The 72089-nt window shown below is 29.4% G+C and overlaps 1 long non-coding RNA gene across 1 annotated transcript; it reads right to left on the bottom strand.

The window, feature by feature from the left end:
* Positions 1-45675: 45675 nt before the first annotated feature.
* Positions 45676-71777, bottom strand: LOC142323326 (uncharacterized). The gene is made up of 2 exons (XR_012756084.1): positions 71210-71777; positions 45676-45951 (listed from the first exon to the last, which is right to left on the bottom strand). It is a non-coding gene; the product is annotated as an uncharacterized LOC142323326 (long non-coding RNA).
* Positions 71778-72089: the final 312 nt, after the last annotated feature.

Below are 72089 nucleotides of genomic sequence, written 5' to 3'. Positions count from 1 at the left end.
AAAATGTAGTTGAACTTTAACGTAATAATTAAAAACACCAACTGAAAATTACACAGTAAATACACACATGTCACTACGAAGACAAAGCTGAGTCCAAACTGAAGTACAAACAGAAAAATAACTACACTCGAATCTTTACCAGTGCAATGACAACAAATTACGATCAGATCAACCCCGACGCATGGCGTGTTCAAAGTGTGCAGCGCACAAAGGCGCCGTATCACAAAGACGCCGAAAAAGAAGCTTTCATTTAATTTTTTTTATTATTCTTTTATAAAAATAATATGCCGATTCACCTAGCCTAGCTTGATTATGCTTCCGTATTGTATGTGTAAGCTGTAAGGCGACGCGGCGTCTGGGTACTTATAATCACTAAGTTATCTTGCAAACACTGACGCCGGCGGCCAGACATCAATGTCGAACGTTCAGTTGAAAATCGAGGAGCGCGTTGTATTTATTATTTTAAATGCTACTTCCATATTTTCATTTATAGGCCCTACATAACAGTTTTGCATTGCCACTTTTTTAAAAAAATAGTTATAATAAAACTACAATAGTATTTTGTATGATTTTTATTTGTATTTATATTTGTACGTAGTGTGTATACTAATTTTAAAATTTTATTTATAATGATTGAAAAGTATCAGATCTTTGCGACCCCCTTTCAGTAGTCTCGCGACCCCCCTGGGGGTCGCGACCCACAGTTTAAGAAGCCCTGCTCTAAACATTACCTAAAAATTTTTCGGAAACAATTTTTGATATGACTAACCCTTACGGCAAGGGATAACCAAAATGTTGCTGGAATTGTAAAAAGATGGGGCTTGTGGTATGCTAAACACGTGACATTTTTTTTCACATGTAACCGTTGTCGTATTGAGACAATTTGAAGTTTTTCTTAACTTTAAGGTGGACATTTTTTTATCTCCTACTTAGCACCGGTGAAATCTACCTCTGACTTCCGGCGTGCCGAAAGGGATTTTTTTTGTTTCTCTTCAATACTTGGTACAAATATAATGAAGGTTTCAACATGTTAACGGTGTATCTATTATAAGATGCTTGATGTATAATATTCTATGAAATATCTCTGAAAAATAAGAAACTAGACAAAATTAATATTTATTATAAAAGAGAAGGAAGCAATTTTCTTCAAATTTTGGTAAAATATTTCTATTTATTGATCAAATTAATTTTTTTCTTCACAATTCATTGAAAGGATATCGCTAAAAAACGAATTCAATTTTCTTCAGAGGCATTTTAGAAAAAAGTTTATTTCCAACAATGCGTATATAGTAATACAAAAAAAAAATCAAACCCATCTCTTAAAATTGAGATGTATGTTTTTTGTTCTTTTGCTTTATCTCCCTTTGGTTTTAATATTTTTCAGAATTATTTGAAAGTTTATACTTCATATATAGACCATAAAGAAATGCCTAGAACATTTTTTAATTATAGACCCTGGACCTAAAATGCAGAAAGGTTGTTTGAAAATGTTCTTTTTCTTATTTTTGTCTTCAAAATGGTATTTGATTTAAGGAAACAAAATAGATTTACTTAAGAAAATTTGTTAAGTATAACGTATATGAATATTTTTAAAGAATTTTTTGTTAAAATCTATTCCCACCTCTCGTTTTGGCTCTAACTGTTAATTTTTATTACCAGCAACTGGGAAAGTCGTGCAATACTTTGCCAGCTTTTTTTGGTGTACATTTTAGCTAAGTGTTGTAAGGTGTTTTTAATCTAACCCATCGGGTTGGTCTAGTGGTGGACGCGTCTTCCCAAATAAATTTAAATGTAAAATAAATATTAAAATAAAATTTAAATTTAATATTTATTTAAATTTAAAATAAATATTTTTTAGATTTGGAAGTCGAGAGTTCCAGCGTACATATCTTAGTAAAGTCAGTTATTTTTACACGGATTTGAATACTAGATCGTGGATACTGGTGTTCTTTGGTGGTTGGGTTTCAATTAAGCACACGTCTCAGGCACGGTCGATCTGAGACTCTGCAAGACTACACTTCATTTACACTCATTCATCCACTGAAGTATTATATGAACGGTAATAACCGGAGGCTAAACTGGAAAAGAAAGAAAAAGTTATTTTTAATCTGGCATTGATTTCTGTGATGGCTATCACAATTTAGAGAAGAAATGAAATCAAAAAGCATTTTACATTTATATATTTAGCTTGTTTTTTTTAAAAATAAAGTTTTGTATTATATTACAATTATTCCATTAAAGATTAATTTGAAGGATATTTAGCTAAAATTATTAAATCGTCGTGGTATTTGTCAAATTATTCTGAAACATTCTATAAAAATGTTATTTTAATGTGATGCCAAATTATAAACATAATACTCGTAATTAGTAGAAGGTATAAAAAAATTAATGTTCATATAATTTCTTAAGACGTCACGAAAATAACTATACAGAATGTATCACGAAGTTATCCTGGGGTTTCCATAACCTATTCTACTCGTGAAAATAATGAAAAAAGTTCGCATAAACATAAGCCCTAAAATGCTTCGTTTGCTAGTTACATCAAGTAAAAGACTTCGTCGGATTTCATTTACCACGGTGAAATGAGGTCGTACTGAAATTTTTAGGACGTTAATTAATCAGCAGAATTAGTGATTTCTTATGGTTTTCACCTGAAAAATCGAATAAAATAGGTCCCAGAACGGTATATGGAGTAGTTTTTGAAAAATCTGGGATGAAAATCAATAAAATTGTGGTAAAAGCCACTTTTTATGTTTAACATACAATAACTCTGTTAAATGAGTAACAAACATTAAAAAAAAAAACTTGTAAAGACTTTATCCTGAACAAAAAGTGTAAGTTGAATAAAACGAGGAAAAAATAGAAAAATTCGAATTTTATTTAGAAAAACACATTAATGCATTTATCAGCAAAGTACTTATTTAATGCAAACATAAACCAAACTCTTTTTCGGTGATGTGAAAAATTTGTAAAAATAAAATTTACTGATAAAAATTTTTAAACAAAAACTAGAAATTACACGACAATAGTAAAATAAAAATTACTATGATAGTAATTTTTTTATTAATGGCAGGAATAGAATAAATTGTTTGAAAAATTATTATTTCAAAGATAGCACTGATCTCTATATAATTGGATAGGGGATTCCACATATTGAAATTAGTAAAATTTCAAGTATAAACTATTAGCGCCTCTAAATGAGTGGTAGACCAGTAGAACTAAACAAAATGAAACGGCACATGCGCAGAAGTAATTATAACGTTTTAAACCGATGCAATAGAAGTGTTCTTATTTTGTATCTTGAACACTGATCTCTATATTAATGTTTTACCACTGTCAGTAAATTTCTGCTTGTGTTGCGAAAATGTCCGTTTTTTGGTTAACCGACTTGAGTAAAATAAACATCCCTACCATTACGGTTATAGTCACGCAAGCGTACAATGGTTTTATTTAGTTCCCAGCATCTCATTCTGCGACTCTGGAGTATGCTTCAGTATTGAACACTTAATTGTATTTTACACCATAAGGATCCACTATCCAGTTATATAGAGATCATTGAAAGATGGGAATAAAATAACAACAGCTGATCTACAAACACAATACTGTATTAGTGTTTAAATCATTCTGTACGGAAAATTAAGTATATCGGATAGCGTATATCGTTAGCGAAGGTTTTCTGTGAATTTTAGTTTGAACGTGACAGGTTTGTCATTGAAGTAATGCTGTACTAATTTACAACAGAGGAATACGCTAGATATGGTATTCATTTTGGGTGTGTGTAATAGTCATGCTACAGCTACCGTAGTATTACGTTTTCCGAATCGTAGGATTCCACATCCAAACAATTAACGGGTCTTACCAATCTTCGGGAAACAGGTTCACTATCTAGTATTCGTACCAACTACGAACGATCTGTCCAACAAGCCGCTGTTATTGATGAAATTATTATGCAGTTCAGCGCAGTACAGGCCTCAGTACACGACCTCTTTCTAAGTGGATTGGAGATTCGCAGTCGATGGTATGGAGGACACTTAAATAAAACAAGTTTTATCCTTATCATAAACAGCTAGTTCAACATCTACACCTAGGAGACGGTCCGCTTAGCTTAGAGTACTGCAACTTGTGGAATTCAACTCGACAACTCTACAAGTATGTTTTGTTTACCGACGAGGCAAATTTCTCTCGAGTTGGCGTCAACAACTTACGCAATGATCGTACATGGACAGATATAAATCCTCAGGAAACGGTGGAAGCCAATTTCCTCACCAATTTAGCGTCAATGTATGTGCGCCTTCTTCAAAATCAGCTGTTTGGACCGTTCATATTACCTAGCCGCTTAAATGCTGATATACTCGGAGTTTCTTCAAGAATTGCCACAGCTGCTTGAAGATGTTTCTCTAGCGTCGAGACGCATAGTATACTTCCAGTACGATGGCGCACCTCCCCACTTCTCTTGAGCCGTTTCCACTCACTTAAATAATCATTTCCCTGAGAAATAGTAGATTCTCGTGAGGAAATGGTCCGCATTATGGATGCGGCTGAGCAACTTAAGGGCAGCTCTGAAGAACTGAAAAGAGCAACAAAAGCATTACAGAAGCGTGCCAAGCAATGTGTTGAAATGGCGGGTTCATTTTTTATCATTTATTATAAACTGGTACGAATAATGCACTTTGGTTTGGTGTACTGTTTCTAAATTAAATTCTAATTTTTCTAACTTTTCTTTGCTTTATTCAACTTATCTTATACAGTTTTGTTGAAAATTAAATTCTCTATAAGTCTTGTTTAAAAGTTTTATGTGTTTATTACCCGTTTAACGAAACTATTGTACATCAAACATAAAAAAATACAGTTTTTATTTTAATTTATTTGTTTTCACCTCAAACATTACTGCAGATATTGTTGAGGGACCTATTTTATTCAATTTTTTTTAGGTCAAAACCTATAAGAAATCACTAGTTCTGTCCCTTAATTAACGTCGTAAAAATTTCAGTACGATCTTATTTCACCGGGGTAACTGAAATCCGAGCGAAATCTTTTATTAGCTGTAACTCGCAAACGAAGGACATATGTTTAGGCATATATGAAGACTTTCCATTATTTTCACGAATAAGTTATGAAAGTTCGGAAGAACCACGTGATATACTTTGTATAAAAATTCATAATCAGCGAAATATATTTTTCCGTTAAAAAATGTTACAGTTTTAATTCAAATATTGTGGAATATTTTTTTTTTAAAGGTTAGGTTAATATATACTAGAATAGACCGAAATATGTTGTATAGCTTTGAACTGAGAGAAGGAATTTTTTTTTTGAAAAGTAAAATGATTTAATCTGTTTCATATCATTAAGTTTATGTTTTTATTATCGTTATTTACTCTTCGGAATAACTTTTCTCAGTAAGGTTAGTATTTTGAGACAATTATACATTAATGAGAGAAGTTATTTAACATTTCCTTCACTAGTATATTTTGAAGCTACTTTTATTATGAAATGTTATAGATATGTAGCATTTAGCAAGAAATCATAATTGTAGTGTGTCTGTTTGTCTAGCAGTGATAAATAATTATTGCAAAAGATAGATTGAAAAAATGAAAACATCATCTTGCCAAATGTTGCTTTTTATGTAGTTCTCTATTTCCATCATGTTAGTTATTTTTGGTAGTATCTGTTTCATTTACTATTAGCAATTCACATTTTGTTCATGGGCAATTGATTCTTTATTTACTGACAATAAAAATCTATTTTTAACCCAGTTCACTGTTTATTACATTGCTGGTTCTACTTCTTTGAACTAATTTTATTTAAATTTTTTGTTAAACATCTTAAAAGACTTTACATAACTATATAAATTGTTCTTTGTAAGTTATTTGTAAATCACAATTTTAAATATATATATATATTTTATGTGTGTGTGTTTGTAAACATATATGAATTTTTTGGGCAAAGAAGTTGATAAAAATGAAGTTTTGGTTTCCTCTCTTATTGCAAGTGCTTTTGTATAAACAACTACTGTTAATGAAATTCCACTATGAAAATAATAGAAATACCAAATTATGAAAGAAATGAATTATTTTCTAGATTTACAATATTTTAAAAATCCTTTAACCCCAATAACTTTTATACAGAAGCAAATAAAAATTAGAGCACTGTCTACTGTTGTAAAAATTACTGTCGGTTTTCTTCTGATCCATCCTCTTATGATGAATATTTTATTCTGAGAAATTATTATGCGTTCTAGAACCTTTTCTTTAACTTCTTATGTTGTTGTACTTGTACCGTTTTGCTTTGAACCACCTTAATAAAATGCTAAGCTTGTTATCATTGTTAAATATTTATTATGCTAATATATAATCCCATCTAAACTACATCAATTCTTGGGGCTTCCTCAAAAAGTCACAACTAGTTTTCAAGATACAAAAATAGTTTGTCAGATCATTGTTTGGTGGCCAAAGTTTGAGTCTGTAGATCAATATTTAGAAAGTTAAAAATGTTAACTTAAGTTTGTATTTATGAATGTGCAAACTTTACTATAAAAACAATAGCCAATCTTAAAAAATAACATGTCCAACTCTGTTGAATTAGACAACAGAACTGTTTTTATACATTTCAGCACAATACTTCAGCTTATGAAAAAGAGCCTTATTATGTTTTCATTGTCATTTTAATCAATTACCAAACCATTTTTAAAAAATGTTTCCAATTTATTTAAAATACAATTAAAAGATTTTCTTTAATAGAAATAATATTACTTTGTCGATGAATTATTAAACAATGCTAATTAAAACAATTTTAAAAACCTTCATTTTCTATTTGTACATAAACATATGTTGAAAATTATTTTCATTATTGTCTTCTGAATTGTAAATTATTTTGAACTTATTTTTTATATTCATATATTTATCTTAACATTATTTTATGTTTTAAATATAATTTATATAATAAGGACATTAATCTTTCTATTTTAAAATGATTCTATTCGGGGACACTGCTCTGATCAAAGGTTTGCTATGTTTTCTTTTAATTTATGCAGACAAATGGTGGAGCAGTTCCTCTTTTTATCTGTGGAATAACATCCATTCCTGATAGGGTCAATATAATGTACCGTTACGTACTGATCAGAATAAGAATTATTTATTTTATTTATGTGTATTTGTAACATACAGTAACAGTTCTCTTAATAGAAGGCCTTCTATATGACTGTATAAGCCCAGAGTAAATATTTTTAGTTTAAACTTGCCTTCAGCAATTGCATTACTAAAGAATATCAACAACATGTAAATTATCGATAATAAATGGCAAATAAATAAAAACTGTTCAGCAGTATTGCTGTACATACATACTTGAATATATACTTGACTCGGAAAACAAAGCAATGTGAAATCACTTCATTTCTCACTTTACTTATTAAGCCTATCACAGGTGATTGTTATTCTTGGAAATAGTTACACCAGATACAAATTTCTGAATGAAACTACTACTACTCAATTAAGAGACTAAATGGTGTAGTTTTCTTTTATGCTACATTGTTATAATAATATGTGGGATTATACCCAAGCATGTTATTATGTAACTTGCCAAGGATACTAATATAGCGCATGCAGATGACAATTATAGGGTTCAGAAGATGACTCATGTGTTTCATCAAATCTAGTTTGTTGTAACTATATTTTTATAAATAAATAAAAAAATTTAGAATCTGCAATTATTTCAGTACAAAACAGATAAACTGACTTTTATTTGTCATCCGTAGCATAATTATTACTGGCATGGAAATGGAAATGTCTCGGTTTTAAGTTTTTTTTAGATTAAAAATTTAAATCCCTAATAAAAAAACACGCTTGAAGATTAAAATTTGAAATTTTACGTTCCTGTTTATAAAAATATGCTTTATGATCTGGCAAAGATACAAATAGACTGAATGATTTTAAATCGTCCAGAATGGCTTTTATTCATTTGATGTACTGAATATTTCTCATGAAGTGGCATCATTTAAACCCTTAACAACATGACTTTAATTATGATATTTAAAAAATAAGTTTATGCTAGATTCTTATTAAGGGTAATTTGTTTACTACAAATGTACAGTTTTTACTGAAATGCATCAGTTTGACTGGTTTAGAGTTGTATGAACTCAAGTTGTAGCCTTGCAGTAAAAACACATTATCTCCTAATTTGTTAAATTATGTGAACATTTTTAGAGAAATTTGGAGAGGAAAGTTTTATTCAATTCTCATAGTAGCAGAAATTATAGAAGGAAAATAATAAAATTAGTACTAATTATAGATACACACTATATAAATGTTTTTAGTAATTCTACACACACACACACACCATCTATGTATATATATATATATATATATATATATATAGATATTTATTTATTTATAGTTGTGAAATACTAAGATAAAAAAAATTGCTTCAATTAAGTTGACATATTTAGGATAGCTTATTTTTTAAACTATCAGTGTCTTTACAGATTGAAAGCACTATAAACTTTGAATTTTAATGAACATACTGGTGGAATATTAATACAAACAAGTAAATAAAAGTGTTCAACCTTATAAATAATCACATCTTGTAAACTTGATTTCTTGAAATTTATTAAAAAACAAAATACTGTAAAGTGAACTTATTTACTTATCATGTATAATTTATTATAACACGTGATCTAAAGTTCACACATCAGGGATACTGTTATGCCACTAAATACTAATAAGTATTGTGTCACAAAAGTATTTAAAAAAATATGAGACGAATGGTTCATTCAAAAATGCTTTTGTAACTATGATGAATTTATACATTTAAAATTTTGTGTATGAATTAAATATTATTTTTAGTGTGCAAATTTTATAGCTTACAGGGATGCTCGTGAATTACAAATATTTAATTTACTTTTTTTATTATTTTTATTTTTTGTTATTTTTTCTGTTCTACTTTATAGGAATTTTCATGAAAACAGGAAGAGGATGAAGTTTCTGTATTGTTCCATTAAAATTTTAAGGTGTGTAAGTAAATCTCTTTCTTTTCTATTTTAATTTTTTGCTTGTAAACAGGCATATCTTAACTTAAAATTAACGTAATAAAAAGTGATGTGTTCGTTTAAAGAAATGCAGATGATGTTGAAAGGGTTTTTATTTTTCAACAAAGTAGGTATTTTAATGGCAACACTGTTTTTACAATTTTGTGATAACATTCTTTATTTTTATTATGACAACAACGTAAAATGATTAACTGCAACATAATGTATGACTTATTAAAAATGATTTTTGAAGGGTGCAGTATGAATAAAAATAAATCTTAAATTAATTTGCAGTAGTACTGAAAACCTTAAGGCTCAATCCACAAAATAATTCTCAGAATTTTTTATTATTATAGTAACAATAATCTTTTTTTATTAACCTAGATTCCAGTTATAAAAATGACCCAGATTTGGAAATTAGAAAGAAGACAAATCATAGAAGTAAAGTTTAAAAAAAAAAAATTGCTATTATTTTTTTAAAATTGGAAGCTACTGGTTACTTTTTGGAAGAAGGTGCTGCTAATTAGCTCTGAAAGATCCCTGGAAAGAATAATTTCCATTCATTTAAAAATGACTAAATTGATATTTAATCATTTTAAAGATATATTTTTAGTACTTTTCAGTATTTTTATTTAGTGACATAATTTCTGAATTCAGATCAAACCAGCTTTATGTTTTACTTGATATAAGTCATTAATCCCCACCCAAAAACAGCAAATTCCTTTTCAAGAATAGGTGCTTTACGTTTGTCACAGTCATAAAAAATGTTTGAATAGACAGTATAAACAATAAATTAACAAACCTTTTTTTGTAATGATACAATACATTAAACATACACGGTGTATCATGAAGTTCTTCCGGGATTATCATAACCTATTAAACTCGAGAAAATAATGAAAAAAAAAACATATAAACATACGTTCTAAAATATTTCGTTTGCAAGTTACCGCTAGTAAAAGATTTCGTCTCGTTTCGTTGGTTACCTCGGTGAAATGAGGTCGTATTGAAATTTATAGGACGATAATTAAGAGGCAGAATTACCTATCACGTACGGGTTTTGGCCAGAAAAATCAAATAAAATAGTTTTCAGAACTGTGTCAGCAATAGTCTTTGAGAAATCTGGGATGAAAACCAATAAATTGGAGAAAAAACACTTTTTTATGTCTGACGTACAATAACTTTGTTAAACGGGTAATAAAAACAGAAAATCTTTAAACAAAACAAGTTGAGAATTTAATTCTGAACGAAATGGTGTAAGATAATGTTTTGAATAAAATGAAGAAAAAATAGAAAAATTCGAATTTTATTTAGAAACAGTACGTTACTACATTTGTCAGAAAAGTACAGGGTTATCATAAAAGAATGGTGCGGTTTTGAACATGGTTTAAATTAAAACAGAATTACAGTTTATGTTTTTTATTTTTCAAATTTGTCGTCTCAAACATTTTTTTACATAATTAATAAATTTCAATATGTGCGCCCTCAGTTGCTCGACAAATGTCCAAACGATACTCAACTTCTCTCCAAACATTGGTTAACATTTCTTCGTTAATGGTTGTCATTGCTTCATTAATCCTGTTTTTTAAGTGGTTTAGGTCGCGAATTTTTTGTGTATAAACAACGCTTTTGATGTACCCCCACAAGAAAAAGTCGCAAGGTGTCAGGTCTGGACTCCTTGGAGACGAAAGTATGGGTCCTTGCCGGCCTATCCATCGATCTCCAAATTTTTCGTTCAAAGCGTCCCTGATCAATGCATTGAAGTGCGGGGAAGCACCATCTTGTTGGAAATGAAGTTGATGAATGTTTTCGAGTTCATCCAGCTGAGAAAAGCAATAATTGGTTAACATGTCAAGATACACAACTCCATTAATTGTTTTTTCAGCAAAGAAGAAATGCCCTATTACACGATTTTTCATCACACCACACCAAACATTAACTTTAGGCGAATCGCGTTGTTTCTCAATAATTGCGTGTGGGTTTTCAGAACCCCATATTCGTGGATTGTGTCTGTTAACACACCCATTCACATGGAATGTAGCTTCGTCTGTAAAAATTATATCATCTAAAAATGATTCGTTTTCACTTATTCTGTTCAACATTTCAACAGCGAAATTGTAACGTTTTACACCATCATCGGGTTTCAATTCCTGCAGTATCTGGATTTTATAAGCGTGTAATTTCAGTTTTTTATGTAAAACTTTGTGAACTGTTGATTTTGGAATACTTAATTCGACGCTTCGACGGGAGATGGACTTCCCAGGACTTCTAATTGCCGATTGTCTAATTAGTTCAACCGTTTCGTCTGGTACACTTGGTCTGCCGGTTGATTTCTATTTCTTAACCGATCCAGTTTCTTCGAATTGTTTGAACCAACGTGTTATGTTATTTTTGTGTGGTGGATCTCTTCCGAATTCACGTCGAAACGCACGTTGAACTAAAATTACGGATTTTAATTCAGGTAACAATAAAACACACTTTGCTTTGTCTTTATCCGAGAACATAGTAACTCACTAAACTCAACGCAACAACAATACAAGAACTGACGTTGTGGTTACAACTGCTGATAAACAACCTTTTGGGTTGGAGGCTTTCAGGGATACCAATAAAACACCTAGAAATTTCCCTACAATCTTCCTATGAATTATTGAAACCGCACCATTCTTTTATGATAATCCTGTACTTGTTTAATGTAAATAAATACCAAATTCTCTTTTGGTGATGTGAAAAATGTGAAAAAACGAAATTCATTGCTAAAAAATTTAAAAAAAGAAACTGGAAATTAACACAACATTTGTGAAATAAAAATTACTTAGATAATTTTTTTATTAATGACACACGTACAATAAATTATTTAAAAAATTATTAGTACGTAGTTTACAATAAAACAGCAACAGCTGATCAACAATGAGTAATACTGCATTAATATTTGAATCACTCTGTAAGGTACATTAAGTATATCGGGTACTGTGAACTGTGCTTTCGTTAGCGAGTTTTTCAGTGAATTTTAGTTTGAAAGTGATTGGTTTGCCATTGAAGTAATGCTGTACTTATTTACAACAGAGGAATACACTGATATGACATTCATTTTGGGTGTATTTAATAATGCTACAGCTGCTATAAGATTACCTGCATTGCTGTAGAATTTTCCGAATCGCATGATTCCAGATCCCAAGACAATTAGCGCGACTTCACAACCTTCGGGAAACAGGTTCACTACCCAGTATTTGTACCGACTACGAACGATCTGTCTAACATGACACTGTTATTAATAGAATTATTATCGATGTAGTTCAGCGCAATCCATGCATCAGTACACGACGTCTTTCTAAACGGATCGGAGTTTCGCTTTCGATGGCTTGAACAACACTTAAATAAAACACGTTTTATTTGTATCATAAACAGCCAGTTCAACATTTACACACAGGAGACGGTCGGCTCATTTGGAGTTTTGCAACTGGTGGAGTACAACTAGATAACTCTGTAAGTGTGTTTTGTTTACCGACGAGGCAAACCGACTCGAGATGGCGTCAACAATTTACGCAATGTACATACATGGGCAGAAGTAAATCATCAGGAAACGGGGGAAGGCAATTTAGCGTCAGTGTATGCGCGCCTTTTTCACAATCAGCTGTTTGGACCGTTCATATTACCTAGTCGCTTAAATGCTGAGGTCAACTTGTACTTTCTTCAAGAAGAATTGCCACAGCTGCTTGAAGATGTTTCTCTAGAGCTGAAACGCATAGTTTGCTTCCAGCACGATTGCGCGCTTCCCCGCTTCTCTTGTGCCGTTTCCACTCATATAAATCATCAGTTTCCTGAGAAATTGATCGATCTTGGAGGTTCACATTCGTGGCCACCAGTATAGCCTGATCTATATCTTTAGGGTTTTGCGTCTGGGGATGGATGAAAAATATTGTATACAAAACAAAAATACATTCTCGTGAGGAATTAATTGTCTTGATTATGGATGCGGCTGATCAACTTAAGGAAAGCCCTGAAGAATTAAAAAGAGCAACAAAAGCAGTACAGAAACGTGCCAAGAAACGTGTTGAAAATGGCGGGATAATTTTTGAACATTTATTATAAACTGGTACGTATAATTCACTTTGGCCTAGTGTACTGTTTCTAAATAGAATTCGAATTTGTCTAACTTTTCTTTGTTTTATTAACTTAGATCATTTTGTTTAGAATTAAATTCTCTGCAAGTTTTGTTTATAAGTTTTACGTGTTTGTTACCCATTTAACAAAATGATTGTATGTCAAACAATAAAACAGGGGTTTTTACCCTAATTTATTGGTTTTCACCCCAGATTTCTCAAAAAAATACTGCAGATACGGTTCTGGAATCTATTTTATTCGATTTTCCAGGTCAAAACAAACGAGTTATTGCTAATTCTGCCGCTTAATTAACTTCCTACAAATTTCTGTACGACCTCATTTCACCGAGGTAGCTGAAATCCGAGCGAAATCTATCACTAGTAGGAAATCTCAAACGAAGCATTTTAGGACATACGTTTATATGAACCGTTTCCATTTTCAGAAAAACATTTTTTCTGAAAGTAATTTAGGGTGTTTTTATACTACTACTCTACTGGAATAGACTGAGATATTATCACTGTTGGAATATTTTCTGGATATAAAATTAATATTCTATAGTTATATTACAGAACCAGTTTTATTGTCCTCTTTGTAAGAATGGAACTTAAGGAGAACATACTCGTACATCCACCCTTCAGTTGAATTCATCTATGTTAATGTAATTTGTGTTAAGTAGTAATAATTTATTATAAAAAAGTATCTGTTTAAGTTTATAAACTACATTTATGCAGTGCGAATCAAGGTTAATTACTAATAATCAAATCTATGTTCACTAAACTGATTCCAGTAACACCCGTAATTAAAAACGATGGATGCTGTTTTTTTATATGCTCTGGCGTTTATTAGTGGCTAATGACCCTAGAAGTAAATGCCACTTTAAATAAAAAGATAAATATATGTATATATATATATATATATATATATATATATATATATATATATATATATATATATACATATATTTATCTTTTTTTTATATTATATATTTTTTTTATATATATATATGATGTTAAACCGATTTTTTTTTTAATTTGTTGCTACGCATATTATTTTCTAGCCTGTTAAATGTTCTCAAAATTAATTAAAAATATTAACCTCTACTAGAATTTACAAAAAATACTTTTTATTACTGTAACATCTTAATAATGTTTATATTCAGACATGCGATCAAAAAAATGTGAAGAAAATACAAATATATAGAGTTGTATATCTAAGTAATATGAATGGTAGCATTTCCGTTTTCAAAATACATTCTGGCAACTATCCACGCTGTGGAAGTGAGATGTCATGCTGGGTGAGTGAAAGCATACCGAACAATATTTAACATATTAACGTTTGCTAAAATAAAATTGAAATTTCTTATTTTCATTTACATGCAATTAGTTCATGTTTTATTTTCTTTATTGCTTTGGTAATGGGTATCGAATTTTTAAATGAAGCATTCATTAGTTAACAGAATATATTGCCGTTATGTTTTTCAATTTAATATTTTTTAAATAAGTAAAACCGTAAAGAAATCTACTTACTACTACTCTTCGTTTAATCTTTTAATGCCTGTTTTTACGTAATCATAAACTATACAATTTTATTACCTCATAATACACGGATTGATGGATTCAGCGTTTCTCATAACCTAATACAATCTTAATTATAATATTTATACTTAGAAATTAAACTAGTAAATTTTAAAAATCAAACGGTATTCTTTGTTTGTTCAATGAACTGAACTATCACATAAAAATATTATTTACATAATTTGATCCATCACGTCTCCTGTTAAAATTTCTTCATGCTCGAATTCAAATATTTTAGACGTTATAACTTCTAGTTAACCATATTTCTTCAAGCGATTGAAATTAAGCGCAAATCAAAAGAGTCTTTTTAACCCAAAAACATCAGAGGTTTGATTTCCATATAACCGGCAAACGTTAAGATAACATTACTATATAATAAATTTAAATACAATAATTAGTACTTAAAAAAATTACTCTTATTAATTAATTAAATTATCACCACATATTACTGTGATTTAGTATTATTTATCAGTAAAAATCTGAATGAAGGAATATATAGAAAAATGTATAATGTTTAAAACTGGACTCTTGTTGTACCGGCTACGTAAACGGTAACTATAATATTGATAAAAGTAATTGAGCTTACGTTGAAGGGGAGGCTTTCTAACCGTTGATCTAAGTCAGCAGCAAGGAGTAAACTATAAATGAATGAATTTCCAAAAAGAGATACTAGCAAAGTGTATACAAATGACAATTCATTTGAAGATTTATTTATTTAACATTTATTTGAAGTTTTAGTATTTATTGATTAATTGCTGGTAAGACCAGTCACAAACATTAGCTACTCTGATACAAATGATAAATTTAGTATTTTCTATTTTATTTCGAATATTAATTTGTTTTTTATACGAGGCCATACGTATCAAAATTCGTATTATTACAACAAAATATTTATATGTCCAGTTTGATTATTTGATCCAAAATACTGCAGCCACTTTTTCCAGATGGCAAATTGTGTATTTTTATTTAAATAATTTTTATGAAACGTAATTAAATATCGGAATCATATTTTGTTAAAAAAAAAAATAAAATTACAAATAGAGTAAACTGTCAAAAACGTAACGCTTGCATATTGTACAGGTTAATATCATGATGTTCATCATGAATATGTCATTATCGATTTAATGAACTTACGTAGTTTATGTAATAAACTTAGAGAACTCAATTTCTCCTTCCTATAATAATATTATTTATATACGTAAGGGTCATCGATAAAGGTTGCAGCAATTTAAAAAAAAAAATGTCGTATCTCAGAAAATACTGCAGATAATCAAACGAGGGTTTTTTTAAAAATTCACCAACTCAAAAAGTTTTTTTACATACCTTAAAATGTTTCAATATGAGCTCCGTTGGTCGCTCTGCAAACATCCGTCGATAATCGACTTCTGCCCAGGTCCGTTGGATCATCGTAGGCGTAACTGTGGTAATAGCAGCAGTGATCCGTTGTCTTAAATGTTGTACATCCCTGATTTTTTCACTGTAGACAATATATTTAACGTATCCTCATAGAAAAAAGTCAAAGTGTAGGGGTCAAATCTGAGCTTCTCGGAGGCAAAAGCACAGGACCGGCCCTACCGAACCAACAATTAGGAAATCTTTCATTGAGAGCGCGTCGAACGCCTCGGCTAAAGTGTGGGGGCGTACCATCTTGTTGAAACATTACAGCAACGTTACTTTCTTGTTCAATTTCGTCAACTTGCGAGATAACGTACAGTTGTAGAATGTCTAAATAAACATTGCCTGGGATAGTAGGCTCATGAAAAAGAACGGGCCGATCACATTATCGGACATCAAACCGCACCACACGTTTATTTTGGAGAATCTCTGACATCGATAAAATTTCATTGGGTTGCTGAGATCCCCATATCCGGTTGACACAACCACTGACATGGAAATTCGCTTCATTCGTAAACATAACACGTTTTAAAAATATGTTTCGTCATCGTCAGTATTATTAAGCATTTTATTTGCGAATTCAACACTTTTAGAACGATCCGTAGGTTTAATTCGATGTTTAAGCTGAATTTTGTAAGCGCGAAGGCGTAAAAACTTGTGAAACACATTTTGAATAGTTGTCTTTGGAATTCCTAACTGTAAAATTCGCCTAGAAATTGTTCTTTTAGGGCTTCTTAAACAACTTTGGCGTATACGCTCAACTGCTTTGTCACTCGTTTTGGGTCATCCGAGGGACTTTTCACTTCCACGTTGCCAAATTCCTTAAATTGCTCGTACCACCAATGCTGTTTGCATGAGGGAACTAATTGTCATAAACAAGCCGGAAAGTCCGTTGAACAGTTGTAACTGATTTATACCCCGCTAACCACAAAACGTACTGTGATTTCTGCTGAACTGTCGTCATTGCACTGGCTGACAGTGGCGCAAAGGCTTTATGTACATCGGCTCAAGATCACGGCCGGTCACGTCTAAAATCCTTCATGATATCCCTATTGTTTTGCAGTTCCAATTAATATTTTATCTCAATTACATAGGGAGATATATTTTTTTTGCTGCAAGTTTTATTGAAGACCGTCATTGAAAAATATTAAAATAATTATAGTGACAGAACTATAATAACGCACGAACCCGCAACGTGTGGGGCCCGAAGTCGAAAGAGCCCCACAGTTTGTTACCATTATCTCTAATTTAAATTAAATTAAAAATACCCTGACGAAAAGTTTTTTGTTCACGTTTTGCACAGGGCAGACCCCCATTATTTACAAAGTGAAACGGTTAAAGTGCAACCAAATTTTGCTATTTATTTTCTTCTAGAAGAAGTACTAACAGCCGTATAGTAATGATACCTTACATTTTCTTTTGTTACTTTTGGATAAGATAATGTATAAGAAGTCTGCCTGGCGGTGCCAGTTGCTATAGTTGTTGCTTACTATTAGATTATAGGTAACAGTGAGATAGGCATATATCCAAACAGCTATTTCGTATGGAAGTGTCAAGTATGTTTATAAAATAATAAATTTATTATTACCTGTATTATAATGTTTATTATTGTAATAATTATACGTATTATAATTTTTGTGAACTGAAATATTACAACAAAATATTTACGTACGTATCTAGTATATGTTTTTATTCCATTGCATCAACAGTGCAGTGATTATGAATATATATTGTTACGATTACAAATTTTAAAAGGTAAAGATGGAAAAGAAATTAGGCAGTACTAGCAGTTCAGCTAGCTAAAAGAAGAAAATTAAGAAGACAGCGACATGATTTTCTAAAGTAGCAAAATTAACAAATTTTCTAAAAAACTGTTAAAATGAAGCCAGAAAACCAAAACATGTCTATAAATGAAGAAAGGTTGAACAATAACAGTAATGATAATAAAGACGAAAATGGAATTCCACGATGTTCAAATGTTGAGAAAGATACAGTCACATTTACTCAACAGGTTTTAGACACTGAAATTGAGAGTACTGCGTCATTTTCAACTGATATTGCGAATTTTCAGAATAAAATATTGACAAACTATATGAAAAAAATGATTATATTATACGACTGAAGGGCGATTTAAACGAGGTCCATCCCAAAATAATCGATGTTTTTCAGAGAATTTTTATAAAATTTCAACGAAATATGGACTGATTGAAAGAGTGTGGCTGTGTTATTCTCCTAAATTGGATGCAGTTTATTGCGATTTTTGTTGTTTTTAAAATAAACGATTGATAATTGGTGAACACAAAACATTAGAGATTGCTAGTCTATCAAAAAGATAACACTTCACGAAAGAAGTAAACAGCATGTGCATTGTTGTTATACATATCAAAAGCGGAAAAATAATGAAATAATAGAACAAACAATTCAGAAGAACAAATACGATATGAGTCCAATTTTTGGGTCCAAGTTTTAAAATGACTTGTTAACATAAAATTAATCCTTTCTAAAAACTCTTTGGAATTTCGTGGTCATCATGAAACGTTCGAAGAAGTATATAATATAATTTTTTGACCCGAGCATAAATTTTATCAAAATATGATAATATTATGAAGCAAGTTATAGAAAACCCGCATGGAACTATCAAATATTTAAGTCGTCAAATTCAAGATGAAATTATTCATTGCCTCGCAACACGTTTGAAAACAATTCTAATATCTGTTATCAATAATGCATCGTTTTTACTTCCTTGTACGAAGTAAAGGAAGTACTGTGATCGCGAAAAATTTCGAAAGATTTCAACGGAAATATCCATTTTGACCATCCTTGAACCCATTTTCACTAGTTTTGCCGTGACGCCTGTACGTTCCGTATGTCCGTATGTATCCTGCATAACTCAAAAACGATTAGCCGTAGGATATTGAAATTTTGGATTTAGGACAGTTATAACATCTAATTCCTTTTTGATTGCAATCGACTGGACCAAACGTTTCCAAAAAAGCCCAAAATCAAAAAAATTTGGATTTTGAACTTTTTCTTAACTGTAGTAATTAGCTCTCACTGAGAGCTTTTCAACAATATCATAAGTGGCACTTATTTTCATCGGTTCCAGAGTTATAGCCAAATAAAATTTTAATTAATGAAATATTTGGATCTTACAAGGGTTAATCCAAACTTACGGGTTCGAATCCCGACTTCACCCCTTTTTTTAATTTAAATATATTGATTTATTAATAAATATTAACCTCTGAATGTAAAAATAAATTTACATTAAATAATAATTCAATTAGTAACGATAAAAAAAAATGAATAAGTATCAGAAATTATTAATGAAATAAAATTTTTGTACTTTTCATTTTTAAAAAAATGTGTTTATGTAACTTATTAGGCGTGCAAGGAATTAAGACCGAATAGGTTGAAATATTTCTTTCCAACAACTCACTAGATTTTGTATATTTTTCAGAACATTGGCTAAACGAAACAGAAGCCATTCTGAGCTAGTTAATTTTAAGCTCACTGATTTTTTTATAGAACTGCAGACAAAATCAGGAAAGTGTCAATTTTTGTTTAAGACTGCCTTTTTAATAAAATTGAAAGTTATCGTTTATTTCTAAGAAGAAATTAATTTTGAATGCCGTATAATTAATTTCTCTTGTCTGAAATTGATGGTAATTTATAGATCTTCTGGTTGTTTTGAAACTTTCTACATAAACTATCAGAAACTATTTTTAAAATTCTAAACAAATTCATTGACAATGTGTGGCAATTTCAATGTTAACTGTCTAAACAATTCTATTCCTATTTCATAAAATTAACTCAATTTGAGTTAGTAGGACTAAATATTTCATTCTCTCAGCCAGTCATAATTGTAAGGACTTCGATCACTTGTTTAGACAGTATTTTTATTAAGTTTACCCGAAGATAATTTTTGAGCTTATTGTGCATATTACAGTCTTTCAGATAACAATTTTAAAATTCCAATATCATTATTTATTAGTGAAAATATGAGAGTGACATCTTTTATAGTATAGATTTTTTTTTCTCGAATATAGACTGGTTTTATTCTTTTAAAAGGATGATCGATAAAGATCAAATTTTAAACTTGAGAACCTTGTAGAAATAAATTGGGAAAATATAAATGATTTTAAAAATTAACACTTAAAAAAGGCCTTCTTTTAAGCTTGGACTTTAATAATAAGAAAAAATGCGTGCATTGTAAAAGGAATTGTAAAACCCACCTATACACTAAGAAATCTTGAAATGTCTAAATTTAATTTGTCGAGATAACTTCCAGAAAATTAGAAAAATTACAAACGAATTTAAACTAATTTTATTCACAATGCTAAAATATTATATTGTAATAATTAAATATAATGAAATAATTCAAACAGTAAATCTAACATCATGTGGGCAGTTATCAACAGTGAAAGCGCATTTGGTAATGAAACAAATCAAAACTTAAAAAAAATAAAAAAAAATTTAACTTACGAAAAAAGCTTTACTATGATTTAATTGAAATTTTTAATAAATTACCAAACTATTTAAAAAAATCTTCCCGCCAATTTATTTAAAATGCAATTGAAATATCTTCATTTACAAAATCAAAAGATCACTTTGTCGATGAATTTTTAAATAATACTAATTAATCGATTAAAAAGAAAAGCATGAATTTTCTCCATTCCGTTCAACGTGTATATAAATATGTATGTTCAAAGTGATTTTTAATAATGCCTTCCGAATTGTGAGGTATTTTGTAGTTATTTTTTTATATTTTATTTTTTTAACGTATTTAACGTATATACTTAGCATTATCTCATGTGTTTACATTTTTAATTATTAATATGGAATTTTATCACATTTAAGTTTTATATTTTAATTTTTAATTTGTAATTAACCTTATAATTATTCATCTATATAATTTATTATTATATAATAATTAGAATGAAAAATTTATTTATTTATTGAGGTAGAATACGGATACTTTTACGTCTGTTGTATGATTGCGACAAGCGTATTCAAAATTTATTTAAAAAATAATTTGTAAAAACGTAGGTTATATGTAAATAATTATTGACTATTTGTGTAACTGCGAGCGTGTGCATATATATATATATATATATTAACACACACACACACACACACACACACACACACACACACATCTCTCTCTCTCTCTCTCTCTCTCTCTCTCTCTCTCTCTCTCTCTCTCTCTCTCTCTCTCTCTGTGTGTGTGTGTGTGTGTGTGTGTGTGTGTGTGTGTGTGTGTGTGTGTGTGTGTGTGTGTGTGTGTGTGTGTGTGTGTGTGTGTGTGTGTGTGTGTGTGTGAGGGAGTGAGTGAGTAGCAGACATCATAATCATTAAATTTTACTTTATTTTCCAAATCTAATCTGTAATTAAATAAAATTTTATTGCTTCATTGAACTAAATATAACTTCTAACTAAAGAACATAAAAAGTTAATCAAAGCAAGCCAACAAACAATTTTTCTGACAGCAGAAGTCTGAAGAGTATTAAAGTTAAAAGAAGCAAACAGCCTTTGATGACCTCTGATGAAACGACATTTATTCCATGTTATCTATAAACAGACTGTTCTATTTCAAGATATAGAAAACGGCTTGAATTAATAATACCCATTGATAGGTCAACTGCAGACAGCTTTTGTTTACTTTAAAAGCTTTTACTAGAATGATTTTTATTTAAATAAATAAGAAATAAAATCAATACACAATTTTAATAAAATCTATATCTGCAACCCAAGAAAAACAAGATTTTAATGAATATAGCAACTTTAAATTAAAAATTATACTAAAAAAGATAATATTAACCTCTCTTTACGGGAAAATATGTATACGACAATTTATAGAACGTAACTGTTCATTTTGACGAAAAGCTTGTCGTATGAACACTCCAAAATGTTATTGAAACCGTCATAAATTTCTAAGAATTTTTAAATAAACATTAAAACTTATTATAACAAAACTTCTTGGATTTGTTTTATAAATATTTAACCGATTACATCTTTTAAAAGTCAGTACCGCCGATGAGTATAATTAACTCTTCCTAAATGGCGTGCTGTACATTAAAGCTTTCTCTTCCGATTATAAAGTATTTTTCCTGTAAGAATTTGTAATTTTTTTGTATAATGCGTTCGGAAAGTCGCTTTGCAGTATGCTTTATAATTATGCGGTGCATTCCATTCTTTCGGTGTTAGGTTGGTTGCCCTGCGGATTCGTTTGGCGTTGCTCAGCAATAAACCAAGACGTCAGTTGAGTTGTGATTGAACGCGCTTCGTTTTGTTTACCGGAACCAGTAGTTGCGAGAAACGTAATAGTTCTTTCGTTAGAGGAACGCATTTTTCTCGTTGAACACGTCTTTCGTGAAGGTGACAAGTGATCTGATTTAGTGAAATACAAGTTTTCTAAAATATTTCCCAATAATATTTTTTCATACCGCAATGTAATTCGAACTTATATCGAAAAATTTCGAGCGACTGGCTCTGTTGAAGTCGCTGATCGAAGTGGAAGACCACCTAAATCAAACAAACAGAAGTTGCTTGATATTTCGGATGCTATGTTCGAAAGTCCATCTAAGTTAATGCGTAAGATAACACAGCAGCAAGATATCGGACTTGCTACCGTACTGTAAGCTGTACGTACCGTACCGTAGCTGTAAGAAAAGAACTGAAACTTTTACTAGAAAGTAATGTGTGTTTAAGAACGGAAACCTACAGATCTTGCCAAAAGACTAAATTATTGTCGTTTTATCGACCAAAATTCCCTAGGTATCCTTGACATTACGTTTTTTTTTACAGATGAAGCGTGGTTTCACGAGGGAGGGTATATTAATTCACAAAATACACGGTTGTGGACGACAACTAACCTTCATGAATTACACAAAGTCTTAACACGAAGCGAAAATTGGAGTTTGGGTCCAATTTTTTTGAAAAAAACCGTTAATAGTGATCGTTATTGTGCTGTTTTAACAAACCTCAGTAGTCAGTTAAAAGAAGTGGAAATCAATCACGGTGGGTTCCAGCAAGAGCCCAACAGTGCACATAGCTAACAGGTCAATGACATTTTACGAAATGTTTTTGGTGAACAAATCATTTCGAGGGGTTTGTGATCTGCACGATCGCCCGATCTGACTACCCCAGATTACTTTCTGTAGGGGACAGCGAATTAAGCAATGTATCGCAACAGACCACGCACCATTGACGAACTAAAAACCGCAATTACGGCATACGTAGGAGACATTTCAATATATCAGCTGGTTAAAGTGTTTGTAAACAAATTGAAATGTGTACAGTCTTGTATTGATGTTGGAAGAGATCATTTTCAACACCTTATTATAAACTATTCCAGTTACTGTAATATCCGTTTCTATAAAAACAATGAAATGAAAGTACAGAGTAATAATTAAAGAAGTTTCGTCATTATACTTCCATAATTCTAGCGCATAGCAACTTTCCGAACGCTCCGTTCATGAGTCAGTCTTACGGTCATTCTAAATTCCTTTCTTTTTAAAATAAAGACCTAATAATTAGACCTTGTTTGTCATTTCATGTATAAATTTAAAAATTATTATACAACAGAATCATTTTGCACTATGATACTTAGACATTGTTGTGGGATAATATTATACTGAACTAAGCTCCGTGGACCTGGACGGTATGGTACAGGGATCATATTAACTCAATCATAAACAGTGCACAGTAGAGTCCGGCCGTTCGTTATTGGCAACTAGATTTTAGATAGACACCCGGCACGAGGCTACGGACAGTTTCCTTTAAGGCGTTCGTTAGAGACTAGCAGTAGTAGCGCGTGATTATTTCATTTTGTAATTGGTTCGTGCTGTCAATCTCAGTGCTTATACAGTCAGCAAAAGAATGAGACGCGAATTATACGAATTGTGTTTATATTGTGTATTTTATAACAAAAATGTATTTTTATTTTCTAATCAAAGGAATAGCGTAATTTCTTACGTTGCAGGCTATGTAAAACCCATAGTTCAGTGTTTCTCAACCTATGGGGCGCTCCCCCCCTAGGTGGACGTGAGCATATCGAAAAGAAAATATTATTAAAAAAATGTATTAATTTACTGAAAGGAAACCAATACAAAATACATTCTGACATAATAAATGTATACAATAAAATACACATTCACACCGATATAATACACTTATAAATAGAATTGTATCAGTACTGCACAATGTATTTAATAATTAACTTATCAATACTAAATTAAAAACAAGTTTAATAATTATTAATGACTCCCTTGGGCTTATCTTGTAGAACAAAGTTTTTCGAAGGAAGATTTAATATTAGAAATACACACTCTTTTTAAATATTATAGAGTTATTTTTTTATATTTAGAGATCTATATTTTGTTTTCAAAGAAGTCACCGCAGAAAATCCGGTTTCGCAAAGGTAGGATGTTGAAAATGGTAATAGTATACGAAACGCTCTTATTTTCAGTGCAGAAAACCACCATCCACCCCTGCCCAATATTCAAAGAGTGATTTATTACTAAATTGTCTTTTGATTTCGCCACTTGCCGTGAAGTCTACGAAGATCTCTTCTTCAGTAGTTGAGAGCCCTTCGTGAATATTTTGAAATGGATCCCTAACCCGCTCGTAACTTGCTACCAAGTTGTCATCAGCAAGAAAATACGTTTTAAAATTCTTTGCCAGCATGGCTAAATGATTTTCAACGGTTAAAAAAACAACTTTCACATGTTGTTCTTAGCCTTGTAAGTTTTAACAAATTCATCCACATTTAAAAACATTTCTAGGATTTTTTTTATTTAAATTTCTGCTCCACAATTTCAATTTTCTACAAAAACCATTAAATTTATCACTCGTATCCGACATATGTATTTTGCTCCTTAGAGTTGAAGGTTCATGGTATTTAATTTCTCGAATATGTCTACCAAGGAACTCAATTCCATCACAAATAAATCATCTCGAAACGTCTCGGCTTCCGGTCGATTTTCCTCTTCTACAGAAATGGCGATTTCATCTCTTAATTCATAAACACGTTGCAAAAATGTCCCATGTGATAACCATCTTGCTTCGCAATAAAATAATAACTCTGATTATACTGCACCCATGTCTTTACAAACCGCAGAAAAGATTCTTGATGTTAGGGATCTCAATTTTTATCATTTACTACAGTTACAACCGTCGTTAGCACAATATTCAGACCAGGACTCATTTCTTTGGAAGCCAGAGATTCTCTGTGGATCATGCAATGTGTTCAAACACACTGTGGAGAATTTTGTATCACAAGTGCTTGTATACTTTGGAATCTTCCAGACATTTCACGAGCACCATCGGTGCATATTCCGACGCTATTCTTTCATTCTGTGTTTGCCTCATTTATAAAATCATTTATGATAGCAAAAAATGCGAGTGCTGTTGCTTTGAGTTCTATTGGTTTGGAGAAAAGTTGTTCTTCTACTGCTGACATACCATCACAAAATCGAACGTAGGCAGTGAAATGAGCATCTTTATTGCCAGTCTGTTGACTCATCAAGCTGAATTGAAAACGATTCGTCACGCAATAGCAACAGCAAAAGCTGATGCTGTAAATCTTCAGCTATATCACGAATTCGATGGCAACAGTGTCATTTGATAGAGTTATGGACTGCAATTGTTTGGCAAAATTATCTCCAAACATAGTTTCTACAATCTCAGTTACAGTCGACAAAATAAACTCTTCAGCAATGGTGTGAGGCTTTTTACACCTCGCCATTTTATATGAAACTTTGTAAGAGGCAAGTAAAGCTTTTTCATTCACAATTTTTTTTTTAAATGTTTGCTTTTCATATGATTTTAATTTTTATTCGAAGAATTCTCGGGGTTTGTTAACGATCTCACTATGAAGCGTTTGTTGTTTAAGTTTAATTGAAATATTCTTGTGAATATTTTCTTGATTTTATTTTCGGAACCACGCTCGTCTGTACTCTTGTTGATGCTTCAGTATCGTCTATCCATGATTCTGTATAAATCTATTGCCGTGAATATTTAATACCGTGAATTGCAATTAACACGCAAATTTCAACATACACATTCACGATAGATTCGGTAGCGATAGAAGGATCAATTGGACTGACACTGACTGGAATCGAACCAGGTGCAGCATTTATACGCGTTTGCGCAGACGGTCGCGCAGACGTTTCAGCATGTAGGAAACAAATCGGAACATCTCGCGAAGTCGCGAGAATGTCCGATATATATTGTGGACGTAAGACAGAGAGCAATAGAGAGGCATCGAATCTGGTTTTGTCAATGCAGAGGATCGGTGATACCAGCCTAATATCAATAAATTTACTTATTCTTGGTAATTTTCAAGGATTGTAATTAAGCTCGTAGTGTAGCTTTAGCGTCAAAATACTGAAAACACATTGTTATTGTATAAGGGGGCGTGATGAAAATTATGATTGAAAATTGGGTTGCAAATACTGAAAGGTTGGTAAACGCCGCCTTAGTGAATGCGACTGGAGAAGCGCTTATCAATACTTGTGACTTTGACTGTACCGTCTCTGTAGCCGACTGATTTTTTGTCCTTGGTGAAAACGCACGTGTACTACTCGTTTTGGAGGGGGTCATTTTATGATTTACAAAGCTAGTTGCCAAAAATAAACGGCCGAACTCTATATCCGAGAAGTTCTCGTCTCCACAATAAACTTGGTACTGTTTTCAAAGCCGCGCGGTGTTCGGTTCCGCTTGGACAAGATGGCGGAGTCATCATGTCCACCGCCGTCTTATCTACGCTTCACCACCATCTTGTCACCGATTTCATATATATATATATATATATATTTAAAAAAATGTTAATTGTAATAATTGCGCCGATTTCGATGATTATTTTTTTTTAAGGAAGTTTCTTCAGTAGTCCCAAAATATATTTCTTCCATTCACTTCCAGTGCGACCAAGTTAACAATGGATGTGGAAAAAATATGACTTCTAAACTGCCAGTTTAAACTCAATAGTCATATGGATACAATTATAGACGGGTTGCAATCGCCTAAAATTTCGTACACTACTTCTTTTGTGATTTTATCATCTGTCTCATTATATTTTAAGTTTTTATTTTGGAAATTATTAAAACCTTAAGCAAGGAAATGTTCAAAAATATGAGAAAACCGTGTATTAATAACGTAGGTAGAAATATTATTGCCAATGTTATTAAATACTTTAATGAAGAGAGAGAGAAAAAAAAATATTTTAACTACTTCAATCGCAAATTTTTCATATTTTTTCCCGGATGTGAAATTGGTTGGTTGCCCTGCAAATTGTTGTTTATCACAGTGCTATGCCGATCAAGTTAAGATGCAATCTTAATTTGGTCAGTATTGGATTATAAATGCATAAAAATATACTTATTGTAATCTAATTAAATCAGTATGATTCTTGATATGCGAAAATTAAAAGAAAAATGGGTCGATAAACTTGAATTAAAAAAATTATTTATATTCTCCCGTTCCAGTTATACTTATATTTTTTAATAGTTCCTCTTTACGTGGTTTTTCTACATTTATTTTTATTGTTAAAGAATAAGTTTCTACCGTTTGCGCTTATTGTGAGTGGCATTTCTGATATTTGTAGGTTAAACAACATTTTAAGCTTACACATAAACTGATTTAAAGTAGCACTAAAAAGTAAAAGTGGTTCTTTTTTATTTATTTTTCATTAAGCTATCCTACAATTTAAAATCAGTGCCGACATAATTTTATTGTGATTTTTTATGATTATTTTTTTCTTATTTTGCTTTTATGGTTAATAAAATGAGGATTTATTAACAGAATGTGAGGGAGAGGATTTTTCACCAAAATAACACTACTTGTTTGTATCTTTTTTATGTGATAACTTATAAAATATAAGTCTTTTTTAAATAAAAATAAATATAAAGTTTTAAAGTTTAATTCTAAAAATAATAAATTTGAAAAAAAAAAATATGTTTCGATCGAATGAATTTTTTTTAATAAGATTTAAATCCTTTTTTAATTCACTAATATTAAAATTTGTATTAAAATATTATTTATAATAGATGAATAATGGACAATAGTTCACTATTATGTGTTAAGCAACTTTTATAACTTGGATTTGCCAACGATACCCGTGGTTTGTGATAATAGATTTCGAATCATAATTAATTTAAAATCTAGAAATACTAAAAAAAAACTCATATTAACAAAATTTTGAATTAAGTGATATTTTATTTTAACGTGTTTAAATTTTCAGAAAGTGTTTTTTAAAGTTTAAATAATATACCATATACACTGGTAATATAAAAACGTTTTTTTTTTCTTAAAATTTTTGATAGATAAAGTTGTGTATTAAGTTATTTGATATATTACTTGTACGTTACTGTTCGTAAAGTGAGATGTTATTCTTGAATCCTTTTAGCGATGACGTCATATTTTGTAAACATATCACTTTTAGACGTCTAATGCAGTTGAAAATAATTTCTCTATCAGTCTTAATCCTAAAGTTATGATTGTAAGCCATGTAGAATTCAACTGCTTTTGATGTCCGTCAAGGAAGTCCGTTTACCATCTTCTTCATCACCCTCTTTACTCTTTCATCGGTTTCAATCTCTTCCTCTTCCTTGGCACTGCACGTCATACCGACGCCTAATATTAAAAAAAACGAATGAAAAATAAAAGATTGTATGTTAATGAATTCATTCAGTTACTTGTTCATTTTCAGTTGTTAACATTATCTGCCAATTTTAAAACGCCTTCATCAGTCGATTGAATCTGTCTTTATAAAAAATATTAGCGGTAATTTTATTTCACTACCTACAGTAAAAATATCTTGTTATGCTAAATATTACATCGAAAATAATTGTTCTATTTAAAATTAATTTGCTAGCATTTAATGTAACTAAAATTGACGTCACTACAATCTTTTTACTAGCATTTCTTGTTGAATACAATTTAATTTCTATTTGTTTCTTTTTTTTTTGTTTTAATTCGAGTAAATTTGTAGAATTTGTAATGTTTCGTTCAATATTATTTTTTATTAAACTATTTCAATTAACAATTTTTTTTTTGTCTTCAGTCATTTGACTGGTTTGATGCAGCTCTCCAAGATTCCCTATCTAGTGCTAGTCGTTTCATTTCAGTATACCTTCTACATCCTACATCCCCAACAATTTGTTTTACATACTCCAAACGTGGCCTGCCTACACAATTTTTCCCTTCTACCTGTCCTTCCAATATTAAAGCGACTATTCCAGGATGCCTTAGTATGTGGCCTATAAGTCTGTCTCTTCTTTTAACTATATTTTTCCAAATGCTTCTTTCTTCATCTATTTGCCGCAATACCTCTTCATTTGTCACTTTATCCACCCATCTGATTTTTAACATTCTCCTATAGCACAACATTTCAAATGCTTCTAATCTTTTCTTCTCAGATACTCCGATCGTCCAAGTTTCACTTCCATATAAAGCGACACTCCAAACATACACTTTCAAAAATCTTTTCCTGACATTTAAATTAATTTTTGATGTAAACAAATTATATTTCTTACTGAAGGCTCGTTTAGCTTGTGCTATTCGGCATTTTATATCGCTCCTGCTTCGTCCATCTTTAGTAATTCTACTTCCCAAATAACAAAATTCTTCTACCTTCATAATCTTTTCTCCTCCTATTTTCATATTCAGTGGTCCATCGTTGTTATTTCTACTACATTTCATTACTTTTGTTTTGTTCTTGTTTATTTTCATGTGGTAGTTCTTGCGTAGGACTTCATCCATGCCCTTTACCTTCTTTTTTACTGTCAGCTAGAATTACTATATCATCAGCAAATCGTAGCATCTTTCACCTTGTACTGTTACTCCGAATCTAAATTGTTCTTTAACATCATTAACTGCTAGTTCCATGTAAAGATTAAAAAGTAACGGAGATAGGGAACATCCTTGTCGGACTCCCTTTCTTATTACGGCTTCTTTCTTATGTTCTTCAATTGTTATTGTTGCTGTTTGGTTCCTGTACATGTTAGCAATTGTTCTTCTATCTCTGTATTTGAACCCTAATTTTTTTAAAATGCTGAACATTTTATTCCAGTCTACGTTATCGAAAGCCTTTTCTAGGTCTATAAACGCCAAGTATGTTGGTTTGTTTTTCTTTAATCTTCCTTCTACTATTAATCTGAGGCCTAAAATTGCTTCCCTTGTCCCTATACTTTTCCTGAAACCAAATTGGTCTTCTCCTAACACTTCTTCCACTCTCCTCTCAATTCTTCTGTATAAAATTCTAGTTAAGATTTTTGATGCATGACTAGTTAAACTAATTGTTCTATATTCTTCACATTTATCTGCCCCTGCTTTCTTTGGTATCATAACTATAACACCTTTTTTGAAGTCTGACGGAAATTCCCCTTTTTCATAAATATTACACACCAGTTTGTATAATCTATCAATCGCTTCCTCACCTGCACTGCGCAGTAATTCTACAGGTATTCCGTCTATTCCAGGAGCCTTTCTGCCATTTAAATCTTTTACTGCTCTCTTAAATTCAGATCTCAGTATTGTTTCTCCCATTTCATCCTCCTCAACTTCCTCTTCTTCCTCTATAACACCATTTTCTAATTCATTTCCTCCGTATAACTCTTCAATATATTCCACCCATCTATCGACTTTACCTTTCGTATTATATATTGGTGTACCATCTTTGTTTAACACATTATTAGATTTTAATTTATGTACCCCAAAATTTTCCTTAACTTTCCTGTATGCTCCGTCTATTTTACCAATGTTCATTTCTCTTTCCACTACTGAACACGTTTCTTTAATCCACTCTTCTTTCGCCAGTTTGCACTTCCTGTTTATAGCATTTCTTAATTGCCGATAGTTCCTTTTACTTTCTTCATCATTAGCATTCTTATATTTTCTACGTTCATCCATCAGCTGCAATATATCGTCTGAAACCCAAGGTTTTCTACCAGTTCTCTTTATTCCACCTAAGTTTGCTTCTGCTGATTTAAGAATTTCCTTTTTAACATTCTCCCATTCTTCTTCTACATTTTCTACCTTATCTTTTTTACTCAGACCTCTTGCGATGTCCTCCTCAAAAATCTTCTTTACCTCCTCTTCCTCAAGCTTTTCTAAATTCCACCGATTCATTTGACAACTTTTCTTCAGGTTTTTAAACCCCAATCTACATTTCATTATCACCAAATTATGGTCGCTATCAATGTCTGCTCCAGGGTAAGTTTTGCAGTCAACGAGTTGATTTCTAAATCTTTGCTTAACCATGTTATAATCTATCTGATACCGGCTTTTTCCAAGTGTATATTCTTCTATTATGATTTTTAAATTGGGTGTTGGCAATTACTAAATTATACTTCGTGCAAAACTCTATAAGTCGGTCGCCTCTTTCATTCCTTTTGCCCAGCCCGTATTCACCCTTCTATATTTCCTTCCTTGCCTTTTCCAATGCTTGCATTCCAATCTCCAACTATTATTAAATTTTCATCTCCTTTTACGTGTTTAATTGCTTCATCAATCTCTTCATATACACATTCTACCTCATCATCATCATGGGTGCTTGTAGGCATATAGACGTTAACAATCGTTGTCGGTTTAGGTTTTGATTTTATCCTTATTACAATGATTCTATCGCTATGCGTTTTGAAATACTCCACTCTCCTCCCTATCTTCTTGTTCATCACGAAACCTACTCCTGCCTGCCCATTATTTGACGCTGAGTTAATTACTCTACAATAACCTGACCAAAAGTCGCCTTCCTCTTCCCACCGAACCTCACTAATTCCTACTATATCCACATTTGTCCTACCCATTTCCCTTTTTAAATTTTCTAGCCTACCAACCTTTTTTAAGCTTCTAACATTCCACGTTCCGACTCGTAGAATGTTATTTTTTAATTTTCTGGTGACCCCTTCCTTAGTAGTCCCCACCCGGAGATCCGAACGGGGGACTATTTTACCTCCGGAATATTTTACCAAGGAAGGCGCCTCCATTATTGCTATGTGAAAATGCAGAGAGCCACATTTTCTTGGAAAAAAAGCAGCTGTAGTTTTCCATTGCTTTCAGCTGCGCAGTACTCAGAGGACTGAGTGATGTTGATACGGCCGTTTAAGTCATAGTGACTCACGCCCCTAACAACTACTGAAAGAGCTGCTGCCCTCTTTCAGGAATCATTCCTTAGTCTGGCTCTCAACAGATACCTCTCCGATATGGTTGCACCTTCGGTCCAGCTACTCTGTATCCCTGAGCACTCAAGCCCCCTCACCAACGGCAAGGTCTCATGATTCATAGAGGAAGCAATTAACAATATTATTATTTTTATATAGGAAAATTACAGATATCATTATTTTTCGAATTAAAAGTATTATTATTATTGTTTACGCCAATGCGTAAAGCAGTTTGAATTCAGCTTAGTATTTAACTTATTTTCATCTAAAATTTAACAGTATTTCGGTGTAATGAATATTTCAATTATAAATAAGAAATTTTTCATACACTGGAATTCATGCATTCCATTCTCAACATATATATAAATATATGCTCAGCTGATTTTTATTTATGCGTTTTGTATTGATTATTTATTAAGATTTAACTCTGTATTGTTTCATGTTTATAATGTTTAAAAAAAAATAATAATAATAAATAAAAATACGTAAACATGTTGCGTGAACTCGGCTCCTGATGATTCACACAGCTCCTGGTGGTTCACTCGGCTCCTGTTGATTCACTCGGCTCCTGGTGGTTCACTCGGCTCCTGATGATTCACTCGGCTCCTGATGATTCACTCGGCTCCTGTTGATTCACTCGGCTCCTGATGATTCACTCGGCTCCTGATGATTCACACAGCTCCTGGTTGTTCACTCGGCTCCTGTTGATTCACTCGGCTCCTGATGATTCACTTGGTTCCTGGTGGTTCACTCGGCTCCTGCTGATTCACTCGGCTCCTGGTGGTTCACTCGGCTCCATCTACACTATATAAGTCGGCTCCTCATTAGATCCTGTCTGTCTGTCTCTGACCATCGTCTCTCTGTCTCTCTCTGATCACAGTCACTCTCGTCTCGTCTAGTCTATTCTCAATCTATCATTTGAAGACTTCTATTGTTCAGTCAAGATTTACACATCATTCAGTATACAAGTACATGCATTAAATTATATATATTTTTCAACAATTTGTTAAGCTGTCTTTGTGAACATCGTTTGTAAGGTACATTTCATTTTTTGTTTCGTACGTTTAAAGATTTTATAAGTTTTCTTGTTAAAAAGTGTATGTTTCAATTAACTCTGAAAGTATCTTTTGTTATGTTATAATACCTATGAATCTTTGTTGTGTGAACTCGGCGAACATTCTTTATGTTTAATACTTATGAATCTATGTTGTACGTCAAAAATCCTTTAAACATTATGTTTGTGATTCTTCGTCTCTATAATTGTATGACAAAATATTAAACTCAAAGGAATTTATGTAGACATATATAAAATCCACGATTGTAAGATTATATTTTGTGCAAGTGAATATCAAGATGTCAATGTTTTTCATTCTACAGTAATCGTCCGTTAAACTCTCTGTTATGATAATCCATATTACATCCTGCGTAAGTGAATATCAAGATTAATGTTTTTCATCCTACAGTAATCGTCTGTTAAACTTTCTATTATGATAGTCCAGATTACATTCTGTGCCAGTGAGTATCAAGATATTGTTTTTCATTAACAAAAAACAGTAATCGTCTACTAAATAATAAGGTAATACTCTGTTAAATAATAAGATATTATTATACTCTGTATTGTTATTATATTCTGTCTGTAAGTAAAAGAAATGTTTAAGGTAACAAGCTTACCTACTTAACGATTGTTGTATATAAATATCGCATAAGGAGATTTTGTGCAAAACATTTGTTTTTAACAAAACAATTATGTAATAATGTATTTATGCATTTTTGTTTGTTTTTATGAATATGGTTATATAATTCTGTTTTTCATTCTGTTAAAAATAAAGTCCAATTTTCTTTTGGCAAAAACGAGCTATGTGTAATTTTATTTTTGTAACTTTCCCCAACAATTATTATTACATATATTTGAATTTTTTATTTTAATATCTATAAAATTAAAAAAATAAATAAACATAAATTTCTTTTACGTTTGATGGCCGCATATGTATTGGATGGTAAAACCTGGAACTTGACACAAGTCACTCGCAAAAATGGAATTCCGAATAATAAGAAATATCCCGCGTCAGATTACTAGGAAATAAGAAGATTGAAGTGGTTTTCTTTTTACAGACATGTTGTATAAACATGATAAGCCCCTCCGAAATTCAGATGATATTTAGCACTACAAATGATATCTTACTCGTTCATCACAGGGATTGGCAGTATAATATTAAACATCGTTACACACTAAAAAGCAACTCTGATTAGTGTCGATTGTAGAGTAGGAATCAATAAGATTACTCTCATTGTAGGGTATGATAATCTAATGATATCCAAAAAAACACAACATTCGCCGAACGATTGAGTTTCAGTGATTTATGTTATTTCACATGGGTCGTGAAATAATATTATGTTATCATTTTGTTTGTTATATACTGAATCGTTTTGTTTTGTGTGTGCCGCCAGAACTGTGATGGAGGTTTGTCGACAGTTTTTAAAGATCACGATCGGTCAAACTATTTAATTTCAATCATGGTGTTATATATGTGACTAAGTTGTTAGAAATCTTGTTAGTGATAGCGTAAAGGAATAAATCAGTTTATATCTATCTGTGGGAAACAATGCATTCTACTTACAGAGCGTTCGGAAAGTCGCTGTGCAGTATGTTTTAGAATTATGCAGTACATTCTGTTCTTTCGGTGATAGGTTGGTTGCCCTGTGGGTTTGTTGGGCGTTGCTCAGTAATAAACCAAGACGTCAGTTGTGATTGAACGTGCTTCGTCTCGTTTAAACGTTTTATTGATTAACCTTCCGTAGGTATCCTCGACATTACATTTTTACAGATGAAGCGAGGTTTCACGTGGGAGGGTATATTAATTTTCAAAAATACGACTGTGGTCGATAACTAATCCCTATGAATTACACGAACAATCTTTACATGAAGGAAATTGGAGTCTGGCTCGATGCGAGTAGAATGCATTGTAGGTTCAATATTTTTTTGAAAATACAGTTAATATTTTCATTTCCAAATCAATCACGGATGGTTCCAACAAGATGGCGCCACAGCGCACATAGGTAACACAGGTCAATGATTTTTTTACGAAACGTCTCGTGAACGAATTGTTTCGAGGGTTTGTGGCCTGCACGATCACCCGATCTAACTCCTCCAGATGCATTACATTACATATGGAGGGGGGCAGTGAAATGAGAGTGTATCGCAATAGATCACGCACGATTGACGAACTAAAAACCGCAATAAGGGCGTACATACGAGATATTTCAGTACATCAGCTGGTTAAAATATTTGAAAACGAATTTAAACGTGAACACCTTTTATCAACTATTCCAATATTGTAATATCCATTTCTATAAAATAGTAAAATAAAAATACAAAGTAATAATTATGAAAGTTTCCTCGTTACACTTCCATAATTCTAGTGTACAGCCATTTTCCAAACTCCCCATACTATGTACACTTAGCAGAGGAAATAGAAGTGCTATATCACTATCGTTATCATAACATCTTAGTACTATTAAAATAAATTGTCCATATATAGTTTTTGCGTGCAGAAGTATTATTTTCTTTTTGATGAACTTGTTTTATTTTTTAACGGCTGACATAAATCTTTATTAAATAAATATGGACGAGTTTTATTATATGTATATATATACCTATATATATATATATATATCCGGGGAACATTTTGATTCCTCTTTTATATATATAAGAGGTATCAAAATGTTCCTCGGATAAGGTCTATTTAACGAAAAGTACTTTATTTACCTAAATTTGAACATTATCTCCTTCGAAGTAGACACCCTGCGCAATAATGCATTGGTCCCAGCTTTCTGGTAACTTCTGGAATGCGGTCTTGAACTCGTATTTTGTAAGCGAGTCGAAAATAACCTGCGATTCGCGCAGAATCTTGGCAACAGTGTTAAAGCGGCGACCTTTCAGCTGCATCTTCACCTTCTGGCGAAGGAAGAAACCCGCAGGAGCTAAGTCTAGCGATTAAAGCAGGTGAGGAAACGATAACGTGTTGCTCTTTCGAGAAAATTACGAACAAGGAGTGCTGGGTGACACGGTATATTGCAGTTTTCTTCTTTGTGCGTCACGGATCTGGTTGCTTTCACGAATGTTCTTCCCCAAACGTCAAAATCGTTCACCGGTAATGACAGTTGATCGTCCTCCGACGGCAGAAGTTGCAGAATTTTTTCTACATTTTCTGGGATGATTAATGAAAGGTCTTCCGAATCGTTCGTCGTCCTCTAGGGACGTTCTTCCGCTTTTGAAGCGTAAGTGCCAGTTAAAGTATTATGTGCGACCCGTTACCGAAAACTTGCACAAGTAAATTGAATGTCTGTGTAGCCTATTTTCCTAGCTTAAGACAAAGTTTCGCTTTGGCTCTTTGTTCCAAATTCTTATCCGTAGCGTTATCGCAGACATCACACGCACTAATCCTAAATATATCGATTTATAAATACAGCAATATCACTTGGCATACTGCATTATAAAGTTTAGAAATTAGGCTTGTTGCTTGCGTAACCCTGTTCTGTCATCTGTTGGCGCGCTACAGAAGAATTATTCCAGAAAACTTTTGATACCACTTCGTAAATATATATAATTCAACGTTAATAAATTAATCTTTTTTGGTTTGACTTTACCTTTTTTCTTGTTTTGAAACTTATTACTTATTTCGAATGTGTACGATGTTCATTCTTGTTTTTGCGTGTCACATTGTACTGAAGAACTCGTTAACCGCGGTTGGCAAGATTTTGTACTATCAAAGCCCAAAATACTCGTACGCCAAAAATGAAATTCCTGCATTTTCTTTATCATCATCCCTAAAAATATGAAACAGTAATGATTTTCCTTTTGCCACCAATAATAACATAACAAGGCTTTATAATTAGATAAGATAATTAGTTACAAAGTTTGATTTTCTTTATAACGATAAATAGATCAGATTTTGTTGTTTCAACTTTTAGAATTGGTTTAAATAAATGTTATTAAAAAATAATAATTTGATAATATAAATAATAATTATTTGATAATAATAATTTTATAGTACACAAAAAATAAATTAAGCAGTCGAATAACATATATTAGATTGAAATATATATTTAATTTTATACATTGCTTATTTACATTTATATTATGTATGTGTTTTTTTTTCCATTTTTATGTCCCAGCCTATCGAATGGACGTTAACATTTTTCCTTGTTATTAGTGTAATTTAGCTTGTTAGTTATTCGTCTTCAGAATATATTAATAAAAAATGTTACTCAAGCCGATCGTTGTGGCGGAGTGGTAACGTCTCTGCCTTTCATTTCATTTTCATTAATCGGCAGCTGTTATGAGTGCCAACCACTGAAATATAGAAATACTGGAATGGGAACTGCCCATTGTACAACGTGAGCGGAAAACGAACGTGAGACAGATAGATTTAGAGGTGTAGTTGTCATTGTCGCACAGTGCAGCGCATGCGCATTGTACCTAACGTACCGTCCCTTCAGAAAGTGATTCCATAAAACTTAATTGTATTGTTCACGATTTTAATAATTTTTATTTTTACAGTGAATGAAACATTTACTATCATAGCAACATGATTATGTGTATGTAAATATAGCACTTACTCATTGACTCTGTTTGTTTATGTTATAAAATAATCGTATTAAAAATATTCGTCAATAACTTTTATAAAATTTACTCTTAAATCACTATTTATTGGTGCTTATTTAGAAGTTAATATTAAGTGATAAAATCTCATAATTCTATTTAATTAATAGAAAAATTTCAATGCTTATGAATTTTAAATAAATGGTGAGTTAATCATTGTATCATATAAATGTTTTTATAAAAACTTTCTACAATAACTTGAATTATGAAAGATAACTTGTGATGAGAGAGATCGTCACAATCTTTTTGAACGGACTGTAGACAAAGAGAGGTATACCTCTAAAACAGCTATCTTTGTTGGCACGGATTTCTAACGCTAGTGCCCATTCCAGTATTTCTATATTTCAGTGGTGCCAACCAGAATAAAACAGGATATAAAGGAATTAATTTCTGCTGGGCTTTCTCTCTTCCGATTATAGTATAGATATTCAACTGTTACTCAACGAATTTCCATCGTGTGATCTTAACACTTAACAGCTGTTTTTCGATTTTTACTTGAAAAGTAACAAATAGTTTTGCTATCTCAGTCTTTCTTACAGCTGTGACCGTCTAACAAGCAAGTGACACTAATTGGAGTTGATCTCTCTGAAAATAATGATGTTCACTTTACAGTACAGCTAGTTCTGTTATAAACAGAGTGAAGGTGTCACTTATAGGGCAGAATATCACATTCATTTCGGTCGGTATCGCGTGCTAATGTACAATAGTATGAGTTAAGTTTAGTGAAGCAGCTCATGAGATGCATTTTATTTTGGGAATTTTTACAATACTTTTGGAAGTGACTGGTGTGTCATTTCAGGTCACCTATAATCATTTAGGTGGTTAAAGCAACTACATAAAATATATTTAAAAAGCAGCACTCACATTTACTGCATGTACAAAAAAGAAATCATGTAATTTTTAAAATCCCAGATACCTTTTCAATGTTTATTTATTTATTTTTTTTTGGCTTAACATTTTTCTTACTTAGTATATTTGGCAATTATTTACAATCTTGTAAAAAAGAATGCGTTTGATTTTAACGTAACGGTTTTATTTTAAGTAATAAAATATATTTTTTTTAAATCTCAATAATTAGTCACTAAATTCTTTATAAATATTCTACTATTATCGGCAGAATAAAACCTTTCTTAGCCGTATAACTAAATAAATTATTCCTCTGTCGTCATCCGTATAAAAAAACTCGCATAAATTCAGATAATCGTCAATAATGTATAAAAGATCATAATTGTGTCAGCATTCCAATCAACGGTAGTTATTAAAATAATTTTTTTTTTGTGTTACAAATAGACTAATATTAAATATTAGAATGTACGTTTACACAACTTTTCGAAATGTTAAACAAAAAATTAAATTAGGTTAAAGTAGAAAAATCTGATTTCTACAGAATAATTTAAAAGTTAATAAACAAAGAAGAAAAAAAGATTTTACCTTTTTTTTACCGTTAAAGTTACATTTTTATATAAAGTACGGAAATCATATTCAACTCTCATGTCGTAAATTTATTACAAATAATTCTGTATTTAGCTTATTTATTATTATTTAAGTCACTGTACGACTGGAAATTATTGATATTTGTATGCGCAAATATAAACAATTTTTTGTTTAACTTTTTATACTACGTTGATCGATATTACATTACAAAATTACTAGTTTTAAAGTAATTTAAGGAAAATCCAGCAGTAAACAGCAAGAAATATTTCGTATTTTTGATTATAAGGGTCGTAACTATTTTAAGTGAAATGTACGAAAGATTAGACTGAACTTTCTGAATAAGATGTTTTACACGGTACCCACCAGAAAGGCTGAAAATTCTCCAGAGGTGAATATAATTTTACATATGAGTGTAGTGTTACATATTTCCAATTTGCAGCGCAAATGTGGATATACATGTTAAAGTTAGTTAACTTGGTTATTGCATTCATACGAAGTTATAATAAGCTTCGCTGAATTTGAATATTGACGTCATACAGAAGCTCCTTGAGTTCTTCCAGTGATGAAGATTTTCTGGGTCAAGCTAAATCTGACATTGTAAAGACATGAATAAAGTACACAGTTAAATCACCTAAAATAAATTAGCATTTGGTTTTTAATTTATTTCTATTTTAAGAAGGTTGTACTTGAAAACTGAATTTTGGATAACGATTATTATCTGATATTTATAGCGGAAAATAAAACGTACTATAAAATATATGGATGATATATTTACGACTTTCTCGTTTAATTTTGTTTTATTTTTACTTATGTAAAATACTATAAATACTGACGTAAATAGCCCAAATTTTTAACTAGAGCGTTTATATGCATGCACAATTTAAAAGTACTGATGAAAATTTAACTTACGTGTTACTAGCAGACATTCCAATGACCTGGCTCTACTTAGGTCAACCTCCTTAAATACTCTTAAGTAAATAGTTTATTATAAAAATTGTAGGGGGGGTCGATTTTCAAAAAACTCTAATTGCGTATATGCCAGCTTTTTAAAATTTAAAAAAGGTAGAAAATATATTAGAATATTAGTGATGCATTATTTAAATTAAAAAAAAAAAAGTATATATTCACACTCACGTCCTTTCTGAGTCATCTAGCAGCATAAACTTTTAGTTGTTCCTAAAATCTCAAAATAACACAATGCTAAGTTAACTTAGGAACATTTACTCTGAGTACTAAAGAAATAAATATATTTAAATGTTATAAATATAAATATAATAAATATTATAATGTTATATAATAAATATTTTAAATGTTTAAGATGGAACTACCCTATCAAACCCTAATAAGATTACACTTCATTCACCGTCATATACTAAAACTTTCAGAACCAAAATTTAAGCCTTTGGTCACATTTGTTAAGTGTCTTTATCTATTTCTTTTCATCATATAGAACCCACCTTAGTAGAATAGAAGCTTTTTCTTTATAGACAGAATGACAGTTGAACAATGCAACCTTAGCGAGGAACTCCGCTAGAGTCCAACAGTGTGGCTGGCTCACTGTTAATGATAGGCTAGTTTTCTCCATTATTTTACAGTAAAAAGGTGATAATCTCTGGCATCTTCTATACAAAAAATGTCAACTTGACTAGATTATCTCTCCCTCGATGCAAGATTCATAAGCTACCTGGCTATTCATCTATTAAATTTTGGGGAAACTAAATTTTAAATATTGGTTGGGCAAAAATTTCCCTTATGTAAATAAGGGACCATAAAACACGATGGTCTAGTGAACTGATATTGTCCAATATTAATCCATCCATGAAACTTCCTTGGTGTGAAGTGTTCTACTAATTCTGTTATTCTTCCAAAGTTGGAGTTTGAACCATCTTTTGCAGGATATTACAAATGGAATTGTATTGAAATTTGGAAAGGTATAAAAATAATGATTCCCTTGGCCGGAATTTCTTCTACCATGAATTGTATGCAGAATATTCTTGCTCCTTTTCCAAACTCAATGTAGCATCTTTGTACATTTACTATCAAATTCATTGAAAGAATCTCTCCCATTAAGGTATAATTCCTCTTATAGGAACTTGTTTTAAGTGGATTGATTTACATATTGCATAAATGATATTTAATTAGACAAGGAATGTTGTCTATTACATATATAATGATTTAGAAAAATGAATTTTAAGCTTTTTTTGCCTACGTTCTGTTCACTTCAGTAAGTATAACTGATGACTCTCACTTGGTGTGTATGTGTTTCCTCAACTAATTATGTCACAAAACTGTACAACTTAGAATATTATACTTTCAAATTAGACACTAAGAGAAAGATTCATTAGCTTTATTTCCAAGCGAGGGATTAGCAAAATAACGTCGCATAACGATCCTTGCAAACACCTACAACATAGACTTACATCTTTATATAGAATTTTTTACGTAGAACACTTCCACAAGTTTTGGGAGAATAATGAAAAATACTCCCATACTGAGGATGCTGAAGAATAGCCCCATTATTCACAAGCAATTCTTCCCAGTTTGTGCAATATCATGATTGCATTTGCAATAGTCTGCTGGATGTGGTTACCAAAAACAATTCCTTATTTACCATAACACCAAGTTACTTCATTAGTGATTTTTCCTTATATTTGACCAGGACGGGTTTCATTCTGGAAGCTTATACTTCATTTTATGTACAGATATATTATCTGTATTTTCCTGTTCAATACAGTTCTCCATGGTGATTAATACCATCTGTATTCTCTCTAACTATCAACATAAGTTAATGCATCCTAAGAGTAACCAGTCCTCAAACACCAAGTTCCAGAACAAATGGCATGCAGTGGAACCTTGTAGACTTCCCTTGCTGAATAAATTTTGCACAGTTAGGTGCGATGCTCTTAAAACTGTTATGTATTGGGACAAATAATCCTGTACAATGGATGAACAGCTTAAGGTACTCTACATGAAAAAAATTTGAGAAAATCAAACTAACTTAATAAGGGAAACCAAACCTGATGTCAACAAAAATTAACAATGAAAATTGACAGTCAGTGCTTTCCTTGGAAGGTGCAATAATACAGCGTCAACTCTTTTAATGATGCCATATTGATTTCACTTTTGAAAAGCACCCATATTAGTATGTGCTTATACCCTTCCTTGATCAGTCACTCAAGCAAATTGTTGAAGTTTGACAAAAGATTGATCAGTGTGCAACTGCTCGGATCCCTTTTTTCTTTTAGGAGAATCTTTACTAGAGAAGCCTTTCATTAATAAGGAAAACATTTCAACCAAGGCACTTCTACAAAGATTTTCCTTTATTTAGAGCTGTTTGAAGATTGATAGTAAATCATAATTAATTTGGTTATAATTTATTAATTAAAATAATCAAAAACACCAATGTAATTTTGGTTAAAAACATGTATACTTCAATTTCAATTACTTATACATAGATGAAGATACCATTCCCATGTGAACTACTATGCATTGAGCCCTCCCACTATAGTAATCAGTGCTTTAGACAAACACCTCATATTTTAAGAAGAAATTCATATAAATTGTACGAGGGTATAAAGTAGGTATCCATACTAAAATTATTGTAAATTCACTTTCATAAAATTGGTATTTTTTATTCAAGATTCAGTATTAATGGTGATGTCACTAGCTTGCTGGCTATGAAATATAGAAACAGCTACCCAATGTATACCATTAAATTCATAAAAAGTTATATCAAAATTAGATCAATATGTGAAAGATTATTTCTGCTTCATATTTATAAATGTAAACAAGTAAGTTAATTCTATACAGACTTTCTAAAAATTTCTGTAACATTTTTATTTCATAGCAATATTATATGGAGAAAGTAAAATATTACATGTCACTTAAAATGTACTCAGAATACACTTAACTGCTCTCTTTTATCAAACACGTAATGCTATCTCACAATGTGTACCCAAAAGATAACTTCTTGAAAACTTAGATCATTTGATGGCCAAGAAATATTATAACTTATTAAACTATTCTTCAAAAAAGTGTTGCTGCAACATGAATCTGTTCTTTGCTTCATATAAAGTATTTTAATTGTTTCCCAAATTTGAGATTTTTTTCATATACAAGAATATACCTATTAAAATTAGTGTTTTATTGATCAGTTGTGTTTACTTGGATGTTTTATTTCCTGCTCGCTAGAGTACATGTCACAGAGAAAGTTCTATCAGTAAAAAAAGATTCCCTGAATTTTTTTTGTTACAATTTGAGGTCCTGATGTAAACAAATCAAGACAGAGGAGAGAGATATTAATAGGGTGGTATATCTAAAATGGGACTGTACTTTATTAAAAGTTTTCTTTTACTGTATGTTTTTTTGAATATCAGAATACATTAATCCGAAATACCATAAAAAATCATACTAAGAAAAACTTTTCTTTGAAAAAAAAATATCTTAAATCCCTCTAATAAAAATATTATTTTGATATTTTTATAAATTCTCATTATTCCCGCTTATTCGTTAGAAATTTTTAAATTATTTTCTTATACATAAATAATAAATAAAAATTAAATACTAATATATTTATATATATTATATATACTTAAAGTATATATTTATATACTTTGCTCATGCTAACCGTGGACCACAAACAACAATCCTTATTTAGGCTTTACTTTTCACTTTTTATTATTTATCTTTTTATAAATAATTTCTTTGTTAATTAGGGAGTTGAGATTTTATTAAGGTAAAAGAAAATGATTATCAACCATTCAAAAAAAGTATCAAGTTAATAAATTTAAACGGTAAGAGCTAAAATAAAAACTATAGAACCCTCATTAATCTGGGGTGGTAGGTTTATTATCTACTGATCCTCTGACAAGGTTTTGAAAATTGTTCCCACTGTATGCCAAAAGGTATTTTTTCGATTAGTTATCAAAAGTGTTATTTCCTTTCCACATTTTACACTTCCTAAAAACTCTGCTCTGTAATTTAGTAATGTAAATACTGTATGCTTCCCAAATAAAGACTGCTGCTATATATTTTTTGGTTAATTTCTAACACATTTTGCATTTCGGAATTATTTTGTCACTTTTAGTTCAATTTAAAGGTGACAATAGCCTCAAAAATTAATTAACAAAACCTTTAAATGGAATGTTTAAAGGTTTCCATGGAATGTCTAATGTTCCCATTGAGATCCTCAAACAGTTCTATTTGGCTCATACCATTCTATTTTCACTAAAGATTTACAAAATATCAATGGACCTACAATAAACAATGAAATTTTAAAAATATAGAATTTTCATGGAGCATGATATTATTATTTTTTTTTATGATAAAAGGTGTCTTTAGTCTCTATAATTTCATTTTTATAGCTCTATATCTTTTTTTACATAATTATGCCATCATTTTAGAGCATTTCTTTCTTTTTTCTTAAGTAAATATGTTTTGTTTTGCTCTACTTTTTAAGAAAGAATTGTTGAATTGGTCAATTAATTTTTCTAAAACATCAAATAAATATAAATTGTCAGACCAGGATTAAATATTAGTAAAAAATATTAACCATTTGAAAGAACATCATGAAATTTTAAGGATTTGGTTTTTTTTAATTAAATCATAGCAATTTAAGTATCTGGTCATAATGGTTTGACTTCCAGGGATATGTCACATATACAACTATGTTTATTTTGCTTTTCACCAAGTTCTAAATACTTAAGGTTAATTCAGTTGTAACATATTGAGCTGGGAGAGAATTAATACGAGTATAACAAGCCTCTTGGTCACAAACAATGATCTGATTGAAGTTGGGTTAAGTGATAATACTAAATACCTCCTTCATAACATTTTGAATGACCTGTGAGAAGTTTCATCTTGATATCTGCAGCAGTTAGGAAGTTTTCAATTACATTTGAAACAAGCATAAATGAAAAGATTAAACTGAGAACTTTCTTTTAAAGAGGATTAAAAAAAAAACAATTATAAAGATGTAATTTTTTTTTGTTTTGTACTGGGTTTGGGGGTTTATTGTTCATGTTGGTGATGTATTTTTGATTTTAGGTTTGATATTTTTTTAATTTGGTTCATTTCATTATTTTTTTAATATTTCTTTTTTTGATGATAGTTTTATTTTATTTGTTATAGAACCCATTTTTACTAGAAGAACCCATTTTTATTATTGTGTGTTCACATCCAGTTAAATTGTGGAGTTGTTGCATTTCTATCTATGGAGTAGAAGTCCTACTCATTGGTAACATGAGTTATATTAATGTATAATTATGTAATTATCTGAATCAAATATTTGTTTTATTTATTTAGTATCAGTTTAATAACATTTAAGAAAAGAAAAAATAAACTATAAGATGTTTTATTTAAATAAATGTATATTTTCTATTATACAAAAAAAACAAAATAAAAATAATGAACATAATGAACTAATGATATATGAACATTATAAGTTAACTTTACAATTATTTTTGTAATTTATGAACAGAGTTGGTACACTGCAATGTCTTTGATAAGTGTATGTCAAAAAGAATACAACACTTAGTGATGACCAGTTGTAATGCATCGTTGAATATAGTCCACAACTCCTCCATTCTTGTGACATCTTATCTCAGCTGATACCTAGAAAAAATTATTTTCATTGAAATTCCATAATACTGACTGCATCTATCACTATTGTTAATGTTATTAGATTTTTTAATTTTTTGATATGCTTTGTTAGTTTTGATTGTTTTTCTACTGCTTAAACTACTAGCCATAAAACGTCAACAAAGTGCAGTCAAGCAGTTAAAAGTAAAAGAGCTTCAACTGGCTCTCTAATTGAAGATAAGATTTACTAGTGCTTTATAAGGATGGAGCAGAGGAAATGCATGTTTTTCACTACTGAATAACTTTGGTTGTTTTAGTTATAGAAAATAAGGTTTTTCATTAAATAATAATATTTCTATTGCATTTTTGAAATCAACATACCTTAATTAGGTTTGGAAAATAATATCAGTAAGATGACGTCCTTCTTGTCGGACACAAATTTGGAGCCTCTCCTCAAAGCTCTGCACGGCTTTCTCCAATATTTCATTCAATGCAGCTTCAATTTCTTGATGAATGGAAATTTTCAGGTCTTCGATTATGGGTGGCTTGTTCATGTACACTCTTGATTTCAGTAGCTTCACAAAAAGAAGTCACAAATCGATAGATTGGGAGAGTGTGGAGGCCAAGAAACAATGATAAATCATGAAATGACATGTCCAGGAAATATTTTTCAAACCACTTCAATCGATGCTCTCACTGTGTGAGCTGTGGCACCATCCTGTTGGAACCACATTTCTCTCACATTCACCCGATGCCTTTCCAGTTCTGGATGCAGAAAGTTGTTTGACATGTCGATGTAGCACGCTGGTGTCACTAACTGTGGTTCTTCTCTCTTCAAAAATGTAAGAACCAACAATCCCTACCTTGGAGACACCGCACCACACTGCTACTTTTCAGCTGTGGAGAGGTTTTTGGTGTAGTTCATGTGGGTTCTCCGACGTCCAGTACCGACAGTTTTGTACACTAACATAGCCATCCAGATGGAAATGGGCTTTGCCACTCATCATTATTAGGGCTTTTGCATTTTCTGTAAGAATGGCGTTCATTATGCTATAAAATTCTTTGCGTTGCACAAAATCCTTTTCAGTTAGCTGTTGGACGATCATTATGGGTGAAATTTGAGATCACCGTCTAAGATGCGATGAAGCAAGCGATGTGGCATACCCAGCGCTAGAGCCTGTCGCTTAGCGGAGTGTTTCGTACTAGCAAGAACTGCCCTTCTCACTCTATCTACGTTTTCCAGAGTTTGGACTGAACGGGGAAAGCCAGGTGGTTTTTTCTTCATCACAGATCTAGTACTTCTAAATGCCTCAACCTGTCGGAGTATGATGTTTCAACCTGGAACTGCACCTCGACATTTGACATTAAAATTTCGATGGAAAAGACATTGAACCGTGACACAGAAACATTGTTTCTAAAAAACTGCTCAACAGCAAATACACGATGTTCTACGCTCCATAGTCACTGAAACTACATAGTCTGAGCTGTCCACCAGAGGTTGCCGAAGGTCAATACTCCCACTAGCCGCCGAAAACTAGTGGTTTAAAAAACATGCATTTTCTCTGCTCCACTCTGTATCACAGGTGATGTAAAACAAAATTGCTTCTTTTGCTGGAACTTATCCTTATTTCTGTAAAATATTTTTTATAATTGAGAATACTAGTTATAAAGTTCTTCTCACTGAAATAAAACTGGTTTTAAACAGATACAGTTCATTATTACAACAATATTTTATATATCATAGGGATATATATATATCAGAGTTAGGTATAATACTGATAACTTTGATAGAAATAAGTATATATGAAACCTGTAGGGAAGCTTTTTAAGATCTACAATTCAAAACTGTTAATTCATAATTTATTAATTACTAAACAAATTACAAGCAGGCCAAGTTTTAAATGAAATTTTACACTCATTATTAAAACACAGAAAATGAAGCAATTAAGTTTGTGGACAGCCATAAAACAAGATAATCTGAATGTAAGTCATCTTATGTCAGGCCAAAGATCAGGAAGAAATTACAGTATGACATAGGTAACTTCATTGAAAAAGAAATCATTATAAAAAGGCTAAACCAGTTCACTGTACAGTCATAAGTAAGTTAGGTATTTATAAGTTTAGGATTAGATTTAATTTAATCTTTTCACTCACTCTATTCTCGATATTGAGGCACCAGCAAATGATTTTATTAATAATAATAAAAATATATATGTAATTCTATTTGTTTTTTGAACATGTTGTCTTGTGTGCTGTAATTAATCATCAATAAAAACCAGCTATTAATACACTAAAATAAAACTTTCTAATTTTTATAAATAATAAACTTTTTGAATTTGTAAATTCATCATCTATTATAAAATATTCCAATATCAGGTAATGTTTTAACCACTGTTAGATGTAAAATCTGACAGTTTCATGATAACTTTCAGTTAGTTGGTTATGATCGCTATTAGCTTTTGTCTATAACATTAAGCTAATGTTATAGACAAAAGCTTAAGCTTCATATTAAGATTTATATTTTGCTGTGTTAATAGATAGTTTAAATTAATTAAATAAAAGTATGTTTATACATAAGAAATATTTTCCATTCAGTTACTAGTAAAATAACAGTTTTAAATTGTGAATAAAAAAATAATGTTACAGTTTTCTTTTAATTGGTCTCATTAAACAGATTAAGCTTAATTATTTTAATAATTGAATCTAAATGTAAAAGGAATAGATTATTTAATGCAACTTTACATGATGTATTTCACAATTTTTATTAATAAAAATAAAAAAACAAAATATTTTAACATTTTAAAAAATAATGTAAAATTAAAAAAATCATGGAATTGTGGTTTTAGAAAATCTTAAAATTAAATAAGCAGATCTTTCATCAGTGGAGTTACTAGTAATGGAGTGCCACTGGTAATTCTATGTATAAATGAGCCGCGTAATTAGGTCCAGGATTTCTGGAAGCAGAATTCATGTGGTATTTTATGAGCTGATAAAAGAATTCTAATATTTTAAAAGGAATTAAATACATAATAAAGTTGTAATATAAGCATTTATCGTAACTTTTTAAACAATAAGATCTCTTATTTTCTGTAAGGATTTATTTTTAGCCATTAGTAACCCATTTTACTTCTCTCAATACATTTGTTAAGGGCAGGTAAATTTAATTTTATATTAGAGAAATTGAATTAATTTATTTCTAAAATTTAAATGGCTGATTAGAAGTTTTAATAATTCGTAGTACAATGGGATTATGTGTTTATGGGTTACTCTCTTTATATACATACATTGATAAAAAGATGAAGAATTCAGAATCTAAAGTCATTGACTTTATTGGCTCATCAACTAGTCATTAAATCATTTGCTCTCTTTTAGTGCAAAAGTCAATACATACTAATAGTGTGTTTCACAAGCTGGCTTTACTCTGACAACTGCTGTCTGTTGGCAGCAATTCAAATGGTAATCAGTCACAAATTAGGTCAGCTAGAACCTCAACACATGTTTGATGGTTCAAAAACTCACCTGGACTAAATTAAGTTTAATCTGAAGATAACTTTGCATATGGTTTTAGTTTATTAACTACAAAATAAATAAATAGGATTTAAAATAATCTTTGTTAAGAAAATTTACTGACTTTTTTTAAGAAAATATGATTAAATATTCTTTCATTCTACAAATATAGAACTTTTAAAATATTTTCACCAATTAAAAAGGATTTATAATTACTTTCTCAGTTACAAACAGTCAATTACCTGAAAATTATGATGGTTAAAATTTTATGGGAATGAAACGTGAACAGCAGGAAAACAAGGAAGGAAAAGAATAGAGGGCTAGAAATGTAGTATCATGAGAGGATGGTGAAAATTAGATGGGTTAATTAATTTTAAAGTAAAGAAGTCTTATGGTAGAAAAAAAGGTTTTAGCATATTCCTATTAAAAAAAAATGTTAATCAGTTTAATGAACTATATATAAAAAATATTCAATTTGTTTCACTTAATTTGGTAATACAGGATGTGAAGAGAGAGGTAAAAACTGAAATATCTACAGCAGATAACTGATGCTGCAAGATGTATAGTAACAAATGTTGATGTTAAAATATTTCCACAGAACAGATGAAAGTAAAGAATAGCATCAAGCCAGTCAAATTATTAATAACCCTCCCTCTAAAAAATGTTTGAAAGATCATTAAAAAAAAACCAGTTTAATTTTTTTTTAAGACAAATTAAAATACAATAAGTAACATAATGAAATAAATAATCTACTGATAAAAAATCATAAGTACTTTAAATTAATTTACTTTTAAATATCATTTAGTAACTTGTATATATCTTTAAAGTAACAAGAACTAACTAGCTATTGATCAATAGTGAAAGTAGCATCATTTATTACACTTTTTTTGGCAAATTTTCTAATGGCATCAATCTCTGTGCTATTAGCTGTTCCATGCCAACACCATCCAGTCACCCTACCAAAGAGGGAAACTAAATGTAGTTTTATGTTACGTCAATGAAATATGAGAACTGTTTTAAAAAAAGTGGGTTATAAAAATACTATTTTTTCTTTACTGTAAGTCTTTTTTGTAGTTAATTATATTGCTTTAGAGAAATCAGCTACTCTATTTTATCCAAGTTTTGGGTTATTTTTTGGAATTAATTTTAGTAGGATCATTGAGTAGTATAAACATTATTTAATATAATACCAGTTGCTATCAAGATTTAAACTAGATTCACCATTGCTTCATATCAGTGATTTACAGCAACTGTTTTTTTAATTTTTATTATTATTATTATTATTATTATTAAATGTGGATATTATATTCCTATATATTCAGAAAACTACTTCTTAAGATGTTCAACATGTAAACTATTAGAAGTTTATCATTTTGTCTACATTATCTTCTTTTTTATTTATTTATTCTTTATTGATTTTGCCATAAATTGGTACAAGCATTAGCCATTATACAGTTTTTATTTATGATTAATCCACTATATAAACTTGTGAATGGGAATATGGTGTGGAAATTTTGCGTAACATGAAAAATGCCAAATTTGACTGACTGTTATTTCAACCCAGGACCTTCTGGTTGAAAAGCTGTGATGATATCTCTTTGCTATGGAGATTGGGTGAGTGGTTGCCCATTAAGAGTGAATATACCCATAATTTAAAAGTTTTTGTATTCTGTGGGAATCAGTTTATTAATATGGTTTAGCTATTAGCATTTTATTTGCACTAAATATTACTTTGTTTCAATTTTTTAATGTACTTTTTATTAATTAGATTCTATAGAAATATCAGGTTGTAATAAATATAGTATACTTATCTTGCCTTTAACCCATTTCTCACTATTGCTACTACCAGTACTTTTATACTATACCAACAGCATTATTATTATTTTAGACAATGCAACGCATAGTTGAAATTAGATTATACCACAAAAATTATTGTGAGTTTTTTTAAAGTATTAAATTACACTTTATATTTACTGATAGTATGGCTGCTAGCATTTTTGGAATTTTATTTAGATCAATGCTGTCTTTGCACCTATAAATGGGAAATGTTTTTTTTTTAAATTCTTGTAATCATAAAAATTACTACGGCCAAACTATTATCGATTATGGTAATCTAAGCCTCAAAAAAGTTAAGTATAGATTTCTTTAGGCGTCTTCTTCACTTATATTTTCAACATTTTTGTATTTATTATACAGCAATGTGCCTCTTATCTATCACATTTTGAAAAAAATAATAAATTTTATCTAAATTATCATTATTGATTTTAGTGTGGTGGATTACTGTTAAGTGTGTCAGCAACATTATTAATAGCTTATCTTGAATTAAACAATTATATGAATTACATTATATTAAGATGAAAATAAAAACTTAAATGTATCTAAGTAAGATATAACATAATTAAACAAAATAGGTGTGACTACAAAAAGGGTCTGAAGAATTAAATTAATTTTAAAAGTAAATTTTGATAAAGAAGGAAATTTTGTTTTTTATGAGGAAGAAATTCACTTTGAGATAAACAAAACTAAAATTTTCTTATATTAGAATATCTAATAGACAGGTAGGGGAGTTTAAAAGAAATCATCATGGGCTGTCAGTTGAGCACCATTGTCTTGATCAAGTTGAAGTTCTATCCCAATATCTTGAAAAATACGTACTCTTGCAGTGTTAAACTAACCTTTTTTGAAAAATATGTTTACAAAGATAACATTATTTATAATATTTTATTTTTTGCTCTAATATTTAATTCACATATGTATTTTTTTTTGGTTCTAATTGAACTATATTGACAAAATATATTCTATTACAGAGAAAAGAAATAATTTACAAAATTACTAGTTTTTATAACATAATCTGAATTTATTTATGAATTATCTGAACCAAATAAAAAATATGAACATATCTTAGATTTATCACATTTACAATGGCATAAATTTTCTCTCTCTCTTTTTTTCGCTCTCCTTGTTGAGAGAGTAGGTATGAGAAGTGACAATCTTGGGTCCCAGACTGTATTCAGGTAACAGCTGTACCTGTAGGTACAGCTGTTCTACATACTGTATAAAAACAGTAAATTCATGTCAGTTTACAAAACAAAGTAACTAGGGAATGCTTTTGATATGTCTTTAAATATTAAACATTTTTTGGTATAGCATTAATATTAAATGTTATAACTTTATGCCCATGATTATATAAAAAATACAGTCTCAAAGATTCTTAAGAATTTCCTACAGAACTATCTATACCAAGGTATTTGCAGATCTATCTAATGAACTATTCATTTTCAAGCTTCTTGATGGGATTCTATGGATAAAATAGTGTAATGATTTTAACTAAAACGGTAACTTCCAGATTAGAAAGTTTAACAGTAGGTGGTGAAGTGATATTTCAGTTAAACATTCTCACCAACCATTAATTATGGAAATTAACTCCAAGAATCCTACTGCATTTGATTCACTTTAAAGAAAAAAGAAAGGAGATTTTTAGTTAAATTAATCTATTTTTTAGAAGTGTATCCCTTCTGTATCGAAGGATTTTAATTAAAGAGAATAAGGTATTTTTCAGGTATTAAAAGAGTAGAAATTAAGGCAGATGAAGACAAGGTATTAAAAATCTATTACCTTAACTAAATAAAGCGGTTACAGAAGTTTTATAGAAAAAACTCAAGTAATAAAATAGAAATATCAATATTCTTTCATCCAGTCCAGCATTCTTCTATATGTTGCTTCTACTCAGCATTTTGCATTTAAGGATGAAAAATAGTAGTCAGAGCAAGTACAGAAGCAAGAAATCATCTGACAATATTTAAACATTGTATATCTGAGAAGTAAATAAATAGATGGGCAATAAATCTCCAAGAAAGTTCACTGGAAATTTATTGTTTGCAAGAAGAAGCAGTCCATAATTCATTTGGTATCTGGATCTGAGAGGGAAAAGATATGAAAGGGGCTGCAAACATGTTCATTCTGTGGCAGCATTCATTTTTCTGAGATTCTTTTTAACATTTTAAAAAGTCCACAAATGATAGGTAACAGGATTGTTACCTATCAAAGAGTTTATTATCATTTATTTTTTGATTAATCTTTTGAAAATATTAATTTATCTTAGTTTTTATTCTAGACTTTATTGTTGGTTTTATTCTCAAGCCAATCATTTTGTGAACAATAATGGTCTGTGACAATCAGTTTAGATGTTAGACAAAATTTCATCAGTTGGTAATTAACATAAAATTATCTAGTTCTTCAGTTCTACAATTGATAAACTACTGAAGAATTAAACTGATTATTATACCATATTCAGTGAGTTTAAAAATCTATTTTGTGCAAGTTTTAATCAAAGTTTGAATTAAAAAAAAAACATACAATTTGATTTGAATTAAAAACACTAAAAAACATGTCCTTCTTAATATGTGATTTTTTTAAAAATTACTTTAATGAAATTAGTAACTTTTTTTAGATGCATACAAAAACATACACATTAGAAATTAAGATTTTAAATTATCAGTTTTTATTTAAAATATACATAAAGAAAACATTCAGTGATAATTGATTTTTACAAATTGTGACAACTGGAGAATAGAACTAAAGGTTTTTTTTACATTCCCGTATGAATTATATGGACAAAAAAGTAGTATACTGTTAAATTAGTATACTGGTAATTTGATATTGATACCAAAATGAGAAAACAGATTTTAAATGAAAAATGTTAGAAAAAAGTAAAGAAGACACACATGTATATAAAATATACATAATATATTCTGTTTGCACTTGTAAATAATCAATCATTTACTTAGATGTAAGTAGGCTAAATATTTTATCTACATTACATCTATAAATGAAATTTAACCCATATACTATTTTTACTTTAAATATGTTTTTTTTTTCAAAAATAACTAGTGAGACACGTACTCAAATATACATCATATATATTTAAATAAATTAAAACCAAGATTTATGTTAATATTAGAGCACATTCTTAAATTTATTTTAAGCATTTATGAAAGGGTATGTATCTTTATTTAAATGTTTTTTATACACACATATATACTTTATACTTATATACTTCATTACTATATACTTTTATACCTCATTATATACACATACATTAATGAATATATATGTGTTTTACCTACTTTATTAGAAAAATATTTCAGTATTTGTGTAACAAATAATAAATCTTTACAATCAAATAAATTAAATCCATAAATATTTGTCATATTTGAAACTAATTTTAATTTTTTATGATATTTTAGTTTTTAAATTGTTTTGAAAATAAAAATGTCCTCCTATAATTTTATGATCTGTCTTCTGATCAGATAACTTTTTTTTTCCATGAAATGAAAAAATATTTAATACATAAATAATGTAATATTGGGAAAAAGTTGATAATTTGTAATGTATTACATGAGAAATAATGGTTACTTAATGTGTTGGTAGCTGTTTGTTTGCAAAAAACTTTCCCTTGCATCAAAATCCTTTATTCTTGAAAATTTAATATTAGGAAATTAGAAAGAACGACAGATTTTATAAAAATGTATTACTAAAATAGTAGTTAATGAAATTTATGAATGAGTATACAAATATTCCCTGAGATTTAATAAATCTTATTCTGCACTGATTCATGGGTCCTTCACAAGATTAATAAATCTATTTCAAGCAAATTAACTAATCAATAAGAATGAGGATAAGCACTTCTATGCTAATTGATTTTTAACTTGTATCTTTTGAGTAAAAAAGGGCTAAGTTTTAATGTTAATTTAGCAACTGCCTTCCTCAGCTTCATTATCAGACTTTGAAAAACAATTTGTATAATTTAAAAATTTTAATTAAAAAAAATAATTAAAATTTCATAAAGGTAATAAATAAAAGTCAAACCAAAAACGTTTGAAATAACTGAAGAGTCAAATTTAAAAAAAAAATAAAAGTGATACATTTGCATTCATGTTTTCACGATCAAAAGAAATGACATCTTTATCCTAAAAGACAGCTCACATTCATGCTATTGTAAAACAAAATAATGCGTTGTTATCATTTCTATTTATAAAAAAAAACATTTGTTATTTTATGGTGATCAGTGCACCCTTATAATGCTTCCGCTTATATTAGTTTCTTTGTTCATACTGAAGCATTTTAAATCTTTGTGTTCATTGTTAAAATTATATATCAAAATTGTAAACATAGAGTACAAATTAAAATTAAAATGGCGGCATATTTGCGTAGATATAGCTGTTTTATGTTACAAGTAGTTAAATTTATTTCACTGATGATGTTACAGTACTTAGCAATCCCCTCTTTAAAAATTCAACTTGATTATGTAAAAATTAGTTTTTTTATTTTATTTTGCTTTTATAATATGGAATTGATTCAAAACAAGGCAGAATAATGGGAAAGTGAAGTTAAGAGATGCACAAAGTAACAAGATCCAATCATTACTGAACCTTTACTCTCACAAAATTTAAAGAAACATCATTATCTATTTAACATAGTTAACACAATTTAACGTTAGTATTCCCAGTTCAATGTGTCAGCTCGATTTTATCAAATCTCAGAGTATAGTTTAATAAGAAACAGTACGAGAAAAAATCTGTGATACAGTATTTGCTTGCTGTAAAGAAATTTCACGCTCAGTTACCAAATGTATATCAGCAATAAGTTGTCCAAATAACAACAAGCAATAGGTGGATATAAATATCAAGATGGTCTTTACGTGAGGACTTAACGTTCATGTTCACATAAAAGTATTTACAGCTACTTAAAATAAAACCCTTTCATTTAAGAGCCCTGCTTAATTTTTGCGGGGTTCTAGAATCAAATAAAAAATAAAAATGAAAAAGAATAGATTTGATAGTGTAGTTATTTACTTTTTCACAAACAGCCATGTAATAAAATTCTTTTTTTTAAGATATCTATTTTACAAATTATTCAAAAAAGCTGTCTATCCATTAAAGTTGTTTTTATCCATTTTTTGCTTTGTGCTGATGGGCAAATGCTTATTACTAGTTAGGCATGGATTATACTTTGGTTAAATATACTTTATTCAATTTAATATGTGAGCACTCTTTCCAACCATGGTTTTACTTCAAGACCTTAAAGTTTCAAGGAAAATAATCTTAAAACTAGTGTAACATTAAATTTGTTAACTATTTGATTAACTTCCAATCAGAAATTTATTATTTGTTTATTTTTTTGCTATTTACCAGAGAAATAAATTTTCCAACTACACATCATACAATTAGATTTACTAACCTATATGTGCAATCATTTAATCAAATGAAAAAAAAAATAAATAAATAAATAACATTCATAAATGTTATTTATGATTTATTATTCATGTTATTCATGTATGTTCATTATTTATGTTATTCAATATTCATTTACTCATACATATGTGTATGTGTAACTGAATTCTTGCATTCATCTACACAAGCATGCATACACACACACACTTATGCTAAGCACATGAATGTGTTAGTTTGTTTACTTGTGCATATGATTGTTTTATTTTATACCATTCTTATTTTGGCAGACCTATATGATGTAAAACAGCTGGAGTGTTCTTATTTTAACCTATCTTTTTCAGAAGATGTGAGTGGTAAAAATTTATGAATTTATACAGTCATAAACACTTTAAATATATACATATAAAAAACTATGTTTAGTTATTTTTATTCTGTAGATTTATCATTTTTATTTTCATTAAAAATTGAAAAAATTAAGATCTTAAAGACAAAAATTTTCCGTATCATTAGAATCTCTCTTTAATAAAAAATTTTTAAAAATATATATGTATCTTTACGTGGATTTTAGTGTTAACTACAATTTTTTTTAACTCTCATAAAATTAAAATGATCAATAATTTTTTGGAATAAAAGAACATTATAAAATGTATCTGTAGATTAGTTAATGATATAAAATTATTAAATATTTCAATGGCTAACTTTCAAGATAATGGAACATGTTCTTACTAATTCCTTTCAAGAGTAATTACCAGTACCTTTTTTGGTGGAGATCTGGTAACACTGCTCCTAGAAGTGTATTTAAAATTAACACCTTTAAAAAGGTGTTTATGCCTTTTTTAAAAGGTGTTAACACCTTTTTTAAGGTGTTTTAAAATTAACACCTTTAAATATGTAATCAAGAAATATAATGAATCTATCTTGTGTTTGTTTTATATGATGTTTTTGTCAAATTTAGTATATTAGTAAATTTCGTATTGTTTCAGTATGTTAAGATCTTGATTTTTATGTAACAAACAGGCATAACATTGATAAAATATATTATTCAGTTACATATTAAATGTGTTTCCTAACTTATAACAGATACTTAAGGTACTGGCACTTTAGGGTTTTAAGACAGGCACTATTAACACTATCAGATATATAAATGAAGAAAGTGTCATTAATTAGCAGCACAAAGCTTTTAGAAGAAAGAGTTCCACTAATTTTTTAGTAACTTCCTTGATATTTAATAATTTAAGGTGTTATCATATTTAATTATTCTCTAAAAAAAATTAAATTATGTAACTTATCACAAATATAATTTAACATTCATTTAATACAATTCTCATTAAAGCCATGAGAATTGATAATTTACAAACACTAAATGCCAGCAAATAAATTAAGATTTTGGTATCAAATTCTAATTAGAAAATCATGTCCATTTCACCATCTACAGATAAATATCATAACATGCAGTAATTTAGCTACTTGTTGGTTTTTATGTACCCACTTTTCTATCTACTTTTCTAATTCAAGCAAACACAAACTTTATCTGATCTGATAGCATACTTTAACAAGGCATTGTTTTATAATATGTTAATTTTTCCACCGATCGTGAAAATTTATCTCAAAACACTGTACTTTATTTCTGCTTAACGTTTTTTTTTTTTTTTTTAGTACTATGACCTAGGACATCTTTTACACTTATATAAGCTCTATATAGCAAATATAGATATTTGCTACCAATCAAACTTGAGAAAGTATGATCTAGAACCTAGAATCTTTTGAATCCTTTCAAGATGTATAAAGTTTAACTGAAATTAATGATATTTCATATATTTTACAATAATCATGGTTAAAGATATTAGACAAAAACTGTAAAAGAATATACATATTTATATTGTGTAATAATCTGTTCCAAAACTGGAACCAAAAGATGACTTAAATTCTCTCAGGAATATATACTGTATTTGTCTGTAGTAGTGAGTTTGATGATCAGTATAATTAACATAGTAGTAATTCAAACAGATTATATCATGGATCTTATTTTAATAATTTCAAACAAAAAGAAGTTTAACTTATATGACAAGTTAACTTATAAATAAGATTTATGGTGTCATTAAAAAAACTTAGTATATTTTTATACACAATAAAATACGATATTCATTTTTGAAAAAATAAAAGTAATTGTTACAGCTCACTTTCTAAATTTGTGGAATACATTAAGAAAACCTTTTTTTAGTGGTTTTATAAGTCTAAGTGCATTCAAAAACTAAAAAAGTAATTATTTATTGATATTTCTTTTTCAAGATTAAAGATCTGTTAGTAACATGGAATATCAAATCTGAATTAACATTTAACAAGTATTATAAATGGATAATTCTATTTTATGAACGTGAAAATGATTTATAGAAGAAAATAGTAATAAATATATAAAGGAATATCTAGAAAGTAAACCTTTTTTAAAATAAAATTATTAAATAGTATCGACTACTTTCTTCAATAACTGCTAAAAATGTCAACAGAATGCGATGAAACTACGGTTGATGTGATCTAATTTCTAAGGGACTCTGATAAACTTCTTCAATGCTATTGGTATTTTAAATTAATTTACACCCATCGGTTTTCTCGGTGCTACTCCCTGAAACACTCTAAGTGTAACTGAACCATCAGTTCATAAGGAATACAGTTTACTATCTTACAAAGGATAGGTATGTTTAAAATGACTGTGATGAGGTGTGTGGAGAGAATTAATTTGATATTTTATTAAAAAAAAAATTAATTGCAGAAGTGGGTTAGAAGAGAAAATTTCTTAATACATTTCAAGGAAAGAGAAAAACTAACTGAATGGTTCATATAAATGAATAAGTAAATATAATATTGGAAGGTTTGGTGAAACATAGGAAATAATATTAATAAAGGAATTAAAACTATGTCGATTTATGGGAAAGGTAGTAAATACATATCTTTCAAACTGATGGTCAGCAGCAATGATTTTCAACCATTTTTCACCCTCAATTTTTCTAAACTGTTTTGGCTAGAGGACAACAATCCAGTAAATAAAATATTTTAATCAGATATACTACAATTTACATTGCTTTTGTAGATCTAAACTGATATCTTAAGCCAAAAGATCATACCTCAATATACTCTATTTTTGAGTTATGGAAAATTCTCTAAATTTTGTTAACGCGTTTTTATGTGATTGTATTTAAGTCCTTTTTTGTACAATAATTTATTAATTAACAGTTAACTGTTAACTTAAAAACTTAGACGGTTAATTTGTTAGATTGGTTAGATTTGATTTGTTTAGTTTGATTGTCATTTGGCTTCGGAAATCCCTGAACTCTTATGTATTCACTAAATTCAGTTTTATTGCGTTTACTATTACAGTTTATTTATTACAAATTCGGCAAATAATTAATGAAATTAAATAAGGCAAAATATTGATTTTCTGTGTTTTATATTTTAATTCTTTCACATTTATTTTATAAATACACATACATTTAAAAAACATTAGAAATTTTATATAACTAATTTTTTTAAGTCTTTAAGGCAGTTTTAAAAATCTTTAAGACAGATCGCATATGGCCTGTGGGCTGTGGGTTGAAGAGTCATAATCTATAGGTTCTATAAATAGCTGAAACATCTTAAGGAGTAGCACCCTAAAAAATGAAAGGATTAAACAGTGAAAGAAAGAGATATGTTCTCCAGAAATCATCTGATTTCTAGAGAACACAGGTATTAAATAATGCAAAGTTCAGTTTTCTCTGACAAAAATTTTCTGTTGATATTTAGTACTCAAAAGAAAAAAAAATATAAGTAATCTGAAAGGGAATGGAAACTGTCAACCTATGAATAAATGGTAAAAAACAGAATAATATAAACTTTACTACAAAGGCATTACTGAGATAGATCAGAATATAGATGTTACTGGTGGTAGGGAACTGTTTTCTAATGGATGATTTAAAATATAAACTGTTTTTTTATTCATTTATTACGAGATAAACTGCATCAAGTGAAAAAACGTACATGATTGAGCCATAAATCCAGCTCAGAACTTGCAGTTTATCTGTTACTTTCTCTAGTTATTTAAGCTACATAGGCAACAATTGTTTTCAATGACTATTTCAGAATTTTTCCCTTTTAAACAATATTGCACATGACAGACAAAAAAACTCTCTCCTAAAAGATCGAAATAGAATTTGTAAAAAATACAAAAAATATATTCAAATCTACAAACTTTTTAAATAACAAACTGGACCAAATTTATGAAACGGTTTTTGAAACTTACGTAATAACATTTTTAGTTACTTTTGTGGCCATATTCAGTGACCGATGTTCTCACCCTAGCAGCAGCTGATATTATTGCTGGATTTAATTATGTTTATCTTCTTTTTTTTCTTTTTTTTTTTTTTTTTTAATTAGGCAGATACATATTTTAAATCTAACATGTGCAGGATTTGAATATTTATTTTGATTTTGTCTGTTATTTAGATATCTGTATTTTTTTTTTTAATAATGTTTGTGTGGGTTAAGGTGTGGTTATTACGTGTATTTGTGCTTATATAGAATGTCAAAGTTGTAAATGTTAGTGGAATTTTAATTTTCATTTATGTGGTGGTTAGCAATTATGATCACAAGAGTACTGGAAATGTTACAAAGTAAGTTTTAAATATTTTTTAACAAATTTTGTCATTTTATAAACCGATAGTTTTAAAATGATTATCACTGACTTTAATTCTAAAAACATATTAAATATAATAAAAAATTGTATATTCTATTTAAAATATGTAAAAATAATTAAAACATTTCTTTTAGATAAAATACATAAAAAATATATTTATTAAATAAAAGATAAAGAAATTAAGAACTCTAGGATAAAAATCACAAATTGCATGCTGTTTGCCACCAAATTTGTAAAAATAATAATTCAGAAAGTAGCAATAGCCTAATTGATATGTTAGAACAGAAACAAAACAGTAAAATAGGTTGTGATTGCGGCAGCAACTGCATCTCTCCGTATCACAATTGTCTTGGAACACCTGCATTGTCTTACTGAATAACATGCTGGAAATTTAGAATCACAAGTAATTATAAAATTATAACAGCTAAATCCATATTTAATAAACTGGCTCTCATCATCAAAGTTAAATAATGGTGGATTCGATTTCTCTTGATCCTGTAGACATTTATTAGGGTCTAAAAATCATATCAGTTTACGCTATTTAAAATTTATTAAAAAAAAATAATAACAGTAAAAAGTACCAAACTTTTCAATTATAGGACTGTAATTTGGTTACACAAGCAAATCCTCTATTAGTTTATTGACTACTTGTCAACCATTTTACAAGAGTTTCCTAGTAATGATGGCATGACTAAAAGGTAATATGTCAAATCTGGTAAAAAAAAAATGTAACCTTTTATTGTTATTATTGGTTACAAAACAAGAAAACAATCCCTTCATCAAAACTAAATTGATTTTGGGCTGTGTAAAATAGAACTCTGGTTTAGTAGAAAATGTAATTTTACTTTAGATTTATTACTTGTCAAAGTTAGAAAGCACGTAGATAGTCACTGTTTCTACCAAGGGGTGTTGGAATAGTATTATTACTGTTAATAGTACAGTAGAGAAAATAGTATACAGACAGGGAATCGTAGGTAGTAAGAAGCCAGTCGATGGTTCAGCAATCCATCTCCACATTTTATATCAGCTGAGCTTTCTAAACGTGGATAAGTAATATATAATATTATCGTAGATGTTAATTCTAAAAGTTATAGGCTGTATTAATAGAAATTTATTTGAAGAATATAAAGTGAAAATAAGTGAAAATAAATACTGTCTACATCAGTAAGCCGCATATATTCATTTTCACGAGTAGTTAACGGTAATTTATCGGAGTAAAAAATAAATTTCTCTAACGTATAAAATAGTTTGAGTACGTTATACACACCGCCAAGAATCCTTTCATGACTAACTCTTGTTTTAATTTTATTGACAGACCTACTTAAATATTTTAACCGAAGTAAATTCATGATGTTTTTATTTTTATTCTAGAATATCTGGCAATCGAACAGAAAGACTGGGAAATGATTTTGTTTATATTTTTAAAGCAAAATTTTTTTTTTTTTAATAGAGTTATACACAAATAAATATTTCGTTGAAACAAAATGTTGTAAAACTTGAAATTTAGAAAATCTGTTCTAAATAAATAAATTAGTAAATTAAATAAATCACAATCTAGCGATGACCCCCCCCCCCAAAAAAAAAAACAGGATCAAAATCGAAAGATTAATAATTATTGTAATTTAAAAAGAGGCATACAAATATAAATAGTTTATTTTATACATATATATACTCGTATACTTAATATGTATAAATTAGTTTCATTTATACAAAGTTAGTTAATGCTGACATCAAAAGCAGTTTGGCGGAAGTAGGAAGAGCTTTTATAAAAAAAAAAATCTTCTAGCATCAAATATAGCTTTAAGAATTAGAAAGAAATTCTTGAAAACATTCCGAGTGAAGTGAAGCGTTCTGTGTTAGTGCCACATGGATATTAGGAAAAACAGAAAGGAAAGTAATATAGGCCTTTGAGATATGATATTACGGATATTGAAAATTAGGTAGGTAAATACAATTCGAAATGAAGAGGTCTTAAGACGGGTAGGAGAGGAGAAAAATTTTAGCAAACTCTTGTAAAGAGATACATGCGATTGGTTGACCAAGTATTAGGACATCCTAATATTTTGTATTATTGTTATACGGACAATGAACGGAGTATAAAAAACAAAAATCAATGATGTATGAAATAGTAAATATATTGAAATTAAAAGGCTAGTATAGAAGAAACAGGAATGAAAATAGCTTCAAACCTGTCATATAACTGATGATTCCAAAAATAAGTTTTATTCTTTAAAGCAGAACATTTTACTTAGCGGGTAAATCGTTTCAGCTTTTAATTTCATTTACAGAAAAAATAAAAAAATTAATACAATTCGTTTAGAATAGTGAACATTACGCAATTTATAATATGGTCTTATTTGTGAATTTCACAAATCATAATTTTGTAATGCAACAGACTGTATTATATTGTGCATTACGAAAAAAAGCTTGGGTTTAATAAATTATATTTTACAAACTATTTAATTGAAAAAAATGAATTTTATACCACATTAATAGTTTTTTTTTTGTTTTATTATTTTAAGTTAATATTATTTAAAGGTAATCGGTAGGAATTATACAAAACTTTCGTATAGAAATTATCCCGTTCTTCTCCTTCTTTGTGTTAGTGCAATTTCAGCGTTCCGTGATTTCATAAATGATTACTTAAAATATATATACTAATCTCATCTATTTAAGAACATATTTTAATTAATCGGCATAGATTGCTGTAATTTACTTTTCCTTTTCTTATTTCTTCATACCAATTTTAGTATGGCGGTAAATTAAACATTGAATAAACAAATTTAATAAAGATTAATTTAATAGTTTTTATAAAAATGTAAAAAATGTAATTATTTAGTTAAATTTTTTTATTGTAGATGGAGAGAGAGAGAAAGTGAGTGAGAGAGATGAAAGAATAGTCAGCTGGAGACTAATATTCTCCAGAATATATTAAATATATATTAAAACGATTAAATATTTTGATCGTGTCATCTACTGAAATCGGTAAAATCCCGTCACTACCTACAACAGGTAAGGTTTTTTATCTACTATTTAATACAAAAATAAAATGCTAGTTATAGAATAACAATTTCAAATCATTAAGCGTAGTTATAAATAAAAATTATACGTATTAATAATAATTAAGGGAATAAAAATAATTAATAAATAAAAAGTACGTTCATTTTATCGGCTTAATTATATTACTTTACATTTGCTTAACGTAAAATTATTATTTTAAGCCGTTAATATGAAATTATTATGATTTCCTATGTTCCCATCTTCAAGTATAATGACCTTTAAGAACCTTTGATCGTTCTTAAAAAGTCAAAATGAGTTTTTAAGATATAAAAATTGCTGGCTATCAGATCGTTGTTTAGTGCCCATACGTATGGAAAATGTCAACAAATATTTAGTACATTTAAACTTTTAACTAATTTAAATTTAACCGGTTTATACTTTTAATTTATCCCATTTTGCACCTACAGCCGTCGATTTACAAGGTTAAAATATAAAACAAAAATAACCGTGAGGTATAATTATTAGATAAATTAATTGATTCTTAACCAGGATTTGAAACCGGGACTTTCAGTGAAGTAATAAGCCGTAAAAACACTGAATAAAAAACAGTAAAATCACAGAAATTATGTAAGATTATAACAATGCAATTACTATTAAGATTTTTATTATGTGCTTTTAATATGACCGTAATTAATTACGTTTGAGGTAAGTGGTAAGCAAACGAAAATTTAACTTTTAATGTATTTTATCAGTAATCTTTAAAATATTATATTTTAGATTATGCCGATAGGAAAAGAATAGTTATATTGTGTACCAATCAAAACAGATTATTTATTTACATTATGATTATTCTAATAAAAAATTGATTACAAAAATATATAAAAACCCTAAATCAATATTTCAAAATGGCGTTTAAAGAATAAAAAAGTAGAAAATAAACTCAACTACCTTCGACTACTTTTACTATTTTATTATTTGTTAAATCGCATTATAACTTACTCCAAATAAATTAAAAATTTGTTGGTTATTAAAAAATTTTGTTTTTGTTTGTTAATTATTTATCACTAATAAAATTTAAAGAAAATCATTTTAAATGATATTTACCGACGATTCTGTACTTCGTGTCTAACCAGTTTATTGAAATAAAAGTAATATTAACAATGAAATGTTGATACGAGTCGTTAGGAAAATCTAAATATAATAAATTTCACGTAGGTTAAAAATAAAATAACTTGAAGAAAAACGTTTAAAATGTTTAATGTTACATTGCTGTTTACAGAATGATTTGTAAAGATAAGGAAAACCAATGACCAATGTTTAGCAAAAAACATCTACCAAAGTATCGCATGACTTTCTCGGCTATTAATAAAAATTAAAACAGTTAGATCCACAAAAAAAAAACAAAAAAAAAACAGAATACTGTATATATTTTTTAGATGTGGGGAATAAATTTTAAGAAAAGTTTTTCTAGAAATGTCCATTTAAGCTTAATAGATTTGCTTAAGTAAAGTCTTCTCTAAATCTAACACCCTTTCAATAAAGGTTAAATAAGGAAAAGAAAATTTCCAAAATTAGGCCCAGGATTCATATTAAAAAAAAATTGTACAAATTTCTTGATACCTCTATATATGAAGTATAAACTCTCAAAAAAATGTTTAAAAATATTTAAATCGAAGGAAGATAGAACAAAAAAGATATATATATTTCAATTTTAGGACGTGGAGGTTGATTTTTTGAAAAACTTTTTTTCTGGATTATTTATATATGCATTGTAATTGGTAAAAAATTTTCTTTAATAAAGTTTTCTCTAAAATGTTTCTGAAGAAAATGGAAGTTGGTTTTTTACGAATCCCCCTACCACCATTACGAATTTTGAAAAAAAAATTATGATCAATAACCCATATATATATATTTTAGCCAAATTTTAAGAAAATCGGTTCGGTCAATTCAGAGATATGAAACCAAAAACAGTGCAACACTGGTACATATGTTTTTTTGGTCTAGATGAACTAGTTAAACCCTAAAGCATAAAGATCTGAAAAACCCCAATACTTAATTTTTGACAGATCGCCATACTTTCGGCTTTAATGTACCTATTCTAACTACATTTGCCAGGAAAGTAAAATCATACCTCTTTTTCTGTTTAAGATAAATCTATAATGTTTTTTAATTATCAGCAACTAATACAGACGGTTGATTAAGCAGATATAATATTTGGAATTTAAAACTCAGAGAAGTCTTTTTTGTATAAAGAATATCAATTAATAATAGAAGATATATATTAATTTTAATAAAAAAACATTAGGTCTAGACGTTACTAAAGTAAAAATATGATTTTTAAAAAGGCTTTTTTAATTTTTTAACCCTATTTTCTTTATTAGTGGTAGCAGTTGAGAATTTTATATTATTCTTCTTCTGATATTTACATATAAGTATAAATTAGCTGATAAAATTTTGATTTTTAGCATTTCAGAAATCTTTTATTTTTAATTACAACAAATTTATAATTTACCAAAAGCAAAATTTTTTATAAAATACACTAGTATAAAATAAAACTGTATCATATTTTTCATATCATAAGCCGCTAATAACCCTCGTGCCTATTCAATCGTCATCCGAAGAATTAATGTAACTAAACCAATCGAAATATATTCGATGAACTTTGTTTTATATGAAAGCGAATACGTCAATAATTTTTAAACTGTATAAAATAAATATTATTTAATTTAAGTGTTATTTATTCAAACTTTTATTCATGGTATTTAATGTCGTCTATCGATCGTTTGACTCGATTCAAATTTGTTTAAATACGTAAAAAATTATTTTTTTATTCACGCCAAAGAAGAATAACTTTTTACGTGCGTACATAAGTACACACGAGCTTTTTTTATACTCTTATACAGAACCATCTGATCAAATTTTACCTACGTTATGTCATTTCGCTAAGTCGGTAGCTTTTGTCGTTAAGTACGTTCATAAATTTCATATTTTTCAAATGTATTAAGTTCGTATTTTTTGTCCATGATTTTCATATTGTGTCCTGATTATCTTTGTTTGTGTTTCAAATCCCTACAAATCATTTTTAACGGTTAATCGTTTTAAATTTTTTGTAATAAATAAATGTATTCTTTGTAACGGTGGGTTAATATGGATCCAGTCTGTTCAGCTTAATTTGTAATCTCTGGACTGACAAGTTCAGAATTTTTTGATTTGTTATTATGTTTAATGATCTTGCACGTGTAGTTTTTAAAACATCACAAAAAATTTATATCCTGAAAATATCGACAATTTTTAAATGAATATTAATTGTCAAGTCATTTTTTGTCCTCAGATGAGATTTTTTTAATTTTTTGTTATATTTTGCCTATCAGTTTGGTTACAAACTATCAGTTTTGGTTATCGTAAACTATGTTTACGTTTGTATTTGTCAACTAATTTAGAATTTTCTATTAGGGCTAATGATTTACAGTATATGTGAAAAGGTTGTATGTGCTGTGTAGGGTGGTTAGATAACTTGTGGACGTTTCATTTGTTCTGGATTTCTTAATGTATTTTAAAAGTATGCTTTTTATCTATTTTTTTTATAGTGAGGTCAAGATAGGTATGCGATTTGTTAAGTTCATATTCTGCAGTAAACTGAAAGTTAAGGGGTAATTAATATGTTATGCGGAGGAATAATATGACATCGTACTGATTCCCTATGTAAATATGAATATCATTAATATGATGCTGAATATTTGAGTTTGTACTGTACTTATGTTAATATTATAATGCATGCTGATCTACATTTCTGTTATAAACATTTATTTTTTACCGATCATTCATATGTCAAGAAAAACCACTTAATTTACAATAAATCTCATTTCATTTGATCGACCAATTATTTTACAGTAATCCAAAATGTAATTGGAAAACAAGATTGTAAAATGAGGCCTATTGTCAGTTTACATATTTTCTTCCAAAGAAGTTATTTACACGCAATAAAAATAAAAATTAAGCTGTATCTTACAAGAAAAAAAACAGCAAAAAACACCATTGCACAGGTTGTTTAACATAAAACGTAGATAAAAAAAGTAGGAATAAAAATATTAATAATAAAAATCAGATTAAAAAACAAACGATTTTGTCTTTTGCAGCATGTCAGGAGCATGCAATTATTAAAAACATATTTACGTTAATGTCAGTGTCTATCGTCTTAATCTATATTTGTCAGAATATTCTGCATAAATTATACTGACATCAATAAGGTTTTTTTTACTATATGTCCCTAAGGATGCTGTAAAAGCGTTGATTACGGTATGTTCTTTGTTTAATAAAATAAACTGAAAAAAGTATAAAAAAAGGATTTTATTAAAATCTTAAAAATTTAGCTTCAGTTTTTAGATTAGTTATAAACTTTAGTGTAATGTGTAATGAAATGAGTATAGATTAATAATACAAATTTTGTAATTATTAATCAAATCTCTAATTTTTAGAGATTTTCTAAAAATTAATGGTTTCTAAGTGATAAAATATTATTTTTTTATGAACACCCGCTTATTTTTAAAAAGAGGAAAATGCATATAATTATTTACTTTATGTTTTTTTCTGCGTCCATTAAAATCCGTGCCGATGGCAAGTGTTAGTGTGATCATATATTAATCGGAGCTTATAGTCTTCAGTCTGATAATAAATATGTTAGCACACATCTAAATCTATTAATATTGTAAAGTTTTGAACATTCAAGCCACGCTAATGAAAACGAAATCGATCTTTCAGCAAAAAAAATCGAAATGAAATCGATATATAGATCAGCAATTTTATGGTCAGCAATCGAATATCTTAAGATAAGTAGTTTTTTCTCCTTCCTTAATCTGTTAAAAAAAAATAATAAAATAGCATTATAATACAGAGTTATTGACGCATAAAGCGCTATAAAGGAAAACCACACTGTATTCTATAATAATTATAATGAGGACTGGCATAGATAGTCTAAAATATTTAAAAAAAACTATTTTATTTTTTTCATTTTATAATTAAAAATAATAATAATAATTTAATTTATAGTGAACGAGTAAAAACTGTAACCAGCTTTATACAAAAAAACAAAAAAAAACTTTGTTGTCGATTTACATTAAATTGCTTATGTAATCATTAATAATGTTTTTTTATTACACACAAAATGATTTTTTTTTTTAATATGACATATTAATTACTTTTAACAATTATGTCAAATTATGAAAAGGTATAATTTTATTTTATATATTCCTGTAGACAGACATTTTTGAAAAATATTTTTCTGGAATAAAATTATAAAAATTGAGTTAAAATGATTTTTTTTCTTCTTTTATTGTAAATTGTGTAGGAGCCATCAGAGGAACCGTGAAATAAGAGTATGTGTGGGCTGGTATAAACCTTGGTTTGGCACCCTCTCAGGGAATATTACTGTGAGTATGTGACGGATTTTATTATTTAATTTTATTAACATGGGTTACATTTTATTGAAATTTTTTAATAGTTTATGTAAGAAAATAATTTACGATAAGATTTTAAAACTTTTTCTGTTGATTTTGCAACGAAATTTTATAGAAGTTATTAAAACAATTTATAATTTAGGTTTGTTTTTTTTTGATGGTATCAGTGTATTTGTATGAGAAGATAATTAACGAAATAACAAATTACTTCGTTTACAGTTCAACAAATTATTCATCGGATGGATTGCAAATTTAACTTACAATATGGATAAGACTAATATACTCCGTAGGGATAGTCATACTGTTTTTAGTAGCCTGAATTTTTAGTTGTATTTTTATCGCCCTAATGTGAATTTCTTGACCGTCTTGTTAAACGATCAATTCTCGTGATATTATCAAACCGATTCCTTTTGTAATCGATCAAACCATACCTGTTTCTTCTTAAAGCATCGTAAGGAAAAATTGTAATTTAACCATCATATTAAGTATTTGTTATACCTAAATATTTATTACCAAATAAAATACGAGTATAATCTTGGGTCTACTACAAAAAATCAGGAAAAAATTTCAGTATTCAAAAATTGGCTATCAGATCGTTTTTTAATGCTATAAATGTTGATAATTTAGGCCGATATATAATGAAATTAATCAATATTATTAAAAAGTCCAACATTTCCATGCGCTTGTATACGATGCAATACTTCTGGTTTTGAGAATGAATTTTACTATGCTGCTTATCTAAAGGATGGTTCAACCGTTTTATTTATTTAAAATTAAACTTTTCTTTTTACAGTAACAGTATTATTCTGTTAATTTTATAATTAATATAAATTAGATAAATCTGGATTATTATATACTAATTTAATATCTTGTACTTGAATGCACTTCAATTAACAACTTCAGAATTATTACTTTATTTGATATCGATTAAATCTTCATGTTAGTATTTAAAAATCACGAAATTTATTAACTACATTAATTTTTGTCCGTATAATAATTATTATTATTTATATATATTAATTTGGATTATCATCACTTCTCTTTTGTATTTATCAGTTCTTATTTTGTACTGTTTTTCTGATTAAGATTTTCTCAACGGATTTTCTTTATCCTTCCAAAAAAATTCTGGAGCGGATATTTTTTATTTTACGTGGAGCAACATATTTACCATTCCTGACGTAATCTTTATAACGTATAAATTTTATATCCCGATCTGAATAAAGGAATCATTTTTATTTATTTGTGAATAAGCTTGAGAAAGTTTCCTGAAATATTAATGATGTGAGTTGTCCATCATAACTCGAAAAATCGAAATCTTAGTAATAATTTTCTGTTTATATGAATGGACAGAGATTCTTTTCGTATATAACTTAATAATTATACTGTTGTCATAACAATAATAAAAAAAAAGTAATTACAATAAAATTACTTACAAATAAGACAGGAATTAAAGGATGCCAGCATATAGAACCCATAACGAAATGAGCAGTATAACTAAGATGATGTAAGTAGTCACAAGACTGCCTGCTTCATTTCCCGGTAGTTTAGGTTGAGGCATGTTTGTTTGCTGTCCGCTGGTTTAAGCACGACTGGAATAAAACGCCATGCAATCACCCCCTCCCTCACTGTCCGCCCACTCAAATTTCTTTTTTCCATCATTTCAACTACGCCTATTTTTATCTATATAACTATTTTTGATGCTTCTTGTTTCACTCGCATAAAATTCAAAAAGAGGTGTGCAACCACGAACCGATTAATAAATAACTGATTAGAACCGTCATTTTGAGAAAAACTATGATCGAAGTGCTTTAAAACCTTCTTTAATATTTCTCTGATTAATTATGTTCAGATGCCATCTATATGTTATTATATGTATGTAATATCATTTGCGGTTGTATATAGTATTAACATAACGCATTGTTGCATCGTTTTGGAATCACCTCCCCTAATTATGTAATGTAAATAACATAATGTAATGTAACGTATAATGTAATTTCTTCAACCCCCACCAAGGCCGATTTTAGGGAATCCGATGAAGCTTTCGCTCCAATCCCATCCTAGTCCATCCATCAGGTTAAGAATTACTCGTATTTTTTTTAAATTCGTACAAAATTTAAATAATTGCATCGCTCAATGAATGACGGTAATGTTTTGAGGATTTCAGTTAATAACATTTTTAATTTTAAAAATGAACAAAAAATCTACTGAATGAAAGTATAAGAAAAACGCCTATTCATTACGGATTGGAAGATTATTAAAGGACATAAAAATACCTTCTAAACTAGAATAGTTGTGGTCATGAAAATAAGTCTT

The sequence above is a fragment of the Lycorma delicatula genome, chromosome 4 (genome assembly GCF_047948215.1).
Source record: "Lycorma delicatula isolate Av1 chromosome 4, ASM4794821v1, whole genome shotgun sequence".
NCBI classification, from domain to species: Eukaryota; Metazoa; Arthropoda; class Insecta; order Hemiptera; family Fulgoridae; genus Lycorma; species Lycorma delicatula.
Note: the sequence above shows the minus strand (reverse complement) of the source record. Positions and strands in the feature narration are given on the sequence as shown.